Source organism: Schistocerca nitens, chromosome 9 (assembly GCF_023898315.1).
Source record: "Schistocerca nitens isolate TAMUIC-IGC-003100 chromosome 9, iqSchNite1.1, whole genome shotgun sequence".
NCBI classification, from domain to species: domain Eukaryota; kingdom Metazoa; phylum Arthropoda; class Insecta; order Orthoptera; family Acrididae; genus Schistocerca; species Schistocerca nitens.
This window is the reverse complement of record NC_064622.1, coordinates 77,814,423-77,886,511: the sequence shown is the minus strand read 5'-3', so window position 1 is coordinate 77,886,511 and position 72,089 is coordinate 77,814,423.

Genomic DNA, 72,089 nt, shown 5'->3' with positions numbered 1-72,089 from the left:
CGGCGTTGTAGTACAGAAAACTGTTGCCTTTGGAAGCCGTGTTCTCTCTAAATCAGAGAAGAATTATTCGATTACGGAACTTGAAGCTTTGGCTGTTGTATGGGCCTTCACAAAATTTCGCACATTTTTGTTTGGCAGACATACTAAGGTTTACACCGATCATCGAGCTCTGGAATTTCTTATGTCAACAAAATTAACTCACGGCAGATTGTCACGATGGGCGTTGTACCTACACGAATTTGATTTTAGTATTGTTTACATACAGGGATCTTCAAATGTTGTTGCTGATGCTTTATCACGTGCACCTATGGGTTTGAAACAAAGTGCTGAAGAGGACTGCAAGGAAAACCATTATTGTTTGATGTACATTCAAGGTGTTGCGTTTGAGAACTTTATTTCGTCTTCGCTCCAGGACATCGCTAAGGAGCAAAATAAGGATCCAATCTGGAAGGACATTAAGGAGAAGTGGAGGAGAAAGGAAAGCGTAGCGATTAGACAGCATTATTTAGTTCGCAATGACATTCTTTTTAAACGGAAATCGGTCGACAACTCTGTTTGGTTAGTTTGTATTCCTGATGAGTGGGTCAATAAATTGATTTGGTACACACATTTCAGTTATGCGCATTTTGGTCCCAGAAAATGCTTTCATAAATTACGAGAAAATTGCTACTTCAGTAATATGGAAAAACGTATTCGATCTGTTCTTGCCAAATGCAAATTATGTCAAAAGGCTAAGCCGCCAACAGTTTCTCACAGAGCACCGTTGTTTCCTATCATTCCAGCGAAATTAAAGGAGATGGCTGCAGTCGATTTGTTCGGTCCAGTGGTTCGTTCTACTAATGGTTTTGCGTACATTTTCGTAGCAGTGGAATTAACATCAAAATATGTGTGTTTTACACCTTTACGAAAAGCAACAGCTCGTTCAGTATCTAATGCTTTCATCAAACATTTTCTTAAAGAAGTTGGTCATGTTGATAAGGTTATATCAGATAATGGATCACAGTTTCGCTCCAAAATTTGGCTTCGTACTCTACGGCGTCGGAAGATTAAACCAATTTTCATTTCACTTTTTCACCCTCAATCTAATGCTTCAGAGAGATGGATGAAGGAAATCAATAAATTGTGTCGTCTTTATTGTCATCAGAATCACAGAACGTGGGATCAGTATCTTCATATTTTTCAAAATATTCTGAATGAACTCCCTAATGATTCAACTTCTTTACCGCCTACACTGATATTAAAAAATAAAGCACCGACAAATCGCATTTCTGAAATCGTTCCTTTTCCGCCTTCACGAAAACTGCGGCATTCTGAAGTTGTGAACCTGGCCCTACGAAATATTGCGTCTGCGGCTGCAAGAAGAGAGAAATCAGCTAAACGTCCTGGTCGTTTAAAAACTTTGTCAGTTGGTCAGAAGGTATTAATTAAGTCTCATCGTTTGTCTCACAAAGGAAAGGGATTGTGTCGCAAATTTTTTCTGCTTTATAACGGTCCGTATAGAGTTCGCAAAATTATTCATGATAACACTGTTGAAGTAGAAACTCTTAAATCTCGGCGCTCTAAGGGAATACATCATATATCGAACGTAAAAATTTTTGTAGAATGACATACTTTAGAGAAACTAACAGCTACGTAAACATGCGGAGAATGCAAGAGTACCGCGCTGTGTTTTGGCGGCGGCACATACTCAAAGCAACAGTCAGTCTGCGCGCCGCACAAGGCAGTCGTTGACCGCAAACAATCACTTCCTACGTCACGCGCCTACAGCTGATCGAGCGCCCAGTGTGAATGCACTGACAGCCGTAAACAAATACACAGTCTAATTTCTCGGATTAAATTCAGTATAAAACTATAGTGATTTGGTAAATTATGTTATTAACGTTCAGTATTTTTCAGGATACGGTTGTGTAAAATATTTAAGACCTTCAGGTAAATTCTGTGCATGTCCGACGTTAAGACGACTTACTATGGAGAAAATTTCAGGAAGAATGTAATTTTGAAGAAAAAAAAGTAATAAACTAAAAAAGGGTAACTATTAATTGAGTTTATTTTTCAGGTAACATAATTCCACTTAGGTACGTACTTTAGACGTAATTTGCTGCTTGCGATTACGTGATTCATACTTTGTGCTAAATTTCATGTTCTATGAATTTACTTGTGAAGCGACGTGCTTGTGTACATTTGCTGATTTTGACAATTATTGATTAATGAACAGTGTTATTACTTGTGTATATTATGCATCGCTTGGCTGCTATGCTTTTTCACTGATGTCATATTTTTTTATTATGTGCCAGCTGTGCTTATTTATTTAAATTATAATTGTCACCTGATTAATTGTGCTGATGTGGTTAGATATGTAAGTTACACTTTGTGATTTATCTGCTTGCGCCTTCATGTTTACTTATTAAGATTACATATGAACATTTATTTGCTTATGTCGATGCGATACTAATGACCTGTTTATTGTGTAAGGCATGTTTGCTGCTGTGCGTATGGATTTCACATTTACACATTTCTGTTTTGTTGTCATAACTACTCTTCAATTTAGAATATAGAAATGCTGATATACTGTGTACGTACATAGAGTTTAGGTCACACTATTGTATTAATTATAGATTGTTCGCTTGGCAGAGCCTCGTTGTAAGAATTGTGCTGCATCCACTTGTTGACATTCTGTTCTCTACTGGTATATTTACTCGCTATTGCATGTTTTGCTTACGCTCAGTGCCTTATATTTTTAAGATAAGAAAATGAACTGCTATAATTCGACGAACGACATTAGTAAAAGAAAGTCATAGAAGTCACATGAGCTGAGATTTTGTGGAAGCTGTATAAATTTATGCTAATAGGAAGGAAGCTAACGACATGACAGACCAAAACTAGGTTTAGACCATTGACAGTATTACACTGCATTTTCGTGAGCAATTGAAATAGGAAGTGACACTTGACACAAAAAATACTCCACATGTTTGCTTCTGCTATGATTCTTGAAGTGGTGTACACACTGTGAAATATTATGATCATTCACACTCCGTAATCGTACTTAATTACTGAGAGTTATTCGAACTAAAGTTTGTTAGAGGTCATGTATGCATTTCTTTTATTTAATGATGGACAAGGAACCAAAATGTATCTTATAATTTATAATGAGTAGAAAATTTGGGTCAGATGGATTACACAGAGGTTGTGTGTGGACCCTGTGTCTTCGGATTGTATGAGATGATGAATTGAAGTTTGCACTAGAATTTTGTCTGTACTTGTTCGAGGAGACTGACTAGAGGAAAGAGTTGTTATGGAAGTGAAATGATATTGGTGCTGAGGTTTATATGTATCGACGTATTATTGAGGTATTGAGATTATGTGAAGTTGATGATTATTCGAGTTTTGTGGACAAGAGGTAAGGTAAATGAGGTATTATTGAAGTTAAGTGATGATTATTGGAGTTTTGGTGGATAAGAGGTAAAGTAAGTGAGGAGCATATTTTTTTTTTTTTTGTTGGTCCATATGGAACAAGGAGGATGAAGATGGCAGACTAGAACACTCAAGTAGAAAGAAGATTGCCTACACACACACTTTGTCAAATCGCCAAGCAGTATATACTTTTTTTTTGAGAGAGGAAGCATTTGCATATCTTGGTACACTGACAGTTGTTCAGCAACCGTACATTTTGATCTGGCTTGGCAAACATTGGTCTTGACATGATGACTATGACGTTGACTTAACTATTATTGACTGTTATACATTGCTGCCACTACTACTTGATACACAGGATGAACATAAAATTTTGACAGAATTGCATTTACACAGTTAACACTATTCAATTACACAGTAGCACTAATCTGGATGAAAGATGAGTGAGTGTGTTTTGTGTGTTTTCCTTTTATAATCCCAGAGAAGCGATCCCAACCTATCTCCTAAATATTATTTCACTTGTTTGTTGTGGCTTGCACTGACACCCACAAATATTATAGGTTAACTGTTATTATGTACTGTAATAGTTAATGTGACAATTAACTGATATCATTTGTGTGTTTATTATGATTTGTATGTTTAGTGTAAGAGCATTGATTATATTTTGTTAAAGAAATTGTATGTGCATTCAAACTATTGTTCATGACTGAACTGTCTCAGTAGTTATGGTGAATAGTATGGACTGTTACTTGCACCTTTTCTACATGATTGGTGCTACAAGGATATGTTTAATTTCTGCTGATGAACTGTGTGATCAGTGATTGTAAAAAAATTATGGACTGTTACTTGTACCTTTTCTACAATATTGGTGTCACTAGGACATGTTTAATTTCTGCTTATAAACTCTGATGAACAGTGTGATCAGTGACAGTGTATTTTATGGAACTGCTTCTGCTGAGAAATGTGACTTGTTGCTGTGTGTACCTACTCAACATTGCTGGGTACCACTGATGGACTGTTTCTACTGAAAAGATGTCACCTGTTGCTGTGTGTACCTACTCAACATTGCTGGGTACCACTGATGGACTGTTTCTACTGAAAAGATGTCACCTGTTGCTGTGTGTACCTGCTCAACATTGCTGGGTGCCACTGATGGACTGCTTCTACTGAAAAGATGTCACCTGTTGATGTCTGCACCTACTCAACATTGCTGGGTGCCACTGATGGATTGCTTCTACTGAAATGAAGTCACCTGTTGCTGTGTGCACCTGATCAACATTGCTGGTGCCACTGATGGATTGCTTCTACTGAAATGGTGTTACTTGTTGGTGTCTGCACCTGCTCAACATAGCGGATGCCACTGATGGACTGCTTCTATTGAAAAAATGTTACTTATTGGTATTTGCACCTGTTGACCATTGCTGGGTGCTACTGCTGGAACTGTCAACTGCTTATTCTTGGGCTATGGAAAGCGTTTATGTGAATATTTGTATAAACTGATTTATTGTGTATTACTGTTTGTGGAAAGTTATGAGACTCTTACCTGCACATATTCGTCATTGCTGACGCTATTGATTGAACTGTTTAACCACATAATACTTGTATAAACTGTTATGTAAAGTCACATGTATGAAAGAATTTGTATTGCTTACTGTATTCTATATAATAGGTTATTGAAAGGTCAGTGCAAAGCCAAAATTTTATCTAGTTATATGATATTTACGTATTAATATTATCTTTTATTTTTGTCTATATTTTTTTGACGAATTTGGTGGTATTTTCACCACCAATGCTGGCAAAAATACCATCAAATTCTAGCCGTGGAGGAAGGGCATATGAAAGGTGGCTACACTGAGCCACAGCGCCAGAGATCGCTAGAGAGCATTGTTCCGCCGCCTCCACTGGCACAGTCATTATTGAGATGTGCTAGAAGGCAGTGCTTGTCGAGGACTCGTAGTAGTCAGTTCGTGTTGAGATGTGCTAGTAGGGAGTGCTTGCTGAGATGTGATGCTGAAAAGTTCTTGTTGAGATGTGGTAATAGCGAGTCGGTGTGGAGATATATTGTAATGATTAGAGTGATTTTGGTCAATATATGGAGGTAACGAAACTTGATTTATTTTTCATTATTTCCATGTTTTAAATAATGCGTCATTACAGGTTCAGTCAACAAAGCATCTGGCTTGTGTTCTTGTATTAGAGCGTAATTCTGGTTTTCTTGAGTAATTATGGTATTTTTATTTTTCTTTAATTAATTCACTATAAATGATATTTAAAATTTCTTGTGTTATTGAAGAAGAACCGTGCCAGATGCGTACGTTGAGTCATACTTCCACACGCAGAACAGTTACACTTGTGCTTTGGTTTCGTAGGTTTTATAGTTGCTGGGGACTTAATTAATTAATTGTGTTAATGAAAATTTCCATTTCATTCTTTGTTGTTGTTCTAAGCAGTCAGATAGCGTAATAATACGAGTCAGGGCCAACCGTTTACGAGACTTCGTAATCGGACAGACAGCTACTAAAACGAAGAATTAAAATTATTTGCATTCCATATAATTAAGCCCCCATGCAGTGGTAGAAAGGAGGCGAAGCAGTAGGAATGAGGGAATGGGGAAGTGGCGCACGTACTCAGCTGCACCCAGCCATCTACGATGCATGGCACCTCAGTATAGAAACCATTTCATCTACTGAGCCAAAGGTGAGATTTTTCCAGTGTTTTTTTTTCAAATTTCCCTCATATTTCCCTGATATCCCTGACGTGTTTGAAATTCCCTGATATTTCCTGATTTCCAGAACTAGTGGAAATCCTGGTTTTACTTGAATAATTCGAAAACTGTGGCCTCTACCGAAAAAGTGCCCCAGTACAAAATTTGACTACATTAAATTTCCTACACAAAGATCCTGTTTATTTTTTCTGTAGTACAAATAGTTTGCAGGTAGCGAACATGAGAATCAGAAAATCTTGGGCGTTATCTTTGAAGGCGTTGTGGGTTGCATAATACCCATAGGTGGGGGGCAGCTGAGTCACCCAGTGTATAAGGAATCTGGAACAGCAGCTGATGTGAAGGCCCCAGAGTTCGAATCCTGGCTTGTCACAGTGGTGGTGAAAGTCAAGCAAGTTAAAATCAGTCATGACTCCGTTCCCGACGTCTTGCGCTATATTCTGAACACGACCAAGGTCGCTGCCCGCTGATAGCTGCGACTGATCACAGGCATTCAAACAGGCCGCCGAACCGAAGCAGCGGCGAAAATGTTACAACAGTGTCAGGAATGTTCAGGTGATTTAACAGATTATGCTCGTAGAGGACAATTTCTGACATGAGCGCACTATCGAATTCTTTTGACGAAGAGCCGCGGGAAGCTGTGAAAGGCGATCGTTTTGTTCCACGACAACGCCCCCGCTCACTTGGCAGAGAACTCTTGCGAAACTCAGCTCGCTCTGTTTCTCCATGAGATCCATAGCGCTGGGAACAACGGCGCTCGGGTTGGTGCCGTGTTCCCTGACTTCTGCAACGCATTTGACACATTCTCGCACCGCCGTCTAGTGAAAAAATACCACCTTACCGAGTATTGGACCAGATTTGCGACTGGATTCAGGACTTTCTTGCACGTAGAACTCTACACGTTGCTCTTAACGGAACGAAATCGACAGATGTAAAGGTAGTTTCTAAAGTACCGCAAGGAAGTGTGATAAGACCTTGAAACGTCCCCTTAGAAAAATTAATGAATTACTGTGCTGATAAACCTCTTACATTATTTGTTTTACATACAGCTGAGCAGAACTGAATGTACTCAGACATTTCGCTCTTTACCTATTCTGATCAACACTAAACTGACAGCCAATATTTTTAGCGCAACGCAATCTGACTTTTAATAAGCCCTGACTAACAATAACCTATACCTTTCATGAATCACTTACCTCACAAAAATCTTCGTTACTCAAACTTCTGCAATACAGCGAGCGCCAATACTGCCAGCTAAATAAAAGATTCAAACTACTGAAGGCACTAACTACTGATAGGCATAGTTAGCAAATGAAAGATCTTGATGGAGAACAAACAATGTATTTACCTTAATAGTGTTCAAAAGTCCTAATATATATAGCAGTTCATGACATCCAGTCTTACACATGTACTGTTTCTGATGGACACACGTCCAGATCATCCGCTCTCAAAACTCCGCCATCTCTCTCCCCACATCCACCAGTGCTGGCGGCTTACCTCCAACTGCGCAACGCTACGCGCTGTTCACATCCAACTGCCCAACACTACAATAGCGAATATTACAACAATGCTAACCAGCCACAGACTGCACACAGCACAGCCAGTGATTTTCATACAGAGCGCTACGTGGCGTTACCAGTATAAAAACCTAAACAGGCTACTTACAACCTTTACGGTTTACAGTGAATATAAATAAGTTACCGTATTTCCGTAAAGGGGGACACTGTTTTTACCCCAACCAGCGGCCATACATTTGCCAAAGCAGGTGCTCTCTTCCTATGTAACACATCAAACTCATTCATCTCTTTAAGACAGTTTGCAGATGATGCGATTGTCTGTAACAAAGTAGTATCGCCAGAAGACAGACTAGATTTGCGGAATGACCTGCAGAGGATTTGAATGATGCAGGTCTGGCAGCTGATCCTGAACGTAAATAAATGTAACGTATTGCGAGTACACGGGAAAATAAAGCCAGTACTCCACAAGTAGACTATTAATGAGAAACTGCTGGAAACTACAGATGCTTGACTATTGTTCATCAATTTTGCACCCTTACCCGTTAGGACTGATAAGAGAGAGACAGAGAGTGAGAAAGAGAAAAGATCCAACGAAGAGACGCGCCATTCGTCAAAGGCTCGTTTAATCCGGCACGAGAGCGTTACAGAGATGATCTACAGACTCCAGTGGCAAAAGCTACGAAAAAGGCACTGTGCATCACGGAGAAGTTTACTATTGACATTTCGAGAGACAACTTTCCGGGAAGAGTCGGACAACATATTACTTCATCCCACATACATCTCGCAAAATGACCGCCGTCAAAAAATTCGAAAAATTAAGCTAAAACACAGGCTTGCCGACAATCATTCTTCCCGCGCGCTATTCGCGTGTGTAACAGGGGAAAGGGGCTCTGTTAGGGGTACCAGAAGCACCCTCCACCACACACAGTGAAGCGACGAGCGGAGTACTGTTGTAGATACAGAGGAACTCAGTTACAGAGGCTGCTTCCGTGGGCTCTCAAATTTTGCCTCAAACCAAGTTCCCTGTATTCCGCTGACATGCCACCTAGTGACTTCTTTATATTTCCCCGGATGATGAAACCATAGCGTGACACCATTTCCAAAATAAGATCATTGTGATTCCAGCGTTGGGAAATATGTGTCGCATTCAAGGATGAACATGGAGAGAAATGGAGACCAAGTGTCACACTCACGTTAATTTTTTGGAATGGCAGTGAAAACCCCGTGAGTGTGACTCGTAACGACGTACACTGCTTTGAAGAGGGACGTGGCTGTAACTACTGATGACGTTAGTTCCTACTACAGCCGCCTCTACGGGTAATGACAGTAATAAGACTCTACGGCCTGATGTCAAAGGACGCCTTCTATTTAGCACGTTCTCCACTGACACAATTATCACTTGCCATTTAGTCATCTAGTGATGGCTTTTATCGCCGTTAAGCTCTACTATTTTATGCGCTGAGTATTTACACAGCACCACACCGTGAAGCTGATTTAACCCCACTAATTAATTAAGAAAATTCTGAAGATGACTGTACCATGTGCAAACAACATCATATTGAAGATTAGTTGCGCCAACTGCTCTCCACGCGAAATGCAGTACAGGACAGTTACTTTTAAGAAAATCACAAACACGTTTGAAGAAAATCTCTTGGCATCACTAATTCAAATTATTTTACAGAAAGGACGAACCCCGTCTGCCTTCAGTGCCTTGGAAGGACGACGAAAGAATGACGACCCTGGAGTACCCAGTTGTTGCATGCGCAGCAACTACAGAATTCTGGAGACCCGTAGAAGGAGCCCAACACACAGAAGAAGTGTGGGCGATTAGAAACTTGGTACGGTAATGAACATAATGCTTTACGTCGGCACTGCTAAAGAAAAAATTTAACAGAGTTCTGTCTACTTAGGAAACTCATTGTAAATGTCTTTCGCACAGACAAAACATGTGTAATTCACTAGGAATGTGCGAGGGCTATTTTCTGTCCTCCTCCGATCGGTGGCGAAATTAAAACAACAGTGAAAATCCGGTGAAGCTCTGCGCAGTTCTGATGCGCACTGTCTCTATTATTCCCATCTATCGCGCCAAGTTACACTTTTCAGTTCCGAGAATATAGTGAGCCTAGAACAATAGTGTTTCCCGTCAAGTGCGAAGTGCCTGCTGCGGGGTTTCGACTGATTTCATGCATCCCACATAATGTAGCTGCCATGCGTTTCCTTCTTCACGACAGTTTTCGGTCGCACATTGCAGGGGTAACGAAAATCTCCTCTCCTGCAGCGTTTTCGATGTGAAGTGGTTTGATCATCCACCATACAGCCCGGAATTGGCTCCCTCTCGTTTTCACCCTTCGCTCACACGAACCGCTGGCTATACAGACAGCATTTTGACACAGTCAATGAGCTGCAGGCCACAGTAGGGAACTATTAGAAGTTACTGGCGCTTGTCTTCTATGATGAGGTTATTAGAAAGTTGGTACCACACTACGATAAATGTCTAAGTCGGAGCGGCGAATATGTAGAGAAGTAGCGCTGGAAGGTGTAGCTAAAAGTCACAAATAAAGCAGTTTCGATTTTAAACTGTAGTCTCCATTTCGCGACCGATCGGAGGTTGAAAAAAAAAATAGTACTCATAAAAACTATGGATTAAGAAAACATGGGAAATACAAAGCAAAGGTTTATAATGTTGTTGTTGTTGTGGCCTTTAGTCCTGAGACTGGTTTGATGCAGCTCTCCATGCTACTCTATCCTGTGCAAGCTTCTTCATCTCCCAGTACCTACTGCAAACTACATCCTTCTGAATCTGCTTGGTGTATTCATCTGTTGGTCCTCCTCTACGATTTTTACCCTCCACGCTGCCCTCCAATACTAAATTGGTGATCCCTTGATGCGTCAGAACATGTCCTACCAACCGATCCCTTCTTCTAGTCAACTTGTACCACAAAATTCTCTTCTCCCCAATCCTATTCAATACTTCCTCATTAGTTATGTGATCACCCATCTAATCTTCAGCATTCTTCTGTAGCACCACATTTCGAAAACTTCTATTCTCTTCTTGTCCAAACTATTTATCGTCCATGTTTCACTTCCATACATGGCTACCTACACTCCATACAAATACTTTCAGAAACGACTTCCTGACACTTAAATCTATACTCGATGTTAACAAATTTCTCTTCTTCAGAAACGCTTTCCTTGCCATTGCCAGTCTACATTTTATATCCTCTCTACTTCGACCATCATCAGTTATTTTGCTACCCAAATAGCAAAACTCCGTTACTACTTTAAGTGTCTCATTTCCTAATTTAATTCCCTCAGCATCGCCTGACTTAATTCGACTACATTCCATTATCCTTGTTTTGCTTTTGTTTATGTTCATCTTATATCCTCCTTTCAAAACACTATCCATTCCGTTCAACTGCTCTTCCAAGTCCTTTGCTGTCTCTGACAGAATTAAAATGTCATCGGCGAACCTCAAAGTTTTTATTTCTTCTCCACGGTTTTTAATACCTACTCCGAATTTTTCTTTTGTTTCCTTCACTGCTTGCTCAATATAGAGATTGAATAATATCGGGGAGAGGCTACAACCCTGTCTCACTCCCTTCCCAACCACTGCTTCCCTTTGATGTCCCTCGACTCTTATAACTGCCATCTGGTTTCTGTACAAATTGTAAATAGCTTTTCGCTCCCTGTATTTTGCCCCTGCCACCTTCAGAATTTGAAAGAGAATATTCCGGTCAACATTGTCAAAAGCTTTCTCTAAGTCTACAAATGCTAGAAACGTAGGTTTGCCTTTTCTTAATCTTTTTTCTAAGATAAGTCGTAAGGTTAGTATTGCCTCACGTGTTCCAACATTTCTACGGAATCCAAACTGATCTTCCCCGAGGTCCGCTTCTACCAGTTTTTCCATTCTTCTGTAAAGAATTCGCGTTAGTATTTTGCAGCTGTGACTTATTAAACAGATAGTTCGGTAATTTTCACATCTGTCAACACCTGCTTTCTTTGGGATTGGAATTATTATATTCTTCTTGAAAGTCTGAAAATTATTACAATACCGAATTTGAAAAACAGTAATATCAGAAATTGAGTCCGCCTTGTTGCAAAGCACCTTGTTATTCGTTTATTTCTTTATTATCCCAAACTAGTTTCGGCGACAAATATCACCATCATCAGTGGTTTTTTTGAATCTTACAGCACGTTTTAAGCAATTATTGGCGCTCTATGTGACATATTTTCTGTGCTCTTTTTTCTGTTGCCGTCTTTTTACTTAGCGAACACCACATCATCCATTCAGACAGTTCACAACTTTCCTGCAAATAAATTTTTCTGAATGGATGACATGATGTTCGCTAAGTAAAAAGACGGTAACAGAAAAAAAAGAACACAGAAAATATGTCACAAACAGCGCCAATAATTGCTTAAAACATGCTGTAACATGAAGAGTTCCAAGATAATACTACAGAATTTGAATTTCAACTTAAAGTTATTTACAATATCTATATGAAGATGGCTCACCGGCCAATGACCTTCTTCAGTGCGGATGCACTCACATTGCCCGAACTCTTACGGGAATCTGTAGATTGACTGTTGCGAGTAATGAGTATAGTGGGCAGGGGCACTACAAATGTAGTGTGTGCACAGTAAGTTCGGAATGTGGGTCTCACGGGGAGCGTGCCAGAGGTAAGTCCCTGCAGTGGCACTGTCTGCTGTGTCCTCTTTGGCGCAGACAGATAGAGCGTCTCCCACGCAAGCAAGAGATCCCGGGTTCGAGTCCCGGTCGGGGCACACATTTTCAAATGTCCCCGTTGATATTTATTAACGCCTGTAAGCAGCTAAAGGTCTGGATTTCATTGTAATTTCGTTCTTCGAGGGCTGCAAGATCAACGATAGTATCTGTTCTTTCGGATATGTCCGAAAGAACGGATACCATCTTAATATAAAATCACAGCACGTTGTCAGTCCCTGCAGTGGCTCTAGGGAATCCACATATAAGGTAGACTGTTAAAGACATACATTAAAATGTTCATAAGCAGATACCCATTCATTGTGCCATAATCATGAAAACATATTTGGCGTTTTACGGAAAACGGATTGCCATGAATTCTTTAATAGACCATTCGCAGCATTAACTATTAGATTCAAGGTAATGAGTTTCCGATTTGTGGTCGTAGGATTTTAAATACAGTAGGATTATGACGCAGCCGTTGCCGGAATTACTGAGACATCGCTTGGAGCAGTTTAAAGCCGCGAGACCAAAAGTCGCGGTTGGAGTTGTCTTACTTGATGACTTACCATGTAGGAAACCCGAATGTTGTGCTAGATATCTCATGTGGCGCGAGTGCAAACACAGTATTTGGGCAACCTATTACAGGCAATGCTGTTGTGGATGGAGCTACTCAAGTCGTGAGTTAAGCGACCTGCATCACTTTAAGTCCCAACAACATAAATTATATATAAATTTAAATTTTTTTGCTAAATTAACCTTTATTAGCATCATAAGCGACGAGTACAACAAGAAACTGAGAAAAAGCAAAGAACAGATTATTTTTTTTGGAGGTAGTTCGCTTTGGAAGCACTTGGTCATACAGTTATCAACCTCTCATCATTTCCTGTGGAAACAAGCTCAGAAAGACATCTACGGGAGATTCACAGTATACATCAACATTTGGTCAGATCTCTCCACAGAAGTCATGCACAGATGCTAATTTGTGCGATCTAGACCATGTTTTAATGTTTATCATGGCAGGCTCATCTTCACTGTCGCCATCAACATTGTCATGAACCGCGTTTTTAAAGAGTGGTTCAGGACCTGGCAAAGGAGTTGAAGTTCTCGATGTACCGTACTTGCCGGACGGAGAACATTCACACAAGCATCCCCAGGGTCAGTTTCTGCCTCAGTTGTCTCTGATACAAATCACTCGGGATTTCTTTTTCTAAAAGACAGACATTTCGATCATGCATGACGTCTCGAAACATCCATGAATTCATAATACCTAAAACGAATTACAGTCCTAAATAACAATAAACAAGCGGGCATAAAATTTAATAAATTTACAACGAATTGCAAAATTAATTATGAAAGTACATACAGCCCCAGTGGTTCCCTGTCGAAACCATTTATCAAGCACTAGTACAAACTGAAATATGCCATAAGTGACTTGGATGTACTTGCTTTCACTGTCAGTGACCTGCTCAGTATGAACACTATGCAAAAATCTCACGTCAAGGAAATAATGTTACAAAAATTTGCAGACACAAGTCTCCTACAGTCACGTAGCATACACTCCACGCCGACTGTTGCTCTGAGTACTGTAAGCGACTGCTGCGCTGCATTACAATCGTAGAAGTAACTCGGTGTACCGCGTGCAGTCTGTCTTGCGGCAACACTGATAATTTTACGCGGAAGGCACTGCTATTTAAAAAAAAAATAATAATAATAAACTGGTGGTTTGAAGAAGAAACTAGTGGGACTGAATGGATTAACGGGGGGTGATTGTTAGCGCAGGATGTATGGGTTGCATTACGTCGGAGATTACAAACGAAATCGGGTTTCCGATGTGGACGGCTGCTAGATCGGATGTTGAATGTTGCGGAGACTGTGTTTGCACTTGCGTAAAACCAGCGCGCACGATAATCACAAATGCTGCAGAACCATAAGGGTTGATCCCAACCGTCTCCTGCGAGTCAGATCTCTGTCGATTTGAGTGTGGGCTGCTATGGACCCATTTCTGCCAGGGCTATACGGAGACAAAGACACCGCAAAGGTTTCGGCAGCCGATGACCGACTCATTTCTCCTTGCCCTCCCAGTCCTTTAACTCATTGGCGGTAAAATTAATCCTGCATCGAACGAAACTGCGGCTGAACCCAATTCTTTTATACAGTAGAGTAAAGTTGGAATTGATTCTCAGTTCCTCATTAATAAGTGAAACAGACTCTACAGTTTTGTCTCCAGACCCTCTGAGAGTCCATCCTGGATGAAGAGGGGGGCATTTCTGCTAACTAGCGGCGAACTCTTATAAGCACGCCTACCATTCTACCGAGGGACCCTTCATGCAATCTTCAATAGGCGAAGCTGTCGGCCGGCACCGTAAAAGGCCCTTCTGTTCTATTTTCGGGGACAACGGCGGAGGCCGTAAACGAGGAAACCCTGGGTACTGATGAGCCCTTGTAACTAAAGAGATGCAGTTCATCTCGGAAACACGGTAACATATCTCCCGGGACAGACTCTCTCTTATCACCACGGCAAGACGAAGATGGGCTGTCGGCAGCAGCTAAACGTAGAAACAGAACATGGCTCTCCCCAGCAGGCGGTTACATTTGGTTCTCACAAAAGAACACATGGCAAGTCTGGCTGATCAGAGACCTAGTAACTATCAGCATTCTGTAAAAAACAAATAGTGAAGTGCATTTTCTTGTAATAGGTATTTGCAAAGGCAAGTAATGCAACTGGTGCTTGCATAATATGCGTGCTGACCAGATAAATCCCTCCTGTTAACATTAGTGTTATTTATGCTCTTCCCACAGCTGCATCAAACCAGTCTTCGGACGGAAGACTAAGGCTACAGTAAAAATTTCGCTTAAGATACATCATCTTCGCATTGGACTTTAACTTCGTTCCTACGTACAATTCTTACCATCTACCATGATTTACCTTTAGCGGTCGGAGGGCTTTACACCGAGCAATTACCTGATATGAATATTCTGGTTTTGTTTTTTATCGAAATGGTCACCACATCTAAGGCACCGAAATTAGTACCATCGATTTGTTAATATATTCGTTTAAAAAAACCCCTTTCACACACAAAATAATCTTCACATGTTTACCAACACTGAATAAATTGTGTCACGAGTTTGAATACTATCACTGCAGCCTACTGTTTGTCTGGAAAACTAATGTGACCCACCATGCATGTGAGTCCGACTCTATTAATCAGCATCGTTCGCTAAGTGCTTTGAAACGGAGAACCCTTAGGCTCCAATGGATCCTAGTGTAGTAACGGCGTGACCTCGCCTAATATGCAGTTATCATACCCGTGAGAGTTTTGAACAACTCGCGCAGAGAAGGAGTTCAGTAGTGTTATGTACTGTACGGCGTACTTGAACAACACTTTATTCAGTACCACTAAACCCCGGATTCCTTATGAATCGATCTCCCATGAATCACATACATTCAGACGTCCAATTATTTTACAGTGTGTTAAATATTTGAATACCATTCCATTCCATGGTGGCGGATTAGTACAGCAACTTTATTATAAGTTGATGGTAAAAACAGGCCTAGGTTGCACATTTGTAATTTATTTATTACTCATTTCGGAGGACAAAGCTATAAATGGTCATATTCCATGCTATCAAGATGTCTATCTTTTCGTTGCCCAAATAACGCTTATTTATTCTTCATTTCCAGTATATTCTGCTGTGGTGTTCCATTCGATGTGACATGCTGTTGGAATTAATTTTAATATACCGTATGGCACTAGCATTAATTTTTACGTGAGTTCCTAAGATTTTATGCTTTATCTCTTCTCCGAATTTTTGCTACCATATCACCTTGGTCGTATGTACTTTGTCCTCCCTGCGAACTTTCAGATTATCTGATGAAGCCCCATCCGATCGAAACGCGTAATAAATAAATTACAGGTCTGCAACCTACGACTGTATCTACAATCAACTTAAATATTTGACTATAAGCATGTAAACCAACCTAAAGTTTATTACAAGTCGGTAACTGCTCTCAGTATAAGATACTAGGTTAATTAGTCTGAGTAATTTGCGTTCTATTTTAAGCAAAATTTAGTTTTTCATGCATCTCAATACTCATGACATCATATACCCTGATATAATTTTGGAGACACTTTCAGTAGTATATGTGGATATTGTCTGCAAACTGTGTTGCTAATAGAGTCCGTAAACAAGGAAGTAATAAATTAAAACGTCATGCTTTGCGCTGAAACCGTTCTGCACGAACTGCGAACTGTAGCAAGTGGTATGTATGAAATTATGTGTTCAGTTTGTTATAAGTCACTAAGTGCTCTCGTTCTGAAATAATGGGTGGGTAAAGCCCGGATATTTTCGTGTCGTCAGTCACGTTGGCAGAAGACAAACACGCAGAATTGTGTTAAGGCCTTAACATAATATTAGGCCTGTTAATGAGTAGATTATGGCAGCATTTTAAGTTCTTAAATTCGGTCAATAATTACTCTAAATACTGAAAGTCTAATTTTCGTTGCCCCTTAAGCCGTTAGATATGCGACGTGCAGTTGGTAATGGCTTCGAGGATAGCAGTGCGGATGATTCTGTAAGCTGCGCCTGTGCACGTGATAGTCTCTCATCATTCTCTGATTCAAGCCTGAGGACAAAGGGGCATGATGGCGTGTAACTATATTGCCGTCAGCTAGTACCGTCATTCAATGGTAAATATTTATTTACAGACACGGCAAACATTCCGAATTACGGGCATCTGTCGATTTGAATGACACTGGGGCCCCATTGTTAAAGTCAGAATGGCTTTGAAACACTTGAAACTAAACCACTAAGACGCGATAGATAACATTCGCTCGGAATTTCTAAGGTTACTAAATAATGCGAAAGCCAAATGATTATTGTCTAGAATGCATTAGACTAGAGACTTTCGGAATTACATCGTCCACACAGTCCTCAAGATATTAATTACAATACACGCGGGAGCTGTCATATCGTCACCTTGAGGGCTCCTCCGATCAAGTTTCTGAGATGAATAGTACGCAGAAGACTGCAAGACAAAACTAGATGACTATCAGTTAGAAAAGGTAAAGGCAGCAGAGAGGCAGTTCTGACTGGATAATGCAAGCAATGCTTGAGAGAACCCAAGATATTTTCGTACGATTTTCCGGCCGAAAAAACAGCGGTAGACAGCCTAACCCGGTGCGAGATTTTCGAAATCCTCAAGTAAACAGATATAAGCTACGGTGAAAGAGAGAACTACAACAATGAAAGAGAAGAGCTCGGATTAAAAAAAATGCGTACGGCAGGGGTGTAGTCTTTGTTTCCTACTGCTTAAATTGTACATCGAAGAAGCAACGATGGAAACCAAAGGAAGTGTCAGAAGTGGGATTAACATTCAGCATGAAATAATGTCAAGGAATCAATGAAACTTTCCCACAGTCTGTTCAAATGCGGAAGAATTACAACACCGATGGAATGAACAATCTTCAGAGAACAGAATAAGGACTGAGACTAAAACAAACTAAATTGGAAGTATGAAGAAGTTGCAGAAATGAGATTAGCGACAAACTTAATACCAAAATTGGTGCCCACGTAATCAATGAAGATAAAAAAATTCTGGAAGCAAAATAAAGCTTGGCGATCGAAGCATAGAGGACGTAAGAGGTAGTGAACACAGGGACAAATGTTAGTCCTCGCCAGAGGAAGTTTCATACATAGGCCTTAATCTCAGAATGTATATTTGGAGCATTGCATTTTATGGAAGCGAATTATGAACTGTTAGATAACCGGTCACGAAGAGAATCGATGCATTTCAGGTGGGGTTTATAGAAGGATGCTTAGAAGTAAGTGGATTGCGAAGGATCTCCGCAAAATCGGCGAGGAGTGGAATATGTGGTAAATGCTAACTAGAAGAAGGGACAGAATGACAGGATATGTGTCAAGGAGACATGTATGTAAAACTGGTAAAAAAAGTTGAAATTTTTTCGCCATCTCATAGTTCTGTAGTATGTTAGAAATATTGTCTCCAATCTTCATGAGTTCTTGCTACAAGAGACGTAAAATCCACCTTCTTTCAATCCAACGAGCAGTGTCACGCCACCGTTTCTACACGACTCTGTCCGTGTCTGCGATATTTTATTATTCTATGCCATCAGAGAAGACACAAGGCTGCGAGCTCATTTACATTGCGATCAATTAAGATGTATTAAAGAAATGCACACATAGTGGAACACAAAATCCGAACGAAAGCTTCAGTAGCCCATTTTAGAAGAGGTCCCCTAAACACAACGGTTTGCTCATCTATTATTGTTAAAATTTCCTCATATGTTGCTTGGGGGTCAGCGGTTGTAACACTGGAAGGATCATGGCCATTATGAGACTAGGATTTGATAAAGGTTGCTTCACTGAAAACCTATTGAACAAGACTGATGGTATGCGTTGTAACTAGTTCTGAAATTTCAGTGATAGGTATTGCCAAAAGGCCACGCCAGAAGGATCAGACTAAAAGGAAAGAGCTACATGAATATCAAAAAGACGGCCAACATTAAGGTACGCGTTTCTGGAATAAATACTAATAAAATCTTTTTTTGCATTTTCCGCTGCATTCATTTTTAGGAACATTTTCTGCCGGACCATTAGAGATAAAAAAGTGAAATTTGCCACAGTCTTTGTACTTACTATAACACAACATCCTGGGTACAAAGTTTTCTGTAAAATGAAAATTTCTAGTTATCGTACACATACATTTTTAAAAAAAGTGACGATTCTAAAACTGATATACAAAAACTGCTACACAGGTTTGTTTACCTAATTACTAAAAATAACCTACCAGATTTTGAAAGTGATAGGTATTGTAACCTTTCAGAAAATGTTCCCCACATGGCAATATGTGTTTTAAAAGTATCCAGCAACGTCCTGATCAAATTATTTGACAAAAAATAAAAAAAGTATATATTATAGCCAATAACATAATGACAACATATGCAAAAATTGATTCAGTTACACATCAAACAGTAAAAGTTACATCAGCTTGTGTGCACCAATGTGTCTTATCATACGTGCCCACTTAAAACATCTGGAAACACGAGGGTAATTCTACTGACTGGTTTGATGCGGCCCGCCACGTATTCCTTTCCTGTGCTAACCTCTTCATCTCAGAGTAGCACTTGCAACCTACGTCCTCAGTTATTTGCTTGACGTATTCCAATCTCTGTCTTCCTCTACAGTTTTTGCCCTCTACATCTCCCTCTAATACCATGGAAGTCATTCCCTCATGTCTTAGAAGGTCCTATCATCCTGTCCCTTCTCCTTATCAGTGTTTTCCACATATTCCTTTCCTCTCCGATTCTGCGTAGAACCTCCTCATTCCTTACCTTATCAGTCCACCTAATTTTCAACATTCGTCTATAGCACCACATCTCAAATGCTTCGATTCTCTTCTGTTCCGGTTTTCCCACAGTCCATGTTTCACTACCATACAATGCTGTACTCCAGACGTACATCCTCAGAAATTTCTTCCTCAAATTAAGGCCGGTATTTGATATTAGTAGACTTCTCTTGGCCAGAAATGCCTTTTTTGCCATGTCCTCCTTGCTCCGTCCGTCATTGGTTATTTTACTGTCTAGGTAGCAGAATTCCCTAACTTCATTGACTTCGTTACCATCAATCCTGATGTTAAGTTTCTCGCTGTTCTCATTTCTACTACTTCTCATTACCTTCGTCTCTCTCCGATTTACTCTCAAACCATACTGTGTACTCAAAGACTGTTCATTCCGTTCAGCAGATCATTTAATTCTTCTTCACTTTCACTCAGGACAGCAATGTCATCAGCGAATCGTGTCATTGATATCCTTTCACCTTGTATTTTAATTCCACTCCTGACCCTTTCTTTTATTTCCATCATTGCTTCCTCGATGTACAGATTGAAGAGTAGGGGTGAAAGGCTACAGCCTTGTCTTACACCCTTCTTAATACGAGCACTTCGTTCTTGATCGTCCACTCTTATTATTCCCTCTTGGTTGTTGTACATATTGTATATGACCCGTCTCTCCCTATAGCTTACCCCTACTTTTTTCAGAATCTCGAACAGCTTGCACCATTTTATATTGTCGAACGCTTTTTCCAGGTCGACAATTCCTATGAAAGTGTCTTTTCTTTAGCCTTGCTTCCATTATTAGCCGTAACGTCAGAACTGCCTCTCTCGTCCCTTTACTTTTCCTAAAGCCTAACTGATCGTCACCTAGCGCTTTCTCAATTTTCTTTTCCATTCTTCTGTATATTATTCTTGTAAGCAGCTTCGATGCATGAGCTGTTAAGCTGATTGTGCGATAATTCTCGCACTTGTCAGCTCTTGCCGTCTTCGGAATTGTGTGGATGATGCTTTTCCGAAAGTCAGATGGTATGTCGCCAGACTATATTCTACACACCAACGTGAATAGTCGTTTTGTTGCCACTTCCCCCAATGATTTTAGAAATTCTGATGGAATGTTATCCATCCCTTCTGCCTTATTTGACCGTAAGTCCTCCAAAGCTCATTTAAATTCCGATTCTAATACTGGATCCCCTATCTCCTCTAAATCGACTCCTGTTTCTTCTTCTATCACATCAGACAAATCTTCACCCTCATAGAGGCTTTCAATGTATTCTTTCCACCTATCTGCTCTCACCTCTGCATTTAACAGTGGAATTCGCGTTGCACTCTTAATGTTACCACCGTTGCTTTTAATGTCACCAAAGGTTGTTTTGACTTTCCTGTATGCTGAGTCTGTCCTTCCGACAATCATATCTTTTTCGATGTCTTCACATTTTTCCTGCAGCCATTTCTTCTTAGCTTCCCTGCACTTCCTATTTATTTCATTCCTCAGTGACTTGTATTTCTGTGTTCCTGATTTTCCCGGAACATGTTTGTACTTCCTCCTTTCATCAATCAACTGAAGTATTTCTTCTGTTACCCATGGTTTCTTCGCAGCTACCTTCTTTGTACCTATGTTTTCCTTCCCAACTTCAGTGATGGCCCTTTGTAGAGATGTCCATTCCTCTTCAACTGTACTGCCTACTGCGCTATTCCTTATTGCTGTATCTATGGCGTTAGAGAACTTCAAACGTATCTCGTCATTCCTTAGTACTTCCGTATCCCACGTCTTTGCGTATTGATTCTTCCTGACTAATGTCTTGAACTTCAGCATACTCTTCATCACTACTATATTGTGATCCGAGTCTATATCTGCTCCTGGGTACGCCTTACAATCCAGTATCTGATTTCGGAATCTCTGTCTGACCATGATGTAATCTAATTGAAATCTTCCCGTATCTCCCGGCCTTTTCCAAGTATACCTCCTCCTCTTGTGGTTCTTGAACAGGGTATTCGCTATTACTAGCTGAAACTTGTTACAGAACTCAATTAGTCTTTCTCCTCTTTCATTCCTTTTCCCAAGCCCATATTCTCCCGTAACCTTTTCTTCTACTCCTTCCCCTACAACTGCATTCCAGTCGCCCATGACTATTAGATTTTCGTCCCCCTTTACATACTGCATTACCCTTTCAATATCCTCGTACACTTTCTCTATCTGTTCATCTTCAGCTAGCGACGTCGGCATGTAAACCTGAACTATCGTTGTCGGTGTTGGTCTGCTGTCGATTCTGAATAGAACAGCCGGCCGAAGTGGCCGTGCGGTTAAAGGCGCTGCAGCCTGGAACCGCAAGACCGCTACGGTCGCGGGTTCGAATCCTGCCTCGGGCATGGATGTGTGTGATGTCGTTAGGTTTAACTAGTTCTAAGTTCTAGGGGACTAATGACCTCAGCAGTTGAGTCCCATAGTGCTCAGAGCCATTTGAGCCATTTTCTGATTAGAACAACCCGGTCACTGAACTGTTCACAGAAACACACCCTCTGCCCTACCTTCCTATTCATAACGAATCCTACAACTGTTATACCATTTTCTGCTGCTGTTGATATTACCCGATACTCATCTGACCAGAAATCCTTGTCTTCTTTCCACTTCACTTCACTGACCCCTACTATATCTAGATTGAGCCTTTGCATTTCCCTTTTCAGATTTTCTAGTTTCCCTACCACGTTCAAGCTTCTGACATTCCACGCCCCGACTCGTAGAACGTTATCCTTTCGTTGATTATTCAATCTTTTACTCATGGTAACCTCCCCCTTCGCAGTCCCCTCCCGGAGATCCGAATGGGGGACTATTCCGGAATCTTTTGCCAATGGAGAGATCATCATGACACTTCTTCAATTACAGACCACATGTCCTGTGGATACACGTTACGTGTCTTTAATGCAGTGGTTTCCATTGCCTTCTGCATCCTCATGTCGTTGATAATTGCTGATTCTTCCGCCTTTAGGGGCAATTTCCCACCCCTAGGACAAGAGAGTGCCCTGAACCTCTATCCGCTCCTCCGCCCTCTTTGACAAGGTCTCCTATTTCTTTATAAGTACAGAACACTGTTTGTGTGGCAGTTGATAACACTGTTATGAAGAGTGCTTCACGCGCTGTGTGTAAACATACGCACTCCGCGCTGAGGCGCTCAGTCTTGGCTTAGCAACCGTTGAGAATGGAGCTTCCGTTGGATGTTACCGCCAAGTGCGAATTTGACGCAGTTATTCGGTTTTTGAACGGAAAGGGCACTGCGCCGATTGAAATCCATCGCCAATTGACGGAAGTGTATGGTGAGTCCTGCATGGATGTCAAAAATTTTCATAAGTGGTGTAGAGAGTTTGCAGGTGATCGGACCGAAATTCACGACGAACAAGGGAGCGGGAGACCTTCAATTTCTGAGGAGACAGTGTTAAAGGTTGAGCAAAACATGCGTGAAGATCGGCGGATCACCCTGGATGATCTCTGCACGTTGGTTCCTGAGGTTTCCCGAAGCACCGCCCACAGAATTTTAACGTAAACATTGAATTACCGGAAGGTGTGCGCAAGATGGCTGCCGCGCATGCTGACTGAGGACCACATGCGGCAACGAGTTCATGCTTCCCGCGCTTTTCTTCACCGCCTTGCAGCCGAACAGGACAACTTTCTGGACTCAATTGTCACGGGTGACGAAACCTGGGCATAACACTTCACACCTGAGACCAAGCAACAATGACGCCAGTGGCGGCATCCTCCTTCGGAGCATGGCGGCGAGCTGGTATGACGTGGGCATACAAAAACTGCCACAGCGTCTACAAAAATGGTGATTATGACGAAAAATAGATAAATGTTCAAGCTGTAAACTGATGTAAACCATTGTAGAAATAGACAGGTCTATGTACTTATAAAAAAATAGGAGACCTTACTTTTGGGATTACCCTCGTAATTAACATGCTGTTAGACAGGCTCACGGAAAGGAAAGACTGGAGCTGTGGACATAGATTGGAATACACACGACAAATATTTGACGACAATGATTGTAATTGCTGTGCTAAGATGTCTGTATTTATTTATCTGAGTCCAAAAGACACTAAAACATAGGATAATCTAAAACTACAATAACAGAGAGAGTTTCACACTTCGTGACTGCTATGTTCAGCAGCCAGAACGGCGAGATCATTCGATGCAAACGAGTCTTCTGTGTCACAAGGTTCGCTAGCATTTCTGCAAACGAGCAAGAGTTCAGAGTCATGTCTTGCCCCACTCAAAAAGCTCATCAGCACTCATCCCATTTTTCCAGACTAGCCTTGTCACCAATGCTCTCAATCTGTTCAGGGTCTTCCATGTCCCTTGCTGGAACGAGTGACTCAAGTTAGGAAGTGCCACGGTGTACAGCACGCGTTCGGTTGAGGTCGGAGATCGGTCACGTGACGTCCCTCGCTCACTACTTTGATGCCATATGGGATTCTTCGTATTTGATTGTCTCCATATTATAACTTGCGTGCTATGAAAGCATACCATTTCAGGGCAACAGCACACAGAAAATTAATCCCAAACATGTCACGCTAGGTACGATTCGTTATAATTAAACGCCAATTAACGACACATTAGCTATTAGTTAAAGCCTTTAGGATATTTTAAGACGAACAGTAATGCCTAACGTTGTATGCGAGCGCTGTGATCGTGTGGTTAGAAACGTACAGGGACAGAGTTGAAGGATGTCGGGTTTTCATCTTCGGATATGCTTTTTTTTCATCTTCACGTTTGTGGTATACTCTGAGACTTTCTTATTGATGTAACAGAAATATGTTCTGTAATATTTAATGTTATTTATACAGGGTATTACAAAAAGGTACGGCCAAACTTTCAGGAAACATTCCTCACACACAAATAAAGAAAAGATGTTATGTGGACATGTGTCCGGAAACGCTTAATTTCCATGTTAGAGCTCATTTTAGTTTCGTCAGTATGTACTGTACTTTCTCGATTCACCCCCAGTTGGCCCAATTGAAGGAAGGTAATGTTGACTTCGGTGCTTGTGTTGACATGCGACTCATTGCTCTACAGTACTAATATCAAGCACATCAGTACGTAGCATCAACAGGTTAGTGTTCATCACGAACGTGGTTTTGCAGTCAGTGCAATGTTTACAAATGCGGAGTTGGCAGATGCCCATTTGAAGTATGGATTAGCACGGGGCAATAACAGTGGCATGGTACGTTTGTATCGAGACAGATTTCCAGAACGAAGGTGTCCCTACAGGAAGACGTTCGAAGCAATTGATCGGCGTCTTAGGGAGCACGGAACATTCCAGCCTATGACTCGCGACTGGGGAAGACCTAGAACGACGAGGACACCTGCAATGGACGAGGCAATTCTTCGTGCAGTTCACGATACCCCTAATGTCAGCGTCAGAGAAGTTGCTGCTGTTCAAGGTAACGTTGACCACATCACTGTATGGAGAGTGCTACGGGAGAACCAGTTGTTTCCGTACCATGTACAGCGTGTGCAGGCACTATGAGCACCTGATTGGCCTCCACGGGTACACTTCTGCGAATGGTTCATCCAACAATATGTCAATTCTCATTTCAGTGCAAATGTTCTCTTTACGGATGAGGCTTCATTCCAACGTGATCAAGTAATAAAATGAGCTCTAACATGGAAAGTAAGCGTTTCCGGACACATGTCCACATAACATATTTTCTTTCTTTGTGTGTGAGGAATGTTTCCTGAAAGTTTGGCCCTACCTTTTTGTAACACCCTGTATATAAAAGCTTGTTCCCTCGGTAATGAGTTTCTTCGATTTCGTGGCTTTAGTCTGACTAAAATGCGAAAAGATGAAATTGCAACCACCAAATACATTTATATTCTTTCTTGTCAGAAATACTTGTTCGTTTTTCCGAACCTGTCGCAGTTTTCGAGGAAGTGGTCAGGCAGTAGATGAAACGAGCAGCAATAACATTTATGATTTTGCTTGTCACAAATATTTAGTTGCTTTCGTTAATTTGGCGGTCAAGGAAAATATCGCATTACACTGGGATAGAGGTAGTCACATGCCCGCTTTCAGCCGAGCGCCAACCGCACATCCAGGCTTAGTCAATTGTCGTACTGGATGGTGATGACCGCTCAACTGCGCGGTCTTCACCGCCCGTACAAAGTCCCAATTTTTTTACAGTCCAATTTTTTACATCAATCGAGCGACTGTCACAAATAATGATAATGAGGATGAAATGAGGGGGACAACACGAACACCCAGTCCCCGGGCAGAGAAAAACCGCAACCCGGCCGGGAAGCAAATCTGGGGCTGAGTGATCCAGAGGCAGCAACGCTAGCTACTAGACCCGAGGTGCGGGCTGTCGTATTGGAGATAGCAGTCATATGGGAACACCTCTTTTCTGTTCATAGTCCTCCAGGAGTTTTTGTTCCTCACAGCTCAGTTAGGCGACCTTCTGCTGAAGTTGGAAATGGTGCTGTTGTAAGGAAGACGCTTTCTTTGAACCCAGTCATGATAGATAAACGTGAATTGTACTAGCGTAACGTGTGTGTGTGTGTGTGTGTGTGTGTGTGTGTGTGTCTGTGTGTGTGAGAGAGAGAGAGAGAGAGAGAGAGAGAGAGAGAGAGAGAGAGACCAAATTTTTAATAATTAATTGAAGGAGCCGCTACAAAATTGGGTTCTCGTAGTGCTCACATATTCTGAAAGCGGTACTTGCGTGTTTTATTCTCTCGTAATTCGTGAACTGTACCATCACGTGTGACAGCATCTGTTCTCGTAACATGTTTTCCGTAGACAACACGCTCTGTATGAATATTTTTGGTTTGTGTAATGTGTCGATACAGTGTAGGACATAGTCTGCGACGTGAATGCCTCTGTTAGGAAATGACCAACGTCCCTTTTACTGCCCTTCGACATATCGTAACAAAATGTCTTCTCACTGAGCTCAAACAGCTCCAGAACTTTGCATCTAATTATTATTTGTTGTTTACAAATCCTCCTACATTTTACCAGTAACTGTGATTACAGTGTATGTCTAACTGTTTTTCTCCACCCCCCTGTATTTATCCATTACTCTTCAGAAATATTAACTGTATCCAAGTATTAGGCGCTCACCACTTTCCCGTCTTTAATTTTCTTTCATTTGGTGCCCATTTCATTATACACTTTGGTAGCCTTTCTTTTCACTTCATTTTGGCATGCGAATACCATTGCAGTTGCTTCTTCCGAATAAAACAATCAATAACCGCTTTTTAAACATTCAGTCTCAAATGACTTACTCTGTTATTTTATCTTTTCTTGCTATCATTGTCGCATGTTTTCAGAAATCCAGTAATTTTGGATTTAGTTCTCTTTAACCATACTTGGCAGCCTTACGTAATAATGATTTTAACTGTCGTTTTAAATACCATTTGAACATCAGATCTTATTCGAGACAATTCCATTGTCCTCTTCGCTGACTCTTGTTTCCCATCATATGTAATTTTCACCATTAAGCTTTTAAATTCGTCAGTAGCTGCTGTTGTTTCCATCAGCTATTCTAACACTAGATCTTAATTTATCCCAACCGTTACCAGTTAGACCTGTATATACTCTTTAATAAATTTTCTTGTCAAATGCTCTGCACCCTCTTTCTCTCGGGCTAAAATCAGTTGCTCTTCAGCAGATTATGGCGAGTAGTTTCTAATATTGTTTACTGGTACCCTTATATTTTTAAATGTTTTGCTCAAAGTTTCTTCTGTGCACATTTTGTTTCGAGAGGGTGCAGTTGACATCAATCACGTAGTCCTTTTGTAATTTGAAATACAGGCAACAGTTATTTTTCCAACATCGCATGTAAACAAAAATGAAGTAGAATAAATCTAATTAACACTTGCTTACGGTGTGTTTTGTATTACGAACAGTGTAACTCAAATCATGAATAATATTCAGCGACTCAACAAGTATATGTACCGTACCAAAAATTCATTCACATCCGTGTAACTATGTAAACGTTAGCCGCGCGGGATTAGCCGAGCGGTCTCAGGCGCTGCAGTCATGGACTGTGTGGCTGGTCCCGGCGGAGGTTCGAGACCTCCTTCGGGCATGGGTGTGTGTGTTTGTCCTTAGGATAGTTTAGGTTAAGTAGTGTGTAAGCTTAGGGAATGATGACCTTAGCATTTAAGTCCCATAAGATTTCACACACATTTGAACTATGTAAACGTTTCGCAGATGAAAATGTTGTGTGTCACAAACGGTACAGTTTTCGACTTTTTAGCCATTATCAAACAACACTAAGATAACTTCAACGTTTTCACTTGAAAAATTTATCGAGAATATTGACACATGTCGAAGCAAAATTGTACCTGAATGTTGCTTCATCTACATCTACATGGATACTCTGCAAATCATATTTCAGTGCCTGGCAGAGGGTTCATCGAACCACCTTCACAATTCTCCATTATTCCAGTCTCGTATAGTGCGCGGAAAGAACGAACAACCTATATCTTTCCGTGTGTCAACAAAATATTTTCGCATTCGGAGGAGAAAGTTGGTGACTGGAATTTCGTGAGAAAATTCCGTCGCAACGAAAAACGCCTTTCTTTTAATGATGTCCATCCCAAATCCTGTATCATTTCAGTGACACTCTCTCCCATATTTCTCGATAATTCAGAATGTGCTGCCCTTCTTTGAACTTTTTCGATGTACTCCGTCAGTCCTATTTCGTAAGGATCCCACACCGCGCAGCAGTATTCTAAAAGAGGACGGGTAAGCGTAGTAGATCTGTTACATTTTCTAACCTAACCTAACCTAGCCTAACCTAAGTGTCCTGCCAATAAAACGCAGTCTTTGGCTAGCAACATCTTCTATGTGTTCCTTCCAATTTAAGTTTTTTGTAATTGCAATTCCTAGGTATTTAATCGAATTTACAGCCTTTATATTTGACTGATTTATCGTGTAACCGAAATTTAACGGATTCCTTTTAGCACTCATGTGGATGACCTCACACTTTTCGTTGTTTAGGGTCAAGGAGTTGTCCTGAAATCCCTTATGATCGTATTCAAACGACCACTGTTTAATCCAGTGCCATTTTCTACGAATATTCGATAGTTTATGTTTCTCTTTTGCTAGAAACAGGAGAAAAGTCGCATTGCATGTGCGGTTTTGTCCGAAAAACTACGCAACAAAACCCTGCGCGTGTTGTGTGTGTGTGTGTGTGTGTGTGTGTGTGTGCGTGTGTGTGTGTGTGTGTGCATTGGTGTTGAACAAAAATACAAAATAACCTTGCACGATTACGATCTCATTGTAATTTTACTTTGAAGGCATTAATTGTTCACTTGCATTAAACTATTCCGGACAGGGAAGCAGCAGGCGATAACGCTTAGCAGTAAACACACTTGTCAATAAACGTTAGCGGACAGCGGCGGGGGCCGGGGTCGCAGCCGGGTAATTGCGTTTGGCGTTGCGCGAGGCGGGCCGGCTGAGGGATTGACACGCTCCGTTCCGGATCGGCGCGGTTCCCATCGGAATGTGCGCGGAATGCGGGCGGCGCGCATGCGCGAACGCAGCCCATAGCTCTACATTGCGCTCGTCCGCGGCAGTCGGCCGCTATAAACGTCCGGCGCCCATCGCACTGTTTCACGCTCTGGCGCCGTCCAAGCACCGACTCGTATCTGCCAGCGTTCGGGGCTATCGGGGAGACGGACCGAGGGTTACGAAGCAGAGCCGGGCGGTCGACGCGCGAACACTGCACTTACCCATAATCGTAGTTTTTACCTGTTGATCTTTACAATGCACACAAACGATGATCGGTAACAACACGTACCTTCTGGTTGCGTTAAAGAACACTCTCCCGATGTTACAATTCGATATAAGCACACAAGATAGAAAATTTGTGCCCCCCCCCCCCCCCCCCCCCCAGGAGACACCACGCAAACACAGTGTAACGAAGTACCAGCCTAAATAAAAGTCTCATTTCGACGAGGAAGAGTGTCTACAAATTTCTTCAGGTGCTATATTCAGCTGAATCCACTCTCCTTGTGGCAAGAACCGGGGGTGTAGAACCGGGATGTTGCAACGGCGAAACTAGAGATTTAGAGACCTTTAAGGTAATTAATTTACGGAAATAAAAGGATACGCTGTGTCATTTCTGTACAGTTGGAAGAAAGAAACTCTTTCATTGTAGTTCTGATCAATACAAGTCGGTAGTTCAAATGGCTCTGAGCACTATGGGACTCAACATCTTAGGTCATAAGTCCCCTAGAACTTAGAACTACTTAAACCTAACTAACCTAAGGACATCACACACACCCATGCCCGAGGCAGGATTCGAACCTGCGACCGTAGCACAAGTCGGTAGAAGTTAGAAATATTCACGTGGAATGCAATTACTGCCATTATTTGCTGTCTGACGGAACAGTAATTCTATTACAAAAGGTTTAATTTGATATCATATTTATTGCCACAAATAAGAAACATTTTGAACACTAACGTCTTTGTAATGGGCTTTCACGAATTATTTTTACTTTTGTGTGCATTTTCTACCATAGCGGATGATAGGTACAAATAAAAACGTGTTAGTACTTCCCTTGCCCTTCGCCGCCCCGCAGCAGTCATTATACTCACTCCCCTCACACCGCACCCACAGCAGAGACGCTGTACTGTACTGTACTGTATTGTCTGACCGCAACAACTTGGCCCCTGTCTTTGCCCTTACTTGTTGGTAGCTGTTGGAAGTCATCGACTTGGAACTACAGCCAATCGATACAAACTAACAGTATCTTTCTTGGGCTTTTGCAAATCATATCTGCCCAGAGACAAATACCCCTTGCTGTACGGTCATGTGTTATATATCTCATCTTTCTTTTGAAGCCGTGTACATTTCTGAATTGTTATTTTCACGAGTAAAATACACAAATAGTAAAAACAGAACCACAATTTCAGATGAACACCTAGAGGACAGCCTGAAAATTGCAACTACTTCGATCGAAACTAATATTGATACGTTAGTTTCCAAAATTCAAAGTCAAATGTCACATTAATTCTATTATTTGTAATTACTTACACAGTGAGATTCAGCTGCCCCTATTTGCCTCTTCATGCAACTCACAATGCGTTCAAAAACATGCACCATATTTTCATATTCTCTTGCTCTCCATGTGCAAAGTATTAGTCCTACGGATAAAAAGAACAGGATCTTTTTGTAAGAAATTTAATGTAGTTACATTTTCTATTTGGATACGTTTTCACTGGAGACCACAGTTTTAGACTTATTAAAAAAATGTGTTTGAAGGTCACTTTCATACGTTTTTTCTTGAATAATTCGAATGCTATGGTCTCTACCGAAAAGGTATCCCAGTATAAAATTTAACTACAGTAAATTTCCTACCAATAGGCGCTCTTCCATTTTTCTGAAGGGCTAACAATTTGCATGAAGTTACTGAGAGAATATGAAAACCTTGCACATGGTTTTTGAAGGTATAGCGGTTTGCATAGAACCCAGCGGTAGGGACAAAAAAATGGTTCAAATGGCTCTGAGCACTATGGGACTTAACAGCTGAGGTCATCAGTCCCCTACAACTTAGAACTGCTTAAACCTAACTAACCTAAGGACATCACACACATCCATGCCCGAGGCAGGATTCGAACCTGCGACCGTAGCGGTCGCTCGGTTCCAGACTGAAGCGCCTAGAACCGCTCGGCCACCACTGCCGACAGCGGTAGCGACAGCTGAATCACCCTTTACATAAAATTATTAATGAAATCTCGTTCATAAAAAGGTAAATTAATTCCTCCGTAGTTGTTTAGAATATAGATGATAAATTATAAATTACCTACCGAGCGAGGTGGCGCAGTGGTTAGCACACTGGACTCGCATTCGGGAGGACGACGGTTCAATCCCTCTCCAGCCATCCTGATTTAGGTTTTCCGTGATTTCCCTAAATCGTTTCAGGCAAATGCCGGGATGGTTCCTTTGAAAGGGCACGACCGATTTCCTTCCCCATCCTTCCCTAACCCGAGCTTGCGCTCCGTCTCTAATGACCTCGTTGTCGACGGGACGTTAAACAACACTAACCTTGAATATATGAGTCTGGCGACATACCATCTGATTTTCGGAAAAGCATCATCCACACAATGCCGAAGACGGCAAGAGCTGACAAGTGCGAGAATTATCGCACAATCAGCTTAACAGCTCATGCATCGAAGCTGCTTACAAGAATAATATACAGAAGAATGGAAACGAAAATTGAGAATGCGCTAGGTGACGAGCAGTTAGGCTTTAGGAAAAGTAAAGGGACGAGAGAGGCAATTCTGACGTTACGGCTAATAATGGAAGCAAGGCTAAAGAAAAGACACTTTCATAGGAATTGTCGACCTGGAAAAAGCGTTCGACAATATAAAATGGTGCAAGCTGTTCGAGATTCTGAAAAAAGTAGGGGTAAGCTATAGGGAGAGACGGGTCATATACAATATGTACAACAACCAAGAGGGAATAATAAGAGTGGACGATCAAGAACGAAGTGCTCGTATTAAGAAGGGTGTAAGACAAGGCTGTAGCCTTTCGGAATGTTGAAAATTAGGTGGACTGATAAGGTAAGGAATGAGGAGATTCTACGCAGAATCGGAGAGGAAAGGAATATGTGGAAAACACTGATAAGGAGAAGGGACAGGATGATAGGACATCTGCTAAGACATGACGGAATGTCTTCCATGGCACTAAAGGGAGCTGTAGAGGGCAAAAACTGTAGAGGAAGACAGAGATTGGAATACGTCAAGCAAATAATTGAGGACGTAGGTTGCAAGTGCTACTCTGAGATGAAGAGGTTAGCACAGGAAATGAATTCGTGGCGGGCCGCATCAAACCAGTCAATAGATACTGATGAAAAAAAAAATCTAACCCCCTATAAATTATCTAAATATGTTAACTATATATCTCGGACCCTCTCCCTGCCACCGAACTAATGAGCCCAGGAGGTAAGCTAATAGGAAGGACACCATGCTGGAGTACTTCCTACCTGCGAAGATGTTAATTACTACATTTCACAAACTCTTCCAAACATTCCTCGATATTTTCTTCGGGATCTAGATCGGGTGAGTTAGAGGGTCACCTGAGGAGGGATAGTCTGCCCGAGTGTTGGTCATATCAGGAATGCATTAGTCAGGCGCTGTGAACGCCGCTTTTGACATCTCGGAGAATGGAAGTGCCCATGACATACCCATCATGAAGATGTAGAAGAAGAACAAGCATACATTATAGATCGGCCAACAGCATCATGCAGGTGTCGGTGTACTGGACGACTTCCATCATTTGAAATGAGGCAAAATCACGACTCATCTGACCACACTACACGCTTCACAGTCACCTATTGTCCCGTCTCTTGTTTGTTTGGCCGATTAAAGACGCGCTGCTTTGTGTGTCCCTGCTGGCAGTGCCATTTCGCGAACTTCCCGACCGCAAATGTCCACTGGATTTCCGGCTGGAAACTCTGCGAGATGAACCAGCATTCACTCGCACACTAACAGTTCTTTTTGGGCTTGAAACCAGTTCTCGTTGTCAAGACGTGACACTTGTTTCCGGCCCCTGCCGCTTACGAGATTTTTACGACCACTGTTCCTACTCCGTGTGAATGGTATTCCATTCATCGTCGACACATCTGTGCTGATAAATAACAAATCGGGTAACTTCATTCGTGGTGTGGTCATGGACAATTCCAAACACAATAGACGCTTTCCGAGGTTCTGCCTTGTCTCCAAGTCGATCCACTTTCCTGTACTGATTCGTTACTTTTGACTGCCACATACACAGCACTTCACTTCCATGACCTTCGTCTCCGGTGGAGGGTAACATGGCCGTCTGGTACCAGTTATACAGCGCTACAAATCGACCAATGCGCTTTTAAAGGGGAGAGACAAAATTTTGTCAGTTGAGTTTACGTTGTCTACAGTTACAACAACATCTACATGACTGCTTTGCAGGTCACACTCAATTGCTCGGCAGAGGGTTCACCGAACCACCTACAGACTATTTCTCTGTCGTTTCACTGGTGAACAGGACGAGGTAAAAATGATCACTTAAATCTTTGCGAGCGAGCTCTAATTTCTCTTATTTTATTACGATGATCATTTCTCCCTATGCAGCTGGGCGTCAACAAAATATTTTCGCATTCGGAGAGCAATGTTGGTGACAAATTTTGTGGAAAGATCTCGCCGCAAAATTAATGATTGCCACCGCACCTTGCATATCACACGACACTGTTTCCCCTCTTCCACAATAATACAAAACGAGCTGCCTTTCTTTCAACTTTTTCGATGTCCTCCGACAGTCCCATCTTGTAACGTTCCCATGCCGCAAAGCAATAATCCAGAAGAGAACGGAGAAGCGTAGCGTAGCGACCTCTTTAGTAGATCTGGTGCGTCTTCTAACTGTTCTGCCAGTATAACGCAGTCTTCAGATCGGTTTCCCCATGACATTTTCTGTGTGATTCTTTCAATCTAAATTGTTCATTAGGTATTAAGTAGAATTGACAGTTTTTAGATTTCTGTGGTTTATCGTGTAGTCGAAATTAAACGGGTTCATTCTATTGCCAATATGGAGGATCCCACATTTTTCATTATTTAGAGTCAATTCTCACTTTTCGCTATATACAGATATCTTTTTACAATTGGGTTTGGTCTCCTGATGACTTTGCTTGACAATAAACGACAGCATCGCCTGAAAACAATCTAAGAGGGCTCCTCACAATCTAAGAGGGCTCCTCAGATTTTATGTAGATTTGAAACAGTAGAGAGCCTATAATTCTTCCCTAGGGACCGCCAATATCATTTCTGCTTTTTTCGATGACTTTCCGTCATTTACTACGAACTCTGACCCTCTTGACAGTAAATAACGAGTCCAGTCGTACAACTGATACGATACTCCACAGGCTCGTAATTCGATTAGAAGCCACTTGTTAGGAATTGTATTAAATGCTTGAGATCCACTGTCGGTGAATAAAGAGCTGTTGTGTTTCACAAGAATGATACTTTCTGAATCCGTGTTGACTATGTGTCATTGTATCATTTCCTTCGAAGTAATTCATAATGTTCGCACACACTGTACGTCCCAAAATTCTACTGCAAATCGGCATTAGTGATATGGGTCTGTAATTCAGCGGATTACTCCTATTTCGTTTTTTTGTGTACTGGTGTGACTTGTGGAACTTGACCGTGTTTTGCTCCGTATCTTTCGTCGAACCAACCGTTGTATGTAATTGTCAAATGTCGAGCTATTATATCAGCGTATTCTGGAAGGAAGCTGATCTGGAACGGAAAACTTTCCTTTATTGATTTAAGTTGCTTCGCTGCACCGACAATATCTTCTTCTAAGTTACTCATGTTGGCAACTGTTCTTGATTAGAATTCTGGAATATTTACTTCGTCTTCTTTGATGGATGAATTTAGGAAAACCGTGTTTTCTAACTCATAGGTAGCATTACATTCGCTACCGCGCAGCGAAGGTATTGATTGTGTCTTACTTTACATACGACCAGATCCCTTTCGATTTTCTGTAGGAGTTGAAGACAGAGTTACGTGACGTCTCGTACTGAAGTCCGCGCTAAGTTTCGAGCTTCTGCAAAACATTACCGACTCTGGTGATGTTTCGTTCTTTCAAATTTGGCGTGCTTTCATCGTTGCTTCTGCAACCGTGTTCTGAACTGTTTTGTGTACCAAGGAGGTCAGTCGTGTCTCATATTAATTTATTTAGTATACGTCTCTCAATTACTATCGGTACTACTTCTATTAAGATAAGCATTTGGTCTACTCTTACATAGTTTGAAAGATATGTAGATTGTTTCTTAGAAAGGAATCAGGCTAACTTTTATTTTCTTGTTTAAATAAATATATTTTCCTCTTTTTTATTAGGATTTTCAAAATATTCGTTATTCGTATGTTAAGATAGGCTCTGCTCTTTCTAACACAGCCTAAAAAACGAGGTATTCTTGAGTATTCTACAGTTAATTAGAAGTGTACGTAGTTCGTGTTAACTAATTGCCCACTGGATATTTTTTCAGCTCTACTTACGAAGCTGTTTTCGAGGAACTGAATTAAAATAAAGAAGCGTGGAGTGAATTGGAGTTTGAAACACAATTTCTGTAGCGAATTGTTCTATTATCACACGTTTTCACATTTAAAAAAGCCTGTGCTAAAATGAAACATAAAATCTATGCTCTACCATTCGAAAAAGCGTTATCTTACGGCATTGCTGTAATGTTTGTATCTCCTTCCCAATCACGTTTGACTTATTTTAATGAGAGCTAGTGGAATTCAAGGAATAGGCTGACTCTACTTCACACAGAATAGTGTATAAAAAGTGAATATTTATCGTGTGGGAGAATTGTATGAAGTGTACCGTTGGTATGAATGATTATTAGAGAATTGTTTAGTAAAAAATTCACTCTACAAATAAATGATTTGGGATAAGGATACATTAATTTTTGGAAATTTGTGGCAAGTTTCTATGGGACCAAACTACTGAAGTCATCGGTCCCTAGGCTTCCACATTACTTAATCTAACTTAGACTAACGTACGCTAAGGACAACACACACACACACACACACACATGCCCGAGGGAGGTCTCGCTCCGACGGGAGGCCGTGAACTGTGGCAAGGCGCCTCAGACCGCACAGCTACCCCCCGCGGCTGATAAATTAAGATAGGATGAAAGTGGTCCCGATGTCCGGTAGTGTAGCTGACATTGATTTGGTACATACTGCTTTGGTTATATCATGCACACAAGGGAACCATACAAAGCGACGTGGAATAACAATTTAAGTTATGGGGATTGTGTTGGGTAGGAGTCCAAACATGGTTCGACGATTTAGGGTTTTCAAATAAATTACTTGAGACCAAGTACCATCCACTGCCGGACATAGAGCTCTTCCACACTTCTCCATATATTACGATCTTCATTTCTTGCTATGTCGTCAATCAGTATTCCATTAGGTCAATGTCTTCGCTTTTGCTTATCACAAGCAATTCAACAGAAAACCTCCTTAGGCCAACACGCATCTTCCCACTGCTCGTTGCAGAACCATCAATTTTTGAACTTTTTCGTATTTAAAGTCTATATTTCGCTCTCGAAAGTTAGTGCTAACTGTATACACCGACGGTAGACTATCTGTTTACTTCTGAATACAGCACTCAGTTTCCCAAATTAACTGCGATCCATTTTTACTGTCTTGCTCTTTTTCTTCGTTTAACCATCTGCTTGTTACTTACAATTTTCCTAAGTTTTCAGATTTCAGCGGTTTCCTAACCCTATCATTAATATTTATCACACCTATGGCCATTATGACATTACGCTATTTTCCACACAGTATAATTAATTTTTACGTCTGCTATGGTATTTACTCTGTTTGGTTGCTGCATCATTTGGTGAAGTACATCTTGATTCGAAAACAACATACTTTACTTTACTTTTTTGTGATAGGAAATTAACGTATTTCAGCTCGAAGTTGGGCTACGTCCAATGCTTACTTGCCCTCCTGCCGTAATTAATCTAAAGTTGAAACGCGTATGTATTCAGTACAGCGATGGCGAGGCATGACAGAATCTCTGACCAGAGAGTTATTTATCGTTGCTACTCTGCGCTTGACCGCGCGACAGTGCAGTTGCGGTCGAGTTGCGAGAGAGTTCAGTTGTACGTAGCGAGTCGCGAGAGCATGTAGTAGCGCGCGAGAGACAGTCGCAGTTGTGTGTGAGGAGTCGGCGGGCGTCGACATGGCCCTCTGGTCAAGATTCAGGACGAGGTATATTTTCTAAATAAGGTAATGAAGCAGCATTGCGCACATCTGATAATGTAATGTATCTTAACTGTAATTAATTTGTCCAAGAATCGCCCCAATAATAATTTTGTTTTCAAAGCAATTTTTTAAGAAAACAATCATTTGAATTGAAAGAAAGTTTCCCATGCATTTCCTTAAAGAAAAGTTTCACTTAAATTCAAAGAATATTTGCGATGTATTTCCTCCAAGCTATGGCGAAAAATAAGAGCAGATGCAGTTTTACTGAGGTAAGAATTTGAGTTTAATTAGTGAACAGGGCCTAAGATCGACATTTCGGTCTATTTGCGTTTTCATTGTCACTGAGATTTCATTATCATTGAATTTGACTTACATTTTTGTGGGGAGCTTATACCTGGCTCAGATTGCTATTTCTCATTTAATTGTCATTGTCGATAAATTATTTATATTGCTGGGAGGTTACACTTAGCACGATTTTCATTGTCATTTAAATATTGTCATTCGAAATTTTTGTGGGGAGGTTACAAAGTGCATTTACGGAGACAGGACATATCATGACATGTTCTGTATCCCTATATTTGCCACAATCACATCTTTCCCCACTTTATGAGTTTTGATTTCGCTAGTGTTACGCCCGTTCTGATGGGTTTACGCTTCTCTAAGTCTTCCATCTCAAATTCTCGCGGCTCGTCAAGTTCTTTGTTCAAGGATATATTGCGGGATGTAAGTCTTCCAGGTCCGTAGAAGGCACAAAATAATGTGTGGCGTTCATCGAAAATAGGCTTAATTTTCCCAGTGAGTTCTTGACCGGCTTTTCGGGTGTTGTGGTCCAAAAATCCGACCGTTTTGTATACCTCATCGAGCGGCGTGGGTTTCATGCAGACAAAACAACGTCATCTGCATATTGAAACGAGTTGAATTAAGATGCATTTCCGTGTATTCTTTCCTCATCCTCGTTTAAGGGGAGGTTTACTATCTTTTGGTTCAAAAATCGATTTTTTAATTGCATTTTTGGATCCATAAAAGTGTTTAGAATCCACCCCTGAAACGGTTTTTCCGAAGACGGAACAGAAATGTTTGTTATTCGCGGTTGAACAAAAAAATGCACCTGCCTGAAATCGGCTTTTTCACGCACCAGTTTTTTTTTTCTTTCGGAGGACGAGTTATTGTACCGGTGCTTGAGAGGAAACACGCAAAATTCAAATGAAAGTTTGAAGGCGTATGTTTGGAATTTAGCCCCCAAGCATTTGCATTCTGGTGCGAAGACTGTGGAGATTGCGACTTTCCTGGCAGTGAACAGCTTCAACGAAGGGTATTCAGCAATTCTGAAGACCATGACAACGATGGACGTCACCCTGGGACGCAGTTCGCCAAGTATTCGGACGACCATCGGATTCAAGAGGCCGAAAACCGCTTGTCACCGGCCGTACGAGCGGCTCTGGACCAGCGCAGGATGGCCTAGATCGAGCGGAACGCCCTCTATGAGGAAGAGGAAGGACTAGTTTATGGACCAGGAATAGCAGATTGAACGTACGTTGCGTAATATTGCATTTATATGTAGTCAAAACTTCAAACGCCTTTTTCTCGAAATGACGTTTTTTTTTTTTTTTTTTTATCGGACGGTATGGTAACTTCAAATCTACTGAACCGATTGGCATGATTCTTAGTTTCCGACGAAGCTAACTAAATTGTCTAGGAGTTGTACCACTTTTATTCCGATCCATCAACTATAAATATTTTTACTTGGCCGAAGAAGTCGAAAAAAGATGAAAACACACTATTTTTTCAAATGGCCGTCATTTTGTTTCCTATGGTCTAAATAACTTAAGCGAGGTACAACTCCTAAAGAATCTTATATACTTCCCTAACGTCAACTCAATTTTAATTTGAGACGAGCCGGCTGACCTGTGACATACCGCGCGTGGAGGTCTACATCGAAATTTTGTTTCGTTCCCACGGCACTTCCGCCGTTGCTCTTCGACATTTCCGGTCGAAAAAAATCCAATTTGTAGAGGAAATATCAATAAACATTTTGACCAAATTTGATGTTGATATTTATAACACGTCTCGAGATAAAAATTCTCAAAAACATGCTTTTTCGGGCCAAAGATAGTAAACCTCCCCTTAATAATTTGAAGGTTTCTTTACCTAACATCTTTCTTAATTCTCTTAATGTAATCGAATGGAAACTGTAGCTTTGTTGTAAACTAATGTACGTAGATTTTGTTCGTTGATCCTCAAGTGCTGCCACCGCAGACTTTACTGTGACCAAGTCAAACGCTTTCTCATTGTCTACAAACTCCATTGAAAGGAATAACTGATATTCGTTGCCAACTTTTATGATTTCGTTGGCCGCCGGCCACTGCGCTATACCCACTTCTGAAGCCAGCTCTTTCTTTTGGTTAGGTGAAGCTTAAGATTTTTAGCTATGGTTAAATCATAAAACTCGTATCTACGGACGATTCGAGGGAAAGCTACGCAATTCGTTACAAATTTGAATAATTGAACATTCTGTGTGCGGATCACAGAAATGCCCATCAAACTGCAGTGGTAGGGGGTACTAGAAATACTTCGTGTATCACGGAAAGTTTTAGTCATAGAATATCGAGAACGGACGTTCCAACATGAATCAATGTACAGAGTATTTCCTCACACGCACATCCCCCACAATGATCATGACGATAAAATTAGAAAACTTCTGCTTATAAGGATGTATACCGACAGTCTTTCTCGGCGCGAAGATGCACGAATGGAATGGGAAGAGAAATAGGGAGTGAACGTACTCCACTGTACCCCGCTTCACAAACCGACTACAGCTGCAGAGACATGTACCGCATATCACGTCTCCGATTCCATGAGATCGAAATAGAAGCTCTCCGTCTTCAGGCCACGAGTGGCCTACCGCGACCATCCGATCGCCGTGCCATCCTCAGTGGAGGATGCGGATAGGAGGGGCGTGGGGTCAGCACACCGCTCTCACGGTCGTTATGATGGTATTCTTGACCGAAGCCGCTACTATTCGGTCGAGTAGTTCCTCAATTGTCATCACGAGGCTGAGTGCACCCCGAAAAATGGCAACAGCGCATGGGGGCCTGGACGGTCACCCATCCAAGTGCCGACCACGCCCGACAGCGCATAACTTCGGTGACGTCACGGGAACCGGTGTATCCGCTGCGGCAAGGCCGTTGCCAAGATCGAAATAGAGCTGGCGGGAAATCTAAAACAACTGGGCGCAGTCTGTTAATGGCACATCTTTCATTGGCTGCCATCCTCTGGTGACGAGCATTTCTTCCCGGCGCTGGAATCAGACCGGCCGCCTCCGCGTCTGACATTCGCATCCAAGTGTTGATTTGCACCCCGACTATTCTTGATATGATGAACACCTGTTTCCTTATGCTTATATGTTTCATCTATCTGTCCCTCATTCCCGCATTCTGTCACTACACTCTTTCCTTGCCCTTCGGTTCCTCTTTTGTCCTCTGCGTTCTCGCCTTTTCCCAAAGTTCTTCTCCATTCTGTAACGTCTCTTCCTGTTAGAGTTGCGACCCATCCCCTCATTCTATCTCTCTCTGTCTAAGGAAAATGGCTGGATATCACTGTTGTGTCACTGCCAGACACCACACTTGCTAGGTAGTAGCCTTTAAATCGGCCGCGATCCGTTAGTATACGTCGGACCCGCGTGTCGCCACTATCAGTGATTGCAGACCGAGCGCCGCCACACAGCAGGTCTAGTGTAGAGAGACTCCCTAGTACTCGCCCCAGTTGTACAGCCGACTTTGCTAGCGATGGTTCACTGTCTACATACGCTCTCATTTGCAGAGACGACAGTTTAGCATAGCCTTCAGCTACGTCATTTGCTACGACCTAGTAAGGCGCCATATTCTTCAAGAATGTATTCTGAACAGATAATATTGTGAATCATGTACCGTCAAGAGCGACGATCATCATTAATGGATTAAAGTTAAGTATCAAACTAATTAGGTCCGCTTTCTGAATTCTAATTCCTTGTCATGTTCCAGACCTCAAGTCTGTATAGTTCTTCCCTCCTCACGCCAGCCTGCGTGAGCTAAAACGCGTGCATTCGGCCTCCACTAGCAACACGGTGTTGGCTCTTCAGCGAACACAACAATTACCATTCAAGAAAATGAGACGGCCGATTTATTTCATCATCCTTCCAAAATCCTATCTCGTGCTAGGTCTGTAATGACAACGCCGTCAACGGGACGTTAAATCCTAACCTTCAATAATTCCTCACTCTCACTTTCCCTGTCTTTTGTCATTTCTCTCACAGCTTTCATTCTGACACCCCTCCTCCCTCCCTCTCTCTTTTCGCGGTTTCTGTCTCTTCTCTCATCCTCTGCCACTACTGCTTCTCACTCTCTCTCTCTCTCTCTCTGTCCTGGCCTCTGCACTGTCCCTCTCGCGTACACTCACACATCCGTACACACAGTGTGAAAGCGGAACAGAGACAGAGGCGCAGGAACATCGGCGCTTCACACTCCGCTCGCAACTTCCGAATGACGCAAGACGCTGACAGGTGTGGGGAGCAGACAGGCGCCGAGCCCCGCGGGTCCCACAGCCAGGTTTTTGACGGCGCGGCGGGCGGCGGGCGGCTGGCGGCGCGCGGACCCGCAGCTCCGCGCCGGCAAGTCGCAATATCACGCTGGCCGAACACAAGTGCGCCATAGCGGCGCTCCCGATGTCCACCCCTAATTAAAAGCCGCACTCGCAAACACCGCCCGCCGCCCGCCGGCGCGACCCTCCGCCCGCGGCGCGCATAGTTTCATCTAAATGTTTGAACCCCATTGCCCGCTAACTGCATACAGCAATAACCATTCCAATTAGACCTAATGATTCGTGTATGTATTTGCCTTGCTTTTTTAAGTTGCGCTCTGTGCTCGGCCACGGTTTCGCTGCTACGGCTACTACTGCCGTCGCTGTTGTTGTTGTTGCTGGCGGCACTGGAGAATGCGCCAGAGTTCGTCGTCTGTCCCCCTTCCCATTCCACCGCCCCCCTTTTTTTAATCCCTTCCCCTTTCCATTCCCTCCCTCCCGCCCCCTCTTTTTTTTTGTAATCCGGAGTTCGTCTGCAGCAGCTGTAATCGCGTTATCAAATGTAGCATGACGTCATGTTCCACGTCATATCCCACTCTTCATTTTCTGGGACGGTGTAAATATCGCGCGGCCCGCGACGGCCAGTGGTATGCACCAATTACACGGTCCAGCCGGCGCGGCGCTTCTTGGCTTTTGTCCTTGCTGCGGCCGCTGCCCGCCCCGCCTCCTCTGCGACAACATCTAAACCGGCGGCCGGCGCCGCGTTCTCCATTACGCTGGTATTTCTGCGTCCGGCCGCTGCCGCCGCCGCTGCCGTCTGCCCATTATGACCAGGCGCCGGATGGGACGAGCCTCGAATGCTTCGCCGCCGCAGATTAAGAGTATTAATCACCGAAATGTCTTCACGGATAACGTTCCCGGTGACTCTTCCAGTCACATGTCGCTTTTGTCTCGAGCTGTAGGCACGTTTTGGTCAGTATTTCGGTGCTGTTTCTGCAGTATTGCTCTTCTATCTAGGCTTTGCAACTAAAGAAGCGCCACGATAAGGTATTCTGGAGAAAGAGATTTGAAATCCCCGCCTGATCGGCATGATCTAAATTTTCCCATGTCTGCCGAAATTACACTACTGGCCATTAAAATTGCTACACCACGAAGATGACGTGCTACGGACGAGAAATTTAACCGACAGGAGGAAGATGCTGTGGTATGCAAATGAATAGCTTTTCGGAGCATTAACACAAGGTCGGTGCCGGTGGCGACACCTACAACGTGCTGACATGAGGAAAGTTTCCAACCGATTTCTCATACACAAACAGCAGTTGACCGGCGTTGCCTGGTGAAACGTTCTTGTGATGCCTCGTGTAAGGAGGAGAAATGCGTACCATCACGTTTCCGACTTTGATAAAGGTCGGGTTGTAGCCTATCGCGATTGCGGTTTATCGTATCGCGACGTTCCTGCTCGCGTTGGTCGAGGTCCAATGACTGTTAGAAGAATATGGAATCGGTGAGTTCAGGAGGGTAATACGCAACGCCGTGCTGGATCCCAACGGCCTCGTATCACTAGCAGTCGAGATGACAGGCATCTTATCCGTATGGCTGTAACGGATCGTGCAGCCACGTCTCGATCCATGAGTCAACAGATGGGGACGTTTGCAAGAGAACAACCATTTGCACGAACAGTTCGAAGACGTTTGCAGCAGCATGGACTATCAGCTCCGAAAACCATGGCTGCTGTTACCCTTGACGCTGCATGACAAACAGGAGCGCCTGCGATGGTGTACCCAACAATGAACCTGGGTGCACGAATGGCAAAACGTCATTTTTTAGGATGAATCCAGGTTCTGTTTACAGCATCATGATGGTCGCATCCGTGTTTGGCGACATCGCGGTGAACGCACATTGGAAGCGTGTATTCGTCATCGCCATACTGGCGTATCACCCCAATGGGGTGCCATTGGTTACACGTCTCGGTCACGTCTTGTTCGCATTGACGGCAGTTTCAGCAGTGGACGTTACATTTCAGATGTGTTACGATCCGTGGCTCTACGCTTCATTCGATCCCTGCGAAACCTTACTTTTCAGCAAGATAATGCACGACCGCATGTTGCAGGTCCTGTACGGGCCTGGATACAGAAAATGTTCGACTGCTGCCCTGGTCAGAACATTCTCGAGATCTCTCACCAATTGAAAACGTCTGGTGAAGGTTGGCCGAGCAACTGGCTCGTCACAATACGCCAGTCATTACTCTTGATAAACTGTGTTTATCGTGTTGAAGCTGCATGGGCAGCTGTACCTGTACACGCCATCCAAGCTCTGTTTGACTCAATGCCCAGGCGTATCAAGGCCGTTATTATGGCTGGAGTTGGTTGGTTCAAATGGCTCTGAGCACTATGGGACTTAACATCTATGGTCATCAGTCCCCTAGAACTTAGAAATACTTAAACCTAACTAACCTAAGGACATCACACAACACCCAGTCATCACGAGAGTTGGTTGTTCTGGGTACTGATTTCTCAGGATCTATGCACCCAAATTGTGTGCAAATGTAATCAAATGTCTGTTCTAGTATAATATATTTGTGCAATGAATACCCGTTTATCATCTGCGTTTCTTCTTGGTGTAGCAATTTTAATGGCCAGTAGAGTAATTCAGGAAAAAACCGAAAAGGTTCTCACATACTTTCAGATTAAATTCCTCCCTCCCCCCTCTCACGCAACTGTGCTATTACTGTGCGACGTTGGCGGAGCATTATTTTTCACCTTCCTTTCCGTTTCTGCAATCAACTCTAACGCGAAAGTCGCAAGAGTCAGAATGGCCCTAATAAACCAAAAAATGGGAGATTTAATCATTTATTTGTCTTGATCACTTTTTTACGTTACACCTCGCAGTGTAATGTGTTTCAGGTGAAGCCGTCATCAGGATGTCCGTCTCCACAGCTGGGTGGTTTCCGTATTACCGATGCATATCGTTTCGTGTGGTGTAGGGTCATTCATCGTTTGATACCGATTAGCGACCGTCTTTTCGCATAGTCACACTGATCAATGTGACGAATGGCATCACGATGATAACTTATTCCCACGCTATTGTCTTATGGACGGGATTCGTCGACAGTTTGCTTTTCTCTCCCGAGGGCCTGAGTCCGCTTTTTCTGATGAATTTCTTATTCTTCTTGACGTATTTTTTTTCCTCAGACAAAAACGAATACGATCGTCTGGCTCCTGGATCACTACGTTCACTATGTTACTGAAGAGACAACGACCCTGATCCCCGTCTCTTTCACCAGTATCTGGAGACTTCGTAAACTACGTGATCAAAAGCATCCGGACACCCCCAAAAACATACGTTTTTCATATTAAGTGCTTTGTGCTGCCACCTACTGCCAGGTACCCCATATCAGCGATCTCAGTAGTCATTAGACACCGTAAGAGTGCAGAATGGGGCGCTCCGCGGAACTCATGGACTTCGACGTGGTCAGGTGATTGGGTGTCACTTGTGTCACACGTCTGTACGCGAGATTTCCACATTCCTGAATATCCGTAGGTCCACTGTTCCCGATGTGAAGGCGTGAAGGGACACGAACAGCACAAAAGCGCACAGGCCGATCTCGTCTGTTGACTGATAGAGACCGCCGACATTTGAAGAGGGCAGACATCTATCCAGAACATCAGATAGGAATACCAAACTGTATCAGGATCCACTGCAAGTACTACGGCAGTTACGCGGGAGGTGAGAAAACTTGGATTTCGTGGTAGAGCGGCTGCTCGTAAGTCACAAATCACGCCAGTAAATGCCAAACGACGCCTCGCTTGGAGTAAGGTGCGTAAATATTGGACGCCTGAATACTGGAAAAACGTTGTGTGGAGTGACAAATCACGGTGTAGGTATGGCGAATGTTCGGTTAACGTCATCAGCCAGCGTGTGTAGTGCCAACACTAAAATTCGGAGGCGGTGGTGTTACGGTGTGGTCGTGTTTTTCATGGAGGGGGCTTTCATCCCTCGTTGTTTTACGTGGCACTATCACAGCACAGGCCTAGATTGATGTTTTAAGCACCTACTTGCTTCCCACTGTTGAAGAGCAATTCGGGAATGGCGATTGCAACTTTTAACACGATCGAGCACCTGTTCATAATGCGCGGACTGTGGCGGAGTGATTGTAGGACAATAGCATCGCTGCAGTGGACTGCCTGCACGGAGTCCTGACCTGAATCCTATAGAACACCAGTGGGATGTTTTGGAACGCCGACTTCGTGCCAGGCCTCCCCAAACGACATCGATACCTCTCCTCAGTGCAGCACGCCTTGAAGAATGGGCTGCCATTCCCCAAGAAATCTTCCAGCACCTGACTGAACGTTTGCCTGCAAGAGTGGAAGCTGCCTTCAAGACTAAGGATGGGCTAACACCATATTGAATTCCAGCATTACCGATGGACGGCGCCGTGAATTTTAAGTCATTTTCAGCCAGGTGTCCGGATACTTTTGATCACATAGTGTATTAGCGCTTTTTGCAAATTTCATTTTTCTTGTCTTTAGTCGATAGTGTTTTTATTAGTTCCCAAGTGGTTTTTGATTCCCTTCTGTTTCTGGTGTCCCCACTTGAAGTCGTGTTTTGTTTTGTTCACTTTTCTTTCTTGTACACAAATAAAAAAATAAAAATAAAAAATAAATTAAAAATAATAGAAACTGACAATAAGTTGTGGCTTAGTTTCCTGGTTACTCTGAACCTTTTTCTCTCGTTTCGTTACAAATTATTAATTTTTTTCTCAATTTGCACTCATATTACATGATTTTTTTTACTGTGGTCATCTGAATATTCAAGAAAGTACCAGTTGAATCAGATAAGAAATTTAAAAATTTGTCACTCGCTGAATCAGTGGTCGGTACCACCATATGGCCAATATTTTTTATGTTCTCGACGTGATAGGTATCATCGGCCATTCTGTGGTAGCTTCTCTTGGGATAAAAAAGAAAAGGCCGTCAGAGGGGGTGACTTCCACGTGGAGGACCTAGATTCAATCTCAGTACCCAGAATTGCCAAGGATTTTTTCTTGGTAGGAGGACTGTTAAGGGGCGTACCCAGTGAGGAGCTAGCAGCTCCACGGTGTGGAAGGTCAGCAAAACGGCCGGCAGAGCGGTGTGCTCACCACACGCCCCTCCCACACGTATTCGCATGACGCCACAACGCAGAGGATGACGCGGCCGGCCGGTAGGTTTCCCTTAGGCATTGAAAGCCTAGACGAGGAGCTCGTCATTATCAGGATCACATTAAAGGCCATCGACACACAGATTCCAGTGTATAACTTACCACTGACCAGTGCACAACTACGTTTTTACGTTGGGGAGGACCTGACATACCGTGAATCGATGCCCTTTAACACTGAGGATAGGTTAAGACCAGGTGTGTACTATAGAAAATAAAATAGCCGGAAATTATTGTAACTAGTCCTATAATTATCGTTACTCTTATAATGATATTATCTTTTGATAAAATCGAAGACTTGTGAGAACAGACGGCATAGACATGACGTAACCATAGGCCCGACAGAGCTCTTAATACGAGTAAGTTCAGTGAGTTAGAAAACAGCCACCAGCAACAATTTTCGAACGAATAATTTATCTTAACGTAACTAATTCCATTAGACGGCAGCGAGGAATCTCCGTATCAATTTCACATTTTTATCCCACAACGGAATAGAACATAGCTGTTTTTAGGGTACCCGAAGCAAGATGTGCACATTCTAATTACTTGAGGAGATGTTTTACTTTATACATCGCAACTCAGAGCTGAGACATGATGGCCTATGAGCTGAACCATGTCAGACATTAATGAAGCAAATCTCTAGGTTGCGATGTACAAAATAAAATTTCTCCTCGAGTAAGTACGGTACACGGTGAAATTTGTGCGAGAAATCCTCGAGTGTCTTAGGTCAGGAACTAGTTATAGTGAAGTAAGTCACTCTTTGAGAAAGTTTGCTCGTATTCTATTTTCTTTAAAAAAAATGGTTCAAATGGCTCTGAGCACTACGGGACTCAACTGCTGAGGTCATTAGTCCTCTAGAACTTAGAACTAGTTAAACCTAACTAACCTAAGGACATCACAAACGTCCATGCCCGAGGCAGGATTCGAACCTGCGACCGTAGCGGTCTTGCGGTTCCAGACTGCGGCGCCTTTAACCGCACGGCCACTTCGGCCGGCCTAGTTTCTTTCTCACTGATTTTACATCATGTTCAGCCTCACGTACTTCAGGTTAATGCGTTTTTACTTGTTAGATACTTCTATTATTCTACGATAACATCGTAAACCATAAGAAACACGTTTCTCTCGCTTGGTTACAGGTCTCCCCAATATATACACACCAGACTATTGTACTTTCTTCGATCAAATTCTTATTTTCTTTGGCTGTGTGTATCTGGGACATCACCGCTACATTTCCGAATGCAGGATTCCCAAAAAAATCACCAGAAACGAAGATATGCCATCAACATATAGGGGCAGAGACGAGTAGTAATGATGAGAATTCACGCATGCTACCATCGCGCACTCCGGATATGCGCAGGAACTCTTACTGAATTCCCCGATGCATTCCAGCATATCCTTACCTTTGCCATTTGTTGATTTTAACTGCATCCTTATGCGAGCATATTTTCCCCAAAGAAAATGCAATTACGACAGATGAACAACGGCGTGATTACATGCAGGCTACTGGGGGTGTCTAGCGTTACTGGAACTTCGTGACTTTTATTTTATGAACATTACGGAATGATCTACGGCATGTTTCTGGCCCTGCCGTTTTATCTCCTGATGCTGTAGACTTTACCAGGCGTAGAAACACGCCTTGGACGACGGCCTAATGCCCATAAAACCAAAGTTACCACGTTTCAGTAACGTTAGACACCCACAGTTTTGCATCCTTGATCAATTTTGTTACATAAGCATTAGGTCATTGTTCAAGGCACATTTCTGCCCTTGACGTCTCGTCTGTTAATGCTGGAGACATCGTCAGCAATAGACGAGACGATAGGCACAGAAACATACACTAGGTCGCTGCCTAACGCCCACAAAATAAAAATCACGAAGGACGCAAACACCGGCTGTGAAAGCGTTCATTGTCACTGGAAATTCTCAGCTGAAGTTCACAGCACAGCTTGTCCACAGGATGCACACGTGCAACTTATCGCCATCTTTCGCACTCTGAAAAAGATCAAATTATTGGTATGAGCGACATGGGGGCGTCATACAGATCGCACATGCAGTTGGCTCTAGTCCAACGACAGCAGTAAGAATGATGAGGAGATGGGCTCAGGACGTAAGTGTGGCAAGAATAGTAGGTACTGGTGCTTCTACAAGCACGGCACCACGAAAAAAATTGTAGAATTATTCGATTGGTCCTGTGTATCAGATAGGTAGCAACAGCTGAAATTCGGAGAAAGGTTACAAGCAGAATGGCACCACGAACAGCCAGGGACAGATTGCTAGGAGCTGGCTCGAGATTTGCCACGCGTCGTTTACCGCTGATACCATACCACAAACAACAGAAATTCGTGAGACTCTTAGTCAGCCGTCACAATGAGTGGAATTTTGCTATGTTCAGCGAAAGGTCTCGCTTTGCGGCGGTGAGACGGACGCCACTATGTGCGTAGAAGACCTGTTGGAAGGTCGCAGGAGGCAGCGATTATCGAGACTCGTACGTCTCCAATTACTGGTAATTGTTGAAGGGAAGCCGTATGCTCTCCTGTACGTGGCAAAAATGGTAAACGCTGTTATCATGCGATCAATTACCGGGGTATCAAATGACATAGTCTAGCGGGATAATGTAAGACTCACGCACTTGGAAAACGCTTTGAGGAATTAATGGGTACTTGACTGTCCTGGCCAGTCCTCTGACTTGTCGCCGATAGTATATGTCGGCACTCTGATGGGAAGACGTATACTCCTGTACCAGACACCATACATCAATTTCCAGGAAATGACATTTTTCAATTCGCAACAGTATATAACGGATTTCGTACCGTTAGTCGGGTTAGACTCTTATGAGTCCGCTTCAGAACCAGTGTCTTGTTATGGCAGTAACAAGCCAAGTCATCAAGCGCTCATTTTGGCCACCATTTTATAAACAGCTTATTTTGGCGTATCGATGTGAGTAGTCACAACGAGCGCTTGGTGACGATCTGGCGTGCTACCTTCATAACAAAATACTTGAGCCGGTACAGTTCGCTATTTAAATTATTTTTTTGTTTTGAAATCACCCGCCTTCCCAGCACTCGCAGCGATGTGGGAGGGCAAGGCCGCTTGGTCGGTAAGCCCCGCGGAAGCTTTCGGTTGGAGACGGAACGCCGTGGGCTCGAAGATTCTAGCGTGGAGGGCCGGTGTTGTCCCGATGGCGGTCATCGTGTGGTCATTCAAGGGTTGAGCAGTGATTTCTTGGTTGTGCCCTTGGATTCCGACGAAGAATTACGGCAAGTTTGGTGTATGAGGTCAACATAAGAATTCTGAGAAGGTGCACGTTGGTGGCGCATATATCAGACTTGTAAGTGGTGTAAGCTTTGCTTCGGTACTACAGTCTCCAGTTAGAGCGCTGTTTGGGAGGGGACCGTTGATATCGACGCTGTCAACCTTTTAGTTGCTTTAAAGTACATGATTGTTTTGGATCGAAAGTGGATTCACGTGAAGGCCGAATCATTACTTGTCTCACTAAGAAACCTAAGTCGGCCCCCAGAGTGTTAAACTCTATTATCTACAATTATAGCGAGTAATTTGAACTCTGGTAGCGTACACGAGTGAACTTTGGAGGTGCTGTTAAGTGTTTGTAGTAATGGAAAGATTGACTGTGGAGCTTTTCAGTCGGATGCTTATGAATCGTGTTAATTGCAAAAAAAAAAAAAAAAAAAAATTTCAAATGGATCTGAGCACAATGGGATTTAACTTATAAGGTCATCAGTCCCCTAGAACTTAGAACTACTTCAACCTAACTAACCTAAGGGCATCACACACATCCATGCCCGAGGCAGGATTCGAACCTGCGACCGTAGCGGTTGCGCAGTTCCAGACTGTAGCGCTTAGAACCGCTCGGCCACCCCGGCCAGCTGTTAATTGCGGTTCACTTCTTATGGTATATTAGGTTCTTCTTGTTGTGGCGAAATCACCTATAGTATTTACCTAATTTAGCTTGCGACGTCATTCTACGGTTTGGTGTGGTCCTCCCAAGAGTTTAAAGCCTCAAATATTTTCTTACTGCCTTTGCTGAGGTGATCAATATGTTATTGCGTTTAAAGATCACCGGTGACATCTAGGAAAATTTTGGTATTGCCATGTGACGTTAGAATCTTTTATTTAACCTTGCATTATGCAATTTGTATTTTTTTCCTTTGCTTAAAAAGGAATTTTGAGTTTTAACCGTTGTAAATTGATTCTGAGAGCTGATCTTTGATCTGTTATTATTCAAGAGACTGTTGGTTAAATAATGCTTCAGCAACTTTCATTAAGAAACTATACTGAGGATCTTGCTGTTCATGATAACGAATATTGACTTACTGTTTTAAAATCAAGTTAATAAAGTTGCAAAATTTTAAAGGTTAAAATAAAACTTTTATTAGAGAAACGGTGCCTGCCCGTACTCCCCACAACTTCCACGTATTCAAGCTACTGGCTTTCGGGCGTTGTCTGAAGGGCCGTGTCAATACTGATTCTAGTGACTCATGGGATTTCAATCCAGTTATCCGTCATAAACCGACCGCATGTGATCAAAAGATTTGTGAATAAAATACTGTATTTCAAATAGATCGTTTGCTCTAGTTTTACAATGTAAAATTTCGTTAACATGAACTAGCACAGCAAGCGTTACAGGCATGGCTATACAATCCAAAAGACGACAATAGGAGGTCGTTAGCTTCCGTGCAACAGCAAGAGTGTATTCGTGTCCGTCGATGTCACTTCTCGTACTGGCGGTTATGGGTATTAGCTGAGAATTAATTAATACCCGTTATCCGCCGAACATGGCTACAGAGTTCGATAAATACCGATCAGGTGCGTCAAGGTGGCTGTGTAAGTCACAATTGCGGCGCGGTACCCAATGCTTGTTGTGGGGCGGCGGTCCAGGGCTGCAGGCCGCTCGCGGGAGCTACCAACACCGACTCAAAGGAAGGCCTCGGCGCTTGTTGGTGACGTCACGTCAGCTAGGCACGGCGAACGCCACGTCTGTTACAGGCAGAAACGCCTGGGCGTGCTTATCACTATAAATTTCTTCTTTTTGGACAAAATGTTTGGTATTGTTTTGGATTCTGCAGTTTTATTTGGATGAAAGATTTTCTTACTATCGTAAAGCTACAAATGAAGATCATAGTTCTGTATTACTGAATCCTGTCGAAACAAACGTACATCAATAGGAGAAGATGCTTTGCCCCATTGCAAGCTTCGGAAATTTTAAATTCAAGTAACTATATTTACTTGATCCATTTCGTTATCGAAACTTACCCCAACCGCCTTACAATTAACTAGTTTCTTTTACTTATTTTTTTTATTTTCCTTTGACATCGTCACTGGAAATGTGAACTAATTTACACGTGTAAATGTGCAACTGTTGCCAGTCATCAGATTACAGTCGTTTTCAACGAAAGGAATTCTAAACAGGAAACAAAATAGCTTCATACATCGAAAATACTGCTGAGCTTAAACATTTTTAAACATGCACATTAGAAAAGATGAATATTCCCCTTTTGCAACTGAAAGGAGAAACTTTATACGATAAAAAAAATTTTATTTGATAAAACAAGTATCTCCCTTTTGCCTCTTCTTCTGTTCCCCACCCCCTCCCCCAACGTGTACAATCGCAAGATATTTCATTAACATTCAGTGCTCCTCACCCCATAGTCAACCAAGATACCTAAAGAAGAGCACCAATATGTTCACAGTTTCTTGTAAAAGCGACCCAGTACAAACGTAACTTCCTCAGATTTACAAATAAGGTAAAGAAGCACGAATTCTGTTGCTGCTGGACCATGAAGTTGTTTTTGTATGTCAGTCCTTAAAACAGGTGGAAATTTAAGTTCAGGAGTACACTATTTGTTAAGAAGTGTAATGAATTGCGCAATTAATTGATTGCAGAAATGTCTCAGAACAATGTGTGTTGGTCAACTACCGCCAATAGTTTGGCAATTTCCTGTGTCAGAGAGGGAGACACCACCATTATGAGTATGCCTGCAACAGACCTGGCGTTCGCCGTGCCTAGCTGACGTGACGTCACGAACAAGCGCCGAGACCTTCCTTTGAATCGGTGTTGGCCGCACCCGCGCCCCCTGGCGGCCCGGAGAGCTGGACAGTCGGATCAGTAAGTGTCGGACGGCCGGCGACTCGAGGGCTCGGCGCGAGCCAACAGTGGCAGCCGGCAGCGGCCGTCCCCCGCTGACTCAGCGCTGCGCGGCGCCCGAAATAATTCGGCCGCAGGTCGGCCCTCCGCCAGACCTTGGCACGCGGCTCTGAATCACACGAGGGCGCCGCGCAGTCCTTCGCCAGCGAGAGCCTTTCGCCCTTGAATGGCCCTCGGTGAACGCTCCTTCCAGCGTACGGCACACCGCTTTCGATGGCGACTGTAGCCCCAGTCACAGGTGCAGGCTGCATCTGGTTTTACCTAAGTTTCCTGTGCTCTCCGAGCGGCTTTCAGCGTCTCTGTCGAAGAGAACCATCAATCTGTAGAATCTTCTTTTTCATGTTGCAAACACGGTCTCATCCAGAGCTACAGCAGATTTCGAAGGCCTTTCTGCTCATATATTCCGCAGCCACTGTGCGGTATTACCATGCACTCTGTTATAATAGTGTTTATGTCTGGGGAGTTTGGTAGCCAGCGGAAGTGTTTAATCTCAGAAAACAGTTCCTGGAGTCACTTTGTAGCAATTCTGGAAGCTGGATAATGTATTTATGGCGCCAGGCGCCTCAGATTGGAGTGGGTTTAGCATCTATTAAGTTTGGTACACGTTCTTCTGAAATTGCCATAGCCCGGCGGAATGCACCATGGACATGAATGAATGCAGGAGATCATAAGGAGGCTTACGTACGTGTTACCTGTCAGAGTCGTACCTAGACGTATCAGGAGTCTCGTATCACTCCACATGCACACAGCCCGCACCATTACATAGTCTCCACCAGCTTGAACAATCCCTTGTTGACATGCAGGATCCATGGATTCATGAGGTTGTCTCCATACCCATACACGTCCATCCGCTCGGTACAATGTGAAACGAGACTCGTCCTGCTTCAAAACATGTTTCCACTCAAAAGTCCAATGTCGGCGTTGACGGGCGCAGGCGAGGAGTAAAGCTTTGTGTAGAGTGGTAATCAAGGGTACACGAGTGGGCCTTCAGCTCCGGAAGCCCATATCGATGACCTTTCGTTGAATGGTTCGCAAGCTGACGCTTATTCATGGCACAACACTGAAATCTGCACCAATTTGCGGAAGGGTTGCACTTCTGTCACGTTGAACGTTTCTCTTCAGTCGTCGTTGGTCCCGTCCTTGCAGGATCTTTTTCCATCCGCAGCGAAGTCGGAGATTTCACGTTTTACCAGATTCCAGGGTCGTTTAAATGAAAAGTCGCTGGAACATTTTTGGCTTTAATTATTTGCTTCTTTTATTTGCTTGTTCTTGAAACATAGTTTACCAGCACGTATTTGGCACTTTTCAGATATGCGCCGTGCAGCTTGCTTGAGCCACACAAACAACATAATTATCAGAGAACAACGTGCACCAAACTTGACAGATGCTAAACGCACTCCACTCTTATGCGCCTGGCGCCATAAATACATTATCCAACTTCCAGTACTTTCTAGAACAGGGTACAGTCCAAATTAGTGTTATCACGACTGTCTTAATTGAAATTGTTCTTAAGATTTAATTTATATATTCTTTTCTGATAAGTATTTACGTGAAGCTTTACGGACGTAACGGTTAATAACAAAGTTTTCAGATTTTGACTACATGAAAAATAGCAGCTTCCTGTTAGTTCATAAAATCGATTTCATTATCGACAGTAAATTAGAAAAATTATAAATAAAGACAAAAATTTTGTTTGCATGATAACTGAAGCACAACAATATGTGTATACTGTAAATTTGTTTTTAGATCATTTACTTTGACAATTGTGATTACCAATTTTCATCGTAAAAGATCGATATTATGAAGAGAATCATATTAATAATAAATAGAAAAATCGTTTTTTTGTGATCAACTGTATTTAGAAATATCTAGAGATGAGGAATATATAATTTAAGAAGAAAATTAACCCAAGTCTGGCCTAAAATTTTTACGGAATGGAACATGTCGGTTAAAACGTGGAAGTGCCGAGGAGCCCGGATTCATTACACACGACGCTTCTGCTGATACCGCTGTCATTGCCCCTGCTCCATTCGCGGCTGACGCACAGTAGGGCGACTGTTGATAACGAGGACGTACCTAGCGAGGGGGAGGGGAGCGCAGCTGCTCCCATCCGCCCCAACAACAACAACAACAACAACAACAACAACAATTCTGTGTACCTCGAACGCACAGCCTGCCCCGCAAAACAGAGAGACGTAACAATTCCATGTTACTTAAAAAAAAAAAAATTAAAAAGAAATCCGATGAATATTTACTGACACAAGTATACTGAGAGTTATTTCTGGAACAATCTCAAACTATTTCGTCATCAAACCGAAAGTAACACTCGTTGCTGATATCCCACCTGCCTCCTTCTCCTGGTTCGGAGTATGGGTACGTTGTTTGTCTATTTCACAGGATTCTTTTTTTTTTTTTTTTTTTTTTTTTTTTTTTTTTAGAAACACTGCCATTTGACTATATATTACTGAATTTTTTCTTTGTACAGTCTAGATTTCGGCTTTCACGCCATTATCCAGTACATTGTTCTTGCGCTATTAACATCATTTCCCTGCGTACCGTGTGTTGAAACGTGTATTTGTCATCGTGAACAGTACGCAGCGAAATGATGTTAATAGCGTAAGAACAATGTACTGGATAATGGCATGAAAGCCGATGTGTACATTGTACAGGAGTAAAATACGTTAATATACAGTCAAATGTCAGTGCGTCCTTTTAAAAAATACTGTATGATTGTGGTTCGGCAGCACTTTAAACTTTTTGTTTTACAGGACTTTTCTTACAGGTATGCCACTGGCGTTAGTTGAGATTAGAGATGAGACGTGCTACGCTTCTGTTGGTCTTCTGCACCTCCTACATTGATTCTAGGTTGTTAAGGTGCGCCGCACGCTCTGTGCGAATTACGTTGCCTGTTAGCATTCCCTGCAATGCTTGTAAGGGGAGCGCGTTCACTCGGCCTTGTCTCTAGCCGATCACTGGGAAATGCTACCAGTAGTGTACAAGGGGGGTGGGGGGGAGGTAACTCTGTCGGCTCCTACGGTTGCTGCTCGCTATACGACATCCATCGAACGGCAACATTTACCATTCCGACACCAGGATAAGTCGCAGCAGCTTGTACGCTTGTCGCCTGGCGCCGACGCTACAGCCTGAACCACTCAAATTGGCCCACTTACCACGCTAACATGAGACGGCTAATATTTGCAGCTACTACTTAACCACTCATGTTCCGCGTACGCATAGGGCCTTCCGTGACCTTTGCCCTCTGTCAGAGGACATCTCGTCTCACGATCACAGAACGAGGGTATTAGCAAGCCTAACGAATCATGGAATACTTAACCCATTTGCGAAAAATTGTGAACCACAATAATGAAGTAAAGACCTGATATTTTTAAGTTTTTGGACAGCAACAAAGCTTTCTCTCCAAAATTCGAAAAGGACAACAGTCTTTGTCACGTTATTTGTACGCTGAATGTGCATATCAATCTAAATCACATGATATAATGTAGTGGTGTATAAAGTGTAAAGTTGGTTGCCTGTATTCACAGTGTGTCCTCCTCCACTGGCAGCGTGAATGACGTGTGTTTAAAGCATTTTCATACGAATATTACTGTTTCAACTCTCTTTTCTTGATTCCTGCAAACGTTTCACTGTCGCTTGTTCTGTCTGATGTGATCTTCTGTTGTAAGTTAATAACCGATGACAAGGAGGAAACGACGATGTTCCAGTTCGACACGGTAGTGCTGCAATAAAATCAATATTTTTGTTATATACTGCACAAGGTCTTTAATTACGAGTATTATGCAATTTTGCTCTATTTTTTCCGACAAGTTTTAACATGCTTCTGCCATTGTCAGTGTGTCCTTTTACTGCTTTGTGTTTTACACACACTAATGATCAGAGATATCCGGACACCCATTTGTAATGCGGAATTCACCACCAGGTGACACGAGAGGTGGGTCCGTCAGCATAACAGGAAGAGTACTGTGATGACAGTAGAGAAGCAGCGACAGCAGAGTGTGTGAGTCGAGAGAGCTGAGTGACTTCGAACGTGGACCAGTCATTCGCAGTCAGCTGAGTTGCACAGCCATCAGGGACATTTCAGCACCTCTACAGCTGCACACGTAGACTGTTGGTGACGTGACTGTGAAGTCGAAACGCGAACAACCGCGGCTAATCTGAGACATGGCAGGCCTCAAGTACTGACTGAGGGGAACCGTCGATCATTGCGGAAAATTGTCATAAAGATCGCGTGGACTCAGCGGTAGGAATAACTCGTGGGTTGGAAAGTGCTACAAGCAGTTCAGCTTGCACAGTGATTGTGCGTAGAGTTAAAAAGAATGAGTTACGATGGTCTAGCAGTGGCGCATAAACCATACACTTCTGTAGTCAGTACTAGGCGACGCTTGAAGTAGTGTAAGCAGTGAGGCTTCTGGACAGTGGATGACCGGAGAAGAGTGATGATCCACGTCATATCATGTGGAAATCCGACGAAACGGTTCTGTTTGACGAATGGCTGGAGGACATTACCTGTCTTCACATGTGGTGCCTGAGCCCTGCTCCCTCCCAACTATGCGATTTCGTGAACTCCGCTCTCTATCTGTGTATGGTTTCCCGCCCTTGTTGCGGTTACATCGTGGTTGTTCTTCCTTCTACGTGTGGCAGCACTGATGTGTATCGATATTTGAGCCGAGTACCATCTTTGGTTTTGTGCATATACACTACTGGCCATTAAAATTGCTACACCACGAAGATGACGTGCTACAGACGCGAAATGTAACCGACAGGAAGAAGATGCTGTGATATACAAATGATTAGCTTTTCAGAGCGTTCACACAAGGTTGGCGCCGGTGGCGATACTTACAACGTGCTGACATGAGAAAAGTTTCCAACCGATTTCTCATACACAAACAGCAGTCGACAGGCGTTGCCTGGTGAAACGTTGTTGTGATGCCTCGTGTAAGGAGGAGAAATGCGTACCATCACGTTTCCGACTTTGATAAAGGTCGGTTTGTAGCCTATCGCGATTGCGGTTTATCGTATCGCGATATTGCTGCTCGCGTTGGTCGAGATCCAATGAATGTTAGCAGAAAATGGAATCGGTGAGTTCAGCAGGGTAATATGGAACGCCGTGCTGGATCCCAACGGCCTCGTATCACTAGCAGTCGAGATGACAGGCATTTTATCCGCATGGCTGTAACGGATCGTGCAGCCACGTCTCGATCCCTGATTCAACAGATGCGGATGTTTGCAAGACAACAACCATCTGCACGAACAGTTCGACGACGTTTGCAGCAGCGTGGACTATCAGTTCGGAGACCATGGCTGCGGTTACCCCTGACGCTGCGTCACAGACAGGAGCGCCTGCGATGGTGTACTGAGTGCACGAATGGCGAAACGTCATTTTTTCGGATGAAACCAGGTTCTGTTTACAGCATCATGATGGTCGCATCGGCGTTTGGCGACATCGCAGTGAACGCACATTGGAAGCGTGTATTCGTCATCGCCATACTGGCGTATCACCCGGCGTGATGGTATGGGGTGCCATTGGTTACACGTCTCGGTCACGTCTTGTTCGCATTGACGGCACTTGAACAGCGGACGTTACATTTCAGATGTGTTACGACCCGTGGCTCAACACTTCATTCGATTCCTGCGAAACCCTACATTTCAGCAGGATAATGCACGACCGCATGTTGAAGGTCCTGTACAGGCCTTTCTGGATACAGAAAACGTTCGACTGCTGCCCTGCCCAGCACATTCTCCAGATTCTCACAATTTGAAAACGTCTGGTCAATGGTGGCCGACCAACTGGCTCGTCACAATACGCCAGTCACTACTCTTGATGAACTGTGGTATCGTGTTGAAGCTGCATGGGCAGCTGAACCTGTACACGCCATCCAAGCCCTGTTTAACTCAATGCCCAGGCGTATCAAGGCCGTTATTACGGCCAGAGGTGGTTGTTCTGTGTACTGATTTCCCAGGATCTATGCACCAAAATTGCGTGAAAATGTAATGACATGTCAATTCTAGTATAATATGTTTGTCCAATGAATACCAGTTTATCATCTGCATTTCTTCTTGGTGTAGCAATTTTAATGGCCAGTAGTGTAGTTTCCGGCTAGGGGGTCTGCAGGCAGTCGGTCGGTTGTTGCGGACGAGGCTGCGGACGCGCGGTGCAGTCGGCTGGGTCCGCTGGCAGTCCCTGCGCAGCGACGGAGCGTGGGCGGAGCTGTCCCATCGCTACGAGCTTTGTGGTACACCGACCCAGGATGTCAAAGTTGAGCAGCGGTTTCTACTACCCAAGCCACGTACATTCATGTTGTATTGGTTCGTTTCAGTGGTCTGCTGTTGCGGAGTTTTTCCTGTGAGCAACACAGAGTGTTGCTACTGCTGAAATTTAGCCGCCATGCGGTGCAATTAACTATTTTGGTTGACTACAATTCGGATGCACCAGTGGAATTTTTTGCCTTGTGGCCGTTAGTGTTCTGGTTACCAGCCATGGGCACTGACGTAAATTCAGGCAGTGTTCTTTTGGGTGAAGTTAACTATATTACCGTGTTTCAAATTCAAGTGTACCAGCGGAATTTTCTGCCTAGTGGCCGTTAGTGTTCCGGTTACCTGCCCTGACCACTAACGTAATTTCAGGCAGCGTCCTTTCCTCACTTGTTGTCGATGTCCAACATGGTGTGTAATTTGACAGCTAACACATATTCTGTGGTGTCACCGCTAGACACCACACTTACTAGGTGGTAACTTAAATCGGCCGCGGTCCTGTAGTACATGTCGGACCCGCGTGTCGCCACTGTGTGATCGCAAACCTAGCGCCACCACATGGCAGGTCTCGAGAGACTGAGGAGACCTCGTCCCAGTTGTACGGACAACATAGCTAGCGATTGGACGTGCTAAGCCTTGCTCTCAATTGCCGAGAGATAGACAGTAGAATAGCCCTCTGCTAAGTTAAATGGCGACCAACTAGCAAGGCGCCATTTGTATCAGTGCCTATAGCTTACTAATATTCAAGAGAGATGTATTCCAAGGACTAATTAAAAGTTAAGTAACAAGCATCTACGTACTTTTCTTCTTATTCATTTATAAGTTCTCATGTTCCAGACTTCACGCCCGTCTGCGTTAGCCTTGCGTGCCCTATCGGCTACAGCATTGTGTCTAGGCTGTATGGTCTAGACACAACATTATTGGCGACGAGGATGGGATGTTAAACAACTGCAGAGTGTGCTGGGTAAAATTAATTATTATGCAAAGTTTGTGCGCAATGCTTCTTCCATTTCAGCTCCGCTTCATCGCTTACGCCGTAAAGGTGTTCCGTTCGTCTGGACGACGGAATGCGAACGCGCCTTTCGCCAGTTGAAATCGGCGTTACTTTCAAATACTTGCCTTACGCCATTCGATCCCCGAAAACCCCTTTTGTTGATGGTAGATGCATCGGATTTCGGGATCGGTGCTGTGCTTGCGCACAAAGATGGCTCGCATGATCGCCCTATTGCCTTTGCGTCAAAATTGCTCTCCTCTGCGCAAAGAAATTATTCACAGATAGAGAAAGAAGCTTTAGCTCTCTTGTTTGGTGTTACAAAGTTTCACGATTTCTTGTATGGTCGTCACTTTACAATCATCACGGACCACAAACCGTTGACATCGCTTTTTCATCCGACCAAGCCTGTACCTCCACGTACAGCGCAGAAATTCATTCGCTGGTCACTTTTTCTCTCGCAGTACCGCTACGATATCTTGTATCGGTCCACTGCTAAGCACGGAAACGCTGATGCGTTGTCCCGTTTGCCTGTTGCTGAGGATAAAGCATTCGATTCTTCCGAACTTGCTTGCATGTTCATTGATTCGGAAACCGATGACGTGGTCGAATCGTTTCCGATTGATTTTCGTCGTGTAGCTACAGCCACAGCTGCTGACCCTGTTCTTGCTACTGTTTTGCGTTTTGTTGCTACGCAATGGCCCTTGTCCAAGTCACGGATCGAGGATCCTTTGGTTCGTCGTTTTTTTGCTCACAAGGAGAGACTTTTTGTCCGACGTGGTGTTTTGTTGTTGCGTTCCGATAATGATCGGTCCAGCGTCGTGGTCCCACGTTCGTTACAGTCCTCTGTCTTAAAGCTTCTTCACCAAGGACATTGGGGTATAGTGCGTACGAAACAACTTGCTCGTCAGCACTGTACTTGGTTCGGAATCGATGCGGCGATTACGAATATGTGCTCTTCTTGCGTGGCGTGTGCCGAACAACAATCCGCACCGCCGCGGAAATTCTTTGCATGGCCGAAAGCCACTTCCCCTTGGCAACGCTTGCACATCGATTTTGCTGGTCCATTCTGGAATGCTCGATGGTTGGTTGTGGTCGATGCTTTCAGTAATTTTCCTTTTGTTGTCCGGATGTCTTCCACGACGTCTTCTGCCACAATCCAAGCCTTGTCTGCTATCTTTTGCATTGAAGGTCTTCCGCAGACTATTGTTTCCGACAATGGCCCACAATTCATGTCCGCCGAATTTCAGTCTTTTTGCAAGGCCAATGGTATTCAACATCTGACATCCGCGCCGTTTTCGCCTCAGTCAAACGGTGCCGCTGAACGATTGGTCCGAACTTTCAAGTCACAGATGTTGAAACTGAAAGAATCGCATTCTCGGGAGGACGCTTTGTTGCTCTTTTTGTCTTCGTATCGCTCTCAGCCCCGCGATGGTCGCTCGCCGGCTGAATTGCTCCATGGTCGTTCTCATCGCACCTTGATGTCTTTGTTGCATCCGCCACATCAGGTTCCTGTGCAGCGGCAGACTCCTGCTTTTGCTCCTGGCGACGTTGTCTATTATCGCACCTATCGCGGTTCACGGCGTTGGCTCGCAGGGCGCATTCTTCGCTGCCTCGGCCGCGCGATGTATTTGATTTTGGGGGCCTCTGGTGAGGTGCGTCGGCATCTCAATCAGCTGCGCCTCTGTCGTCGCCTGGGTTCTGCCGCTCCCCGTCTGCTTTCAGCGACGGTGCCGTCAGGTCAGCGCCCTGGGGACCCATCTACTGGCTCGCCTCATCCCCAGGTGTTACCGACGCTGCCTTCCATTTTGCCTCATGGCGACGCGCCGCCGCCGCCGCAGCAGCCGCCGCCGGCGCCGCTCGCAGTGGACGCGTCGCTGCAACCGCCACGCGCCTCCCTGGGTCGCGCGCCGCCGCTCGCTTCCTGTGCCCAGCCGTCTTCCGCCATGGACCTCTTGCCAGCTCCGGACCAGATGTCGTCATCGCGCGTCGGATTCCCCGACGCAATGGAGGTTGACCCTTCGGCCCCTCCTGTCTCATTACGGGCGCATACACCGCATGTTGACGTGCACCCTGGACTAGGTTTTCAGGCGTTTCCTAGCTCCACTCGGACCGAATGGCCGGGTGCGGGTGGCACAGCCTCGCCTGTTGTTAGGCTCCCCACCTCATCGCATACGTCAACATGCGGTCCTCCCCACGGCGGGCGGAAGCCTTATCTCACGACCGTTCGCCGATTTGCGGGGGAGGAATGTGGTGTCACCGCTAGACACAACACTTACTAGGTGGTAACTTAAATCGGCCGCGGTCCTGTAGTACATGTCGGACCCGCGTGTCGCCACTGTGTGATCGCAAACCTAGCGCCACCACATGGCAGGTCTCGAGAGACTGAGGAGACCTCGTCCCAGTTGTACGGACAACATAGCTAGCGATTGGACGTGCTAAGCCTTGCTCTCAATTGCCGAGAGATAGACAGTAGAATAGCCCTCTGCTAAGTTAAATGGCGACCAACTAGCAAGGCGCCATTTGTATCAGTGCCTATAGCTTACTAATATTCAAGAGAGATGTATTCCAAGGACTAATTAAAAGTTAAGTAACAAGCATCTACGTACTTTTCTTCTTATTCATTTATAAGTTCTCATGTTCCAGACTTCACGCCCGTCTGCGTTAGCCTTGCGTGCCCTATCGGCTACAGCATTGTGTCTAGGCTGTATGGTCTAGACACAACATATTCCACTGTGGATTACCACGTTTGTAACCTTTACGATTGAGTTCTCATGTACTGATTGATGGGAAGCAAGTCGTTGTGTCGGTCGGTCCGTGGTTGTCCTAATTCCGACGCATCAAGTGTAGTTGGGCTCACTTCCTGTCTCGCCTAAGTGAATGAGGGCAGACCGACCTCCCTGGTGGCTTCTGAGTGCCGTTGTCTTTATTGTCTCTCCCACCGGTGTTTAATTATCTGTTTTCAGCTACTTAAAATTTAAGGCTTATGGTTATTTTTTTCATTTTTTTCTTAAAAAATTTGAAAAATTAATTGTGGGCTTCAAGTCTTGCTACTTTATTCTTAAAATTATCTTTCAAGCTTAAACATTGCGGCCTTATGCCTTTAAAAGATTATTGTATTATATTTTAAAATTTTGAAACTTAATTGTGGCCTGCAGCCATTGGTATTGCACTTTGCATATGTTTGTTCTATCTACTTTGCCTTGAGGCTTTGCACTTAGCTGTGATTTAATTTATTTTATTTGCTTTTTAAATGCATTTTTTATCTTGTTAATTTTTAAGATTTCTTGTTTCTGAACATTGTGGCCTTCTGCCTTTTAAAGTCTATGGTAATATATTCTAAAATTTTGAAACTTTGTTGTGGCCTTCAGTCATTGGTATTGCACCTTGCATATGTTTGTCCTATCTATTTTGCTTTGAGGCTTTCCACCTAGCGGGTGATAGATGTTTTTTTAATTATTTTATTGCTATTTTAATTGGATTTTTACCTTGTTGATTTTTTAAGATTTCTTGTTTGGAGGCCTTCGGCCGCGAAAGAGTCGAATTCGGTAAAGGTTCGGCTATGTGCCACTTTCGTTGTAAATGTGTGATTAAATTACAATAAATTACAATTAGAAGGTGAAACTGGCCCCAACCTAATTTGGCCCTTGCCACAATCCTAATTACCTGTTCTGCCCAGCGCGTTTAGCGGGCGTCTCGGTGCCGACACTGAAGTACAGGGCAAGCGATGTTAGGGCATGGCGGTGTTTCTCGCAGTCAGTGCGTCGCCTCCTTACCGAACGAAACAAAGCGCTGTGTGTATAAGGATGTGAACAGATTTTACAGCACTGTGTACCGCGTACAGTAGAGGAGCATAAATATACCTGCACGACAGTGCACCCTGTAATGAGGAAGCATCTGTGTTGTGAGGCGGTGGTTTGTCGACAATGTTAGTCCTGCAGTCGACTGGTGTGCCCAGAGTCCTGACCAGAAACCAGCGTCCAGCATCACTACCTCCTCCGGTTTCGTCTCTTCGGGAAGAGTATCTGCCCTCTTTCCACTGACCTTCCGACACTTCACTGAAACTGTCCCCAGCAGAACTCAAGCCGTTATAAAGGCGAGGGGCGGATAAAGTCCATATTAACGTCCAGTAACAGGTGTCTGTATGCTTCTGATCAGATTATGTCACGTCTTTCAGTGACTTTTAAAATTTATTTGTGGTAGAACGATACATAGATGATTAATTTGAAAAATTGGTGATTCCTCTTTCAAACGCTTGATTATTTCATGTCGTCCAGTGAGAATAGGGCTTCTTAAATTTAATTAATTTTTGAGAATGCCTTTAAATGTTTGTTTTACTGATTTTTAATTGAAAAATTAGCTATTCCACTTTCTGCATACGAGATGTCCCAGCAGGAATGCTCAGCAGTTCAGCTCGCGTATTCATCTTTCGTTTGCGCGCCTCACAGTCATCAAATTCCAGAAACAAAACTCTTTTGCCGTAAGCTCTCACGTTCCTAATGGCCAGTTAATTGTACTAAAACGACCAAAGTAGCTATAGGGTAAGCGCGGTCGAGGTGTTCCGTCACACTCTAATGAAATGCGGAGGGGCTCCATTACGCTGGATATTACTCACGGCATTCAACAAACGAATTTTACAAAAAATGCAACTAATTCTGTCTCATCATACGCTCTTCTGAAATGACACCTATCAGGATGTGACAGAGCATGCTGCACCAAAATCTGATCGAAAAGCGAACTACGTAGAGTGTGGATTTTCCTGCGTCCATCGATGATTGTTACTTGTGTTGCTGATTGTGTTCTGTGTGATCGTGGCTTCATGAGTGTATAGTATTAGTGGAAGCAAAGGACGATTATCCTTTGTCCGTGACAAAATTCAGGTCGTCTGGCACTTTCGCCAAGGTGAAGGTTGTGGACACGCTGTATGAGAAATCGGTACAAATTTTTAGCACGTACGTAACATTCGAAAGACACTTGTTAGGGGATATTGATACGTGCACAAAGTCCCTGGTAGTACGACTGCGCTGGACCATATCAACAATAGGCTGCTGTTAGTGCACAAGTTGCTGAACTAGAGGTTCAGAAGAAAAATGGGAACTTAGAACAATACCTGATTCACGCATTGTGCTGAAATGTCGTATAAACACTCAGCGATCAGTCAGTGGTATTCCTTGACAGCAGCAGCAGCATACCATTGCAGAAGCTGTAAACATACGCCACATCTGCCTATTCTTAATTAGTGTAGATGGGGTGGCCTTTTAGTCAGCACGTGTACCGATACAGATAACAGATGCTTGCCTCTGATACCCTGTCAATCACTCGCACTATTTCGTTCGCAACACACCGTGGACAACTGTGCGTTCAACGCATTTAATAGCAAACAGACATCGTCAGCAGCGAGCTTGGGAACAACGAGGTAGGATGGACTAGAATAAAACCTCAAAGATGTTTGTCGGGTAAGAGACACAAGTGCGCGCCTACAGCCCAACAGCAAATGTACGTTGAATGTGTTTTGTCTCGGAAAGCATTCGGAGTAAAGCATATGTCCGTACAAAGTCATTTGCTTCAAATGAGCGTCAGTGTCATATCGCTCAGTAACGACCATATCTCCTGGGACACGTTGTATAGTTCAGTGACAAATTTTAGTTTCTCATGGATTTCTTTTACATACTATTTCAAACTTACCAAATTTCTTCCCCGATCTGCAAGCAAAATATAGACCCTGTTGTATCCAGTTTACATCGTTTACCAATACAGTATATGTTCCCAAAACCCACGCTCATTATTTTTCAATACGCAGAAATGTAGGAAATGTGTATACGAGACTGGACATCACTCCATGTGGTCTCCCCGTGCTAGTCTGACGTGGGCGACACGTAATTTACGCAAAGCATCAAAATCCGTAGCGGAAACAATCCCACGGGAACATGAGACTGGCTTTTTCTCCCGAATAATAACGCCTTTGTCCCAGCGACCCTCACATTTGACGTTAAGACGTTTTCCAAACATTTTGCAGTGAGTATACAAACCCATCACTCACGACGCAGCTTTCTTCAGGCGTTTCGCAATCTGGCAGTGGAAACGGAATGTCTGGAGCTATGCATACTTTATGGCTATTAGAATTAAGTTTGTTTATTATTTGCAAGTTCCGATCAGCGACGTCGTCGACGGAGGCGGCTCATACTCGCATCCGAGTTTTCATTTTTCTTCTGTATTTCCTTTATTGCATCGCTGTGGAGATGCCTTTAATGGCTTAGCAGACCGATCTTGGCATGGAAACATGCGGCCATAGATTACACGTTATAGAGGGTCTGAGCCTGACGAAGTTTTCATCTCTGACGTTCCTCGTTTTCATGTTTGCAACGTTCCTGCTCAAAATGTAAATCAGCAGCTGAAGTAGCTGCGCGTAAACGATTACGATCTCTGGTGCGGTGTATCAATTACTGGAGTCAGTGTTTAGATTCTTTAGATGCTCCTTGCACTGATTCTTATAGCGCTTCAAGCCTTTTTTCCATCCGCTGGACACGCCCAATCCATCGAAACTGGTGACCTATGATGGTCTTTTATTACCCAAGAACAGTCGTGTTTGATACGAAATCATCCCATTTGATTTTCATAACGCACCTAAGTTTCTATTGGTTCTAATGTCATAAGATCACGGCGGTATAGTGTCAAGGTTTCGCAACCATAGGAAAGGGTAGCGACAGCAACTGCTCGATAGACAGTCTGTCTGGAACACATAATCAGATTTTTAGTCAGGAAGACCTGATGTAGGAGACGTCCAAAAGCAACATAAGCAGCACGAAACCTGTTCTCCATGTCCTTTTTCGATGAGTAATTACTTGATCATGTACTTACTAGACACAGGAAGTAGAAATGGTCTACTTGTTCCAAAGGTGTGTTGAAAATAGCTATACTGAGATCCGGAAAGCTTGTTCCAGGAGCTATATGTGTGAGTGCCTTTGCCTTTTTGATGTTGATGGTCCAGTAAAACCGAAATTTCGAAGAAATTTACAGACAGTTGCAGTTCTGGGGGTATATGAGCTAGAGAGGAATTGTTATCCGCATACTGCAGTTAAGTTGTCTAGATGAGATTCGAGAACATTTTAGAATGGAGTCTGGACTCATTAATTAGTCCTCCGACAAATCTGTGTTTACGTCCTGCATCTGCATTGTTTATAGGCGATGTCTCTTACAGAACACTGCTAGGTATAAGGAAAATAGCATTGGCGAGGAAACATACCCTTGTTTGAGTCCATTAGTAATAGCGAATTTGTTACATGTTTCGTTCTGGTGTAACACTTGCCCAGACATGTCATCAAGGAAAGCTTGAATCAGTCCGAACGAAGTGTCCAGCAAAGCCGAAACCTTTTGAAGACCTTCCACATAGTAAATCCAGCCACCGTTTCAAAGGCAATTTATAGGCCATAGAACACAAACACTAGAGGCTTACGTCGTTTCCTGCACTTCTCCTGAAGATGTTGTCACAGAAAATCGTATTAGTAGTTCTTCTGGAGTGGCGAACTACGCAGTGAAATTCATGAAGTACATTCTCGGAAGGAGTACGGACGCGATTTCGCAGAATTCTAGCAAAACTTTCTGTCCAATACATTTGCCGCTGTCACATTCTGTCAGTGTGTGTGTGGAGGAAACTCTATCCTAAGACTCAGTGCTCTGATAAAGAAAACCATAGCTCGCAAACGTCTTATTTCAAGCACAGCTTGATCAGTACTTAGAACCATATCAGCTGTCGACCCGCTTGAATGGGCAGCGGTAGCTGGTGCTTCGTTCCGATCTATTGCTCAGATAGTGGATGGAACGTGGGCGCAACATGATGACGTTGAAATTTACCATCGTGTTCAGCTCAGTCCTATTCTTTCTTTCTCGACTCTCTACAGCGCGACTCTTCATGTCAACGTAGGTGGCGGTTTCTGGATCTACAGTGATATCTACATACATAAACTGCAAGCCAACATACGGTGCATGACGGGAAGGTACCCAGTACCACTATTAGTGAATCTCTTTCCTACTCCCCTCGCAAATGGAGGGAGGGAAAACGACTGCCTATATGCTTCTGTACGAGCGCTGATTTGTCTTGCCTTCTATGTCCTCACAGAAGATGTACGTTGGTGATAGCAGAATCGTTCTGCAGTCTGTCGCAGATTCCGGGTCTCTGAACTTTTCGAATAGTGTTCCGCGAAAAGAACGTGTTTTTTCCTCCGGGGATTCCCATTTGACTGCTGAGAGAATATACCGTTAGTAAATCTAGCAGCCTGCGTCTGAATAGCTTCGATATCTTCGTTTAATCCTACTTGGTGGGGATTCCAAACACTCGAGAAATACTCAAGAATGGATCGCGCAAGTGTTCTGTACGTGGTCTTCTCTATAGATGAGCTACATCTTCCCAGAATTCTTCCAATATATCGAAGTCCACGATTCGCTTTCCCTAGAACCCTCCTTACGTGCTCGTTCCACTTCACGTCGCTTCGCACCGTGACGCCTCGGTGTTTAAGCTGCGTGGCTGTGTCAAGCAGCACACCGCTGCTATTGCAGTCATATTCTGTAAGAGCTGAGACCATTATCATTTATCCTGATTTCCTGTTCTGTCCGCGAGCGAGTGGTGCATGGGAAGAATAGCCGTCGGTAATTCTCCGTGTGAGATCGAATTTATCTGATTTTTGTCGTGGTCACTTCGCTATGTGTATTGAGGAGGACGTAACATGCTTCCCCACTGTTCTTGGAACGTGTGTCCTTGAAATGTTAACACGGATGCTGTCGCTGATGTACAAGGCTTCCTTGTTTCGTTAGGCTCTGATGTTTGATGATCGTCTCCGTATCGCTCTCGAGAATACAGAGCAACCCACGACGAAACCCTCCCGTCTTCTTTGTATTTTTTGTATCTCGTATATTAATCACACCTGACTAGGGTCACAGACTAATGAATGATACTAAATAACATCTCGAGCGAGTATTTTGTGAGCCACCTCTTTCTTAGATAAGCTAAATTCCCTTGGGGTCCTTCAAGTGTACCTCAGCCTGCCTCGTGTTTCACCTACAACTAGTTTTATGCGGTCTTTCCTCGTACTTGATGTTGCTTCAGATATTTTACCGTTGTTGCACTTTCCACTGATTTGATATACAGGACATAAAAAAAATGGTTCAAATGGCTCTGAGCACTATGGGACTTAACATCTATGGTCATCAGTCCCCTAGAACTTAGAACTACTTAAACCTAACTAACCTACGGACATTACACAACACCCAGCCATCACGAGGCAGAGAAAATCCCTGACCCCGCCGGGAATCGAACCCGGGAACCCGGGCGTGGGAAGCGAGAACGCTACCGCACGACCACGAGCTGCGGGCATACAGGACATAAAATCCCGTCTGAGGACTGCGATCATTTTTATGTTAATAATTGGCAACCAATGCTGTACAATCGCAATAAAGTAATGAGATGTTCAATTGACTCTTTTATTAGAACATGTCACGCGTTTCGAGATACCCCCATCTTCAGACATCACAAACTTCAACTCCTTCCTAACCAACCAGGAATGCAGCCTTGAAAATTCAAGGAAAGTGACCAATAACATATGACTATAACTGCGACACAAGTATTCATATGTTATTGGACATTTTCTTTGAGTTGTCAAGGCTGCACGCCTGGTTGATTAGGAATGAGTTGAAGTTTGTGATGTCTGAAGATGGATGTATCCCGAAACGCGTAACATGATCTAATAAAAGAGTCAGTTGAACATCTCATGACTGTATTGCGATTGTACAGCACTGGTTGCCAATTATTTTCCACTGATTTATCGCTAATAGTGCAGTTATACAGTAAAAAGTGTTGAGTTCTGTCTGCTAGAAACTTCGAAATTCAGTTTCTTTGAACAGTCACTCAGATTAACTCGTCAAAGGTCATCGATTTTAATCCAGTTCACTGGCGGAAAATCTGATATGAGACATCGCGTCGCCGCGTCTACTCTCATTCCGGCTAAGTACTGAAGCAAATATCTGCCAGCATCAACAATCCTAATCGGCAGCCACCATGTCTAGCTGTACAGTAAAAATTTTCTCTGCCGCGGTATTTCTAGCACTATAGCTGTTTGTTATTAGCACTAACAGAAATTCTCCGTATCGCTCTCGAGATTACAGAGCAACCCACGACGAAACCCTCCCGTCTTCTTTGTATTTTTTGTATCTCGTATATTAATCACAACTGACTAGGGTCACATACTAGTGAATGATACTAAATAACATCTCGAGCGAATGTTTTGTGAACCACCTTCTAAAGAGAAGCACTCTCCCGCATATTACACATATTACTGTCGTATGAAAAACAACCCCGCATACAATGTACAGTACAGTTGTTCCGAGCTCCAGAACTATCCACTAGTTCCTCGTAGTGGAAGCACTTGTCATCCACAGAGGTAGGCACGCAAGGGGAGGAGAGTAGTTACCAACTTGGCCACTATGACTACATCTAGCCTCTTTAAAGTGATAACAAGTCATTCTTTTTGAAAAAGCTACTGGTGGCATTCCTAGTCATTTTTGTGGTATGATCTAATCATTTTTACCCATTTTTATTTTTCGATACTTTTCATAGTAAAGATACAAAAATAATACAACTTTGCACTTTATTGCGAAATGTATTTGTATTTTTTAATGTTTCTTTAGATACGGCGTACGGGTCGTGTGTTAACCGTGGACATCCTTGCACGCGCAAACCCATGCACTGACATCACATGTAGAATACGACATTAACTTGGTGATTCCTCTCTCTGCAGAAAGCCCGGACGCCAGAGCTGTCAGCTAAAGAACTAAGAGCTCTCAGTAAGGCAGCTGCACTTGCTTGGAAACGCAATGCAAGGTATAGCAGTTTTGTCTGAAGTTTATCGTTTATAATGTGTGTGAGTATTGAGTGTTGGAAGGTACACCATGCCGAAACCACAACGTAGGAAAATTTACAGAAATCAGTGGGAGAGTAGTTGGACTCTAAGGCATGGATATAACCAGTCGCAACAGGCACTACTAAAGCATTTTGTACACTTTGCTGAGCAGATTTAAGGGCAAAATTATATGACTTAAAACATCATTCAAGTTCTAAAACACTTTCCAACATCTACTCCACTTAGTACCAAATGTCATACTATAATCACGTGTAAAAGACTTAATGAAATCACGGGTTATGAAATAACAAATTTTCTTTGAGTGACCGTAAAACAGTCAGTCTTCTTTGGTATAGAACAAAATGTACGGGAATAATTGCGAATGTACCTGCCCCGCACTTCTCTATTAATGAGATAAATAGGCGAACAGAAATTCAGTTTTGTCACAGATGAATCGACTGACATTTCAGTATCCCAATTATTAGTAGTTGCGGTGAGATATTACAGCACACAAATGAACTAAATAACGTTCACGTTTTTAGGTAATGTTGA